The sequence below is a fragment of the Neopsephotus bourkii genome, unplaced genomic scaffold (assembly GCF_033783945.1).
Source record: "Neopsephotus bourkii isolate Nb327-2 ecotype Australia unplaced genomic scaffold, CSIRO-AGI_Nbou_v1 NB_1016, whole genome shotgun sequence".
NCBI lineage: Eukaryota > Metazoa > Chordata > Aves > Psittaciformes > Psittacidae > Neopsephotus > Neopsephotus bourkii.
Window position 1 is genome coordinate 212447 of NW_026901505.1, and position 72089 is coordinate 284535.

The 72089-nt window shown below is 41.1% G+C and overlaps 1 protein-coding gene and 1 long non-coding RNA gene across 2 annotated transcripts; one reads left to right on the forward strand and one right to left on the reverse strand.

The window, feature by feature from the left end:
- The first annotated feature begins 23367 nt into the window (after nucleotides 1-23367).
- On the forward strand, nucleotides 23368-29781 carry NMUR2 (neuromedin U receptor 2). Its single transcript, XM_061360058.1, has 4 exons — nucleotides 23368-24256; nucleotides 27049-27133; nucleotides 28436-28561; nucleotides 29448-29781. The coding sequence occupies exons 1-4, from the start codon at nucleotides 23537-23539 to the stop codon at nucleotides 29705-29707; spliced, it is 1191 nt and encodes a 396-aa protein (XP_061216042.1). The 5' UTR covers nucleotides 23368-23536; the 3' UTR covers nucleotides 29708-29781.
- Nucleotides 29782-38680: 8899 nt separating this feature from the next.
- LOC133215937 (uncharacterized) lies at nucleotides 38681-40918 on the reverse strand. The gene is made up of 3 exons (XR_009726519.1): nucleotides 40784-40918; nucleotides 38952-39058; nucleotides 38681-38770 (listed from the first exon to the last, which is right to left on the reverse strand). It is a non-coding gene; the product is annotated as an uncharacterized LOC133215937 (long non-coding RNA).
- Nucleotides 40919-72089: the final 31171 nt, after the last annotated feature.

A 72089-nucleotide genomic window follows, 5' to 3' on the forward strand; every position in this document is an offset into this window, starting at 1 on the left:
TATAGCGCTGCTGCTGCTTCTACAGCTCTTTCACTTTTGCTTCCCTGCCAGCACCAGCAATTGTGTGCTTTCTTATTCTTTCCCCAGAGATGAAGCCTGGAGCCAGCCCATAAGGGTCATATATGGTTAATACTCTTTGCTTTGTTGACTCACACATCAAAAATAATTTCTTAATATCCTTGTGCTCCTTAACCTACTGTTTCTTCTCATTACTGGCACTGAAAATACATCTGTGATCTCTGTTGAAAACTATGAGTACTTGGGATGCCCTGTGGGTTCATTGCTTAGCATCACAAAATCTTTCTAATCTTTAGATACTTTAAAGTTTGATCTTGTTTATTTGCAATTGTTTCTTCTCACTGAGGTAGGAGGATCTGAAGGCATTTCTTTCATGGCTTAACAACCTAAATGTGTGAGTACCTTGCACCACCATGCATCAGACACCATAAGCCAGCTCTACTGGTTGTCTGCTGGTCAGAGTGGAGCACTGATGTGTTTCACTGGCAAATACCATAGTGTTTTGCCTCGATATCAAAAGCTGTGAGTTTTTGTCGTGTTGTGCTTTTTAAAATCTTTTGTTCCAAAGCAGTGCCTCTGTTCAAACTTGACCTAATTAGGAGGTCCAGTCCAGTGAAAACTCCTGAGTTGATCTAAAATTCAGAGTGTTTTCATTTTTCTTGAAAGGCAATTGCCTTTATTGGACTTGCCTGTCCTTCTCTCCCCTTGAAGGAAGTATGACTTGACACCAAATTGATTGGGAAGTGTGGTGTTTGTCTGTCCCTGCTTGTCTCACAGGTAGTGTCTCATATGTATCATTTCATTTCCTGAGGTGTGATGAGACTGAGACCAGGATTAGGGCTCTGACAGCTCAGCCCTGGCACCTTATAACAACTTTTCCCACCTCAAGCAGCCTACCTTTCCCTCTGCCAGAGTCTTTCTGGGAGGGGTGGCAGAGGCAGATGTGTGTCAGATCCACGCATTTGGCTTAGCAGGCTGAAATACCAGCTCCCACCTACCTCTGGAGAGGGTTTATAGCAGCTCAGGGATTAGCACATATTTACGTCTGCAGCATCTTGTACCAGGGCAGCAGTTTCTAACAATGTGTTAGGGCAGATGTGACTTCCTAAATTAGAACCCCTGGCACGCTGTTTATGACAGTGTTACTGAAATACTTTGTGCTGTACTTTTAGCTTGTTTTCTTCCATCAGCAAGGTGCATGCAGATATGAATGACAGACATGAGATAATAACAATTATTTTTTTTTTATAATGCCAAAAAGAAATCAAGAGATTACAGGAAAAGGGATTGGATATTGGCTAGAACTAAACACATGTAGAAAGGAAACAGATTGTATACAGAGATTTTATATATATATATTATATATATATTATACTATCATCTCCACAGACATCAGTTACTGAGAGCTTCATCCCTCTTGGTAACTAGCATCAATGTCACCATCTGCTCCCTGGTGTTGCCATCGAACAATAGCCTTGCTGTTCTCAGCCTTCCATAAAGTCAACTGCTTGAAATACATTTTTTAATCCCCATTCTACTACTTTGGAAATGATGTCCAAAAAGATGTCAATAGGAGTCAAAGATTTTAGTAGGAAGTGCGAGAAACAATCAGAAAACACAGATAATAACATAGGCTGCAGGGAAAAAAAAAAAAAAACAACAGTCCAGGCAATTGTTTTCTCCTCTGTGGGTTGAATTTATTTACACTTTTTCTTGCATATGTTGAGCCAGGCTAGAGCAGTTTTGCTACCAGGTGTGGTCACTCACCTCTGCAATCGGCTAAATCAGGTTTTGTGAAATCTGAGATTTATTTCAGCTGCTTCTTGAATGCAATACCTAAACTCAGTGCTTTCCTGCACAAAACCTGGGCACCAGCCTCTGTCCCTTTCTGCATCCCTGTTCCTAGCTATATTCTCATGTTCAGCAGTAACCTGAAATTAACTTACAGTCCTAAGGTGTAGGTAGGAGGTTTGCTGAGAAGTTGTGAACATCCCTGCTGCAGTCTTGAGTTTATGGCTTAAGAAGACATCGAATAATTTTCACTTTCTTAGGTAGGACTGAAATTAAAAATTTTTCTCCACCACCAACTTTTGAGCCTTTGGGGAACATTTAAAGAGAAGATATTTCTTTTAAGAAACACAGAATTTACTTTGCTGTCAATAGAGTTGCCACCACATGCATAATATTGCCTAGCTAAGAAAGACCTGAGCTAGGAAAAGTTAGTTTTAAGGCCAAATATCTGCTTTGTTCTCAAATAAACATGAAGAAAAAACCCCAAACCTGTAAGGTTTCTGAGTAGGGGAAGAGTCTGATTGTGTTCAGGTCACAAATGGCTGTGATGCAGCACTTGTACAGCATCAATTTTCAGCTTTAAGAGAGCAAAATAACAGCCTGACTGAAGGCTCTGTAAAAGTAGTAAATGAACCTTCAGAATGGATGTGAGAAGAAAATAGAGAAAGAGCAGAGGATATGTGGCCTTAGAACTCAGGAATGGGTCTGTTATTACCAGATTCCTGTCAACAAACTGGATCTGCCAAAAAAGTCAACCGCTTTTACCCCAGAGTTTCTTTCTTTCTGGAAAGGGAAAGATTTTGTACTGGGTTTTTTTTTTCTTCTTGTTTGTTTCTTTGAGGCTTTTTTTTTCCTCTATTTTGTGGCAAACTGAGATTCTTTTATTCATTTTGATGATCTGAAAAACATGACTTTCTCTGTACATTATTACTTTAGAGTTTTTGTTTCTTTTTTAAAGTGCTTTTGCCTATACAGTCAAAGAAAGAGACATCTGCTCAACTGGGAGATGTTGTTGAAAGCACCTGCTACAGCTATAAATAATATTGCAATAATCTATGGAAAATGGGAGGTTTTAGCAGATCAGACTGAAAAAGCCTCATTAAGGAATATTTCACAGGCTGTGGGAGGAGCTGTTGGGTGGGAATGTCTCGGGAAGATGTAAGAATCGAAGTGGGCGAAGAAAACATCCTCTGTGTCGAACTATTGACGTGCAGAGCTGCTCCCACTGGATCTGCGATTGAGCTAATGTCTAGCTTTTATTTTCTACTGTTTGTTTTCTGAATCTTTAAAATTAGAAGATGTGGAAAACATTTTTGTTGTTTTTTATCGAGTGAGAAAGAAATACGTATCTGTTTGAATCAAACAAAATCATACGTGAACTATCTTGTAAAGCAGTGATCCCTGGATAATTGTTAGTCTGTCAGTTTTCATGTCCAGTAACGGTGAGAAGAGTAGCCAGATTAACGCAATTACACTTTCAGTGAGACACACCATATGATTTGCCTCTAATGATAGATATTTATCTTTGTGGTAGAGCAACGTTTAATAGCAATACAGGCAATAACCTGCCCTATATTGCATGGGTAATCTGGGGGTGTTTTACTTGAAAAAGAAATTGTGCTTGTTTTGTACCAAATCTGAATCACCACAGCTTTGTTATCTGGGTTTTGTTCTGCCAGAAGTACTACTGACTGATCAAGATATTACTGGTAGCCTTGACTTTCCAATTCATCCATGTAATGCTGGTAGAGAATTTTCTTCAGATTCAGCACTGCAATTTGGCACAACAGCAAACTACTGGGAGAAAATGATTTGCTGATAAAAAAGGCTGAACTTCACAGCAGCATCCCAGCTAATATTTCCTGAGGACGCTATTGCACTATAAACAGACTCATTGTGTTGGCTGTAGGGCACTGGCTCATCTGGAAACGCCCGTTTCAGAGTAGTTACACAATTAACAGATATATCTGCAAATAACTCTAGAATTTATATTTTTTTAAATACAATTTTCTTTCTTAAAATTGGTTCATGCTTTCTAAACCACACAGTGCCCTCCTGACTGGAAAGGGTACCCTAAAACCTGTTCCTACCATGTTCTTCTCTGCTCTACAAGCATCTCAGTCTTGCTTTTTCTCCCTGTTCTTCAAGCAATCACTGTGTGCTCCTAGGAGGCCTCAGATGGCCAGATTAACAGTCTGTCCGAACCAGAGTGATTCAGGCCAATCTGCTCATTGGCACTTAATTTCTCCTTCTCTTGCCCAAGGCTTGCTCTGGTGTAATTCCAGCAACAGTGATGCAGTCAGTCCCTGGTGTGGCTGATAGTGCGACAGTGTACTGGACCATGGCCCCCTGCATGATTCCTCCCAGCTCTGCTCATCAGGGCTGAGTCCTTGCTTGGACTTTCTGTAGATTTTGCCAGCATCAAGCTTGGATTTTGGTTCGTGGGTTTGTTTTTTGGGTTTTTTTTTTTTTGTTTGTTTGTTTGTTTGTTTGTTTGTTTTTTAAATAACTAGTTTAGCTGTAATTGAAGGCACATTTTTATTTTCACTTGAATACAGACAGGGAACATCTGCATAGGTTTTTTTTTCTGGTATTTGTTCCAGAGAACTTCAGTTCTTGGGAAAATGTAGTAAGTTTAAAATCAGTAACGTATAACTAAAGACTAAGTCTGTATAGCTCCAGGACAGATGTCTAACATTTGATAGATGCCTAAAGATTTTGATAGCAGACCTATATAGGAATTCGCAAATCTTTTCAACTCTCGAGATGGCTGGTGGTGTTCCCTGAATTTTGTGTGAGTTTTTATGTGGGGTTTTGAGGGGTTTGTTTTGGGGTCTTTTTCTGTTCATTTGTTTGGGGTTTTTATTTATTTATTCTGAAGGTGGACAGGCTCTTGGGGAACAAATAACTATTTGTAAACTAATAGAAAAATTTGCCAATGCTTTTATGAGGACCCCAGGGGTCTTGAGATAGTTCTTGCTTTTCTGGAGTGTAGTGCTTGGATACAGAGATTGAAAGAAATTCTTTGTCCATTTGCATCACAGATGAAAATAGGGACAGTGTCAGATCCTCACTGGTATGTCCGCTTTTTGCCCAGGGAAAGGATGAACAGGAGGGTAGACATCCTCTGTGCCAACTCCATCCCACAATCTGAGTAGACTCAAATCTGGCAGCATTATGTATTTACTGTGCAAGCAAGAATTTCCTACTGAATCATATACATTTGTCACTGCTACCACAAGAGGATGTTTCTTCTTGGGTTTTCCATGGGAATAAACAGCTGTTCAGAAAAACTTGTAGCTCATTACCTCCCCAAGGACAAGGGTGTTTGTCATTCTGTTATGACTGTAGAGACAGTCTTTTACTCCTCATGATTTTCAATAGTGTTTTAATGAGCTGAATAGAACCATCTGGGTAAAAATCAGATGATAACAAGACTAACCCCCAAACTTCTGATCAGTCTGGTAAGGGGGGATTCAGATCACTGGGCACTGAGGTACTTTGTGTGCTATCTTACCAAATGAATTCCCCATCGAGTGAGAGAAAATACTTGAACCCCAACATTATGGTGGTTGTAACAAGATCAGACCAATAAATAGAACTATTACTTTTTTGCTTCTTTTTCTTTCTGAAGCCCACACTTTCCAGTCTTTTCAGCAATCTGGATATTTCAACATAAATCAGTTGCTTTGTGAAATTATCATTTCAGCACAAGATCAGACCTACTATTTTCCCACAACTTTTCTATTTCAGAAAGTGTTGCTGTTAAGCTCAGAATCCCTTAACTCAGCTGTGTGATGTACTAAATTCCTACCATACCATAGTTAGTATTTTGATATGAAAATAGATTCACACAGCATTTGAAAAACTTCCATGACTCAAATTCCATTGTTTTCTTGTCTTATAGTGCTGTCCACAGAAGGTCTTCTGAAATATTATTCAAATTTTAATTGAGAGTGCATATAACCACCCTCATTAATACATCAGGGGGTGATTACCAGGGAGCAGCTTCTAAATTACAGTAATTACAGAAGAGTTATTAACAGCTGAAGGCTATGAAAGCGACAGAGTCTAGGGAGGACAAACTACGATGTAAAGTTGGAAGAAAATAGTTTCTTCTGCCAAAAAAAGGAAGTTATATGGAAAGTTTGACAAGCCTCCAGCTCAATTAAAGGTTTGGGGTTTTTTCACATGGGCAGTGATCTGTGCTGCACCATGTTAGTAAATACGGGGCTTAATATCAAAGAGATTTAGCTCGGATATAAAGAAGAAAAAGTCTGATTAAGGAAAGTCAAGGTTTAGACAATGTCGAGACGTATTTGAGTTTCTTCAGCACTGGAGGTTTTAAAGAATATTTCTGGTAGCAATTCCTGGTTACGCTTTAGGCTGGCAGGAGAAAGTCCTGCTCCCAATGCTCTCTTTGTTCCGCATGCAGCAGTGTTCGAAAACCTTCGCATGTGAGGCTTCCCTGTGCCCACCCAGCTGGGAAGGGGTGGGTGAACCTCAGACCAAACTTTCTGCACCTTTCCTTGTACATTAAGGTACACACCAGTCACAAGGTTTACTGGTGAACTATGGAATGATCCCCCAGACCTGGCCCATTAGCCTGGAAGTGGGGAAGAGGCACATGAAAAGGGAGATAGAGGTGACAGGACAGCTTCACAGGTACACTGTGGCCAGCACAGCAGTGCTGGCTTCAGATAGATAAACTAATCAGTGAATAATTCAATATCTTTTACCTTGCTGCAATAAAAGAGTCGTTTGCTGAGCCTCCCTTGCTGAGAAATGACTTGGAGCTGCTAAGCTGTCAAGCAATATACAGTTGAAGAAGGAATTTGAGTGGATTAGCACTGGCCAGATCAATACTGTCATATTTAAACAGCATCTGAAGTTATTGGTTGATGGCACAGAGAGTCAGTTTGGAGAAATTATCTACATGTAAGGGTTCAGGCTCTGTCTTCATCTCATTTTATGGCATTTCCACGTGATCTGACCCTCTGTGGAAACCAGTAATTATTCTGGGAGCTTGTTTATGGTATTTTTCTCACAGTATTAATGCAAAAGGCTGAAATTCTTTCCCAGAGACTTTATGAATGTAGAGAGTTGATTACCTAGACAGAAAATTCAAAGAGGGCAAAAGTGTATAATTAACATCCTTATTATCTGTCTTTTCTGATGCCAGTTCCAAAATTTGCTAAATGCTTTTCTTACCAGACTGTAATCTTTAATTTTTTGTTGTTTCCCCCCACTTCTTGCCTCTATAATTAGACACAGTTGGGGGGGGGGTTTAAATAATAATAAATATATTTAACATAACACCTGCTTCTTACTTGGTAGGAGGAGATACCACCAGAATGCAAATCCTTTGTGAGCAGCATGTGCTCAGTCCATGCATGCGCAGTAAAACTTTTATTCCGGTGAAACATCAACATGTGGGCATATGCACATAAACACAGGTAGCCAAGGGCATCTTAGATGCTGTAGCATGTTCCTTGATAAACCTCACTAGGAAAATCTACTTGCCTGCCTACTGGCCTCAGTGGTTGTGAGCTGTTCTCGTACTCTGCTGGTGAATGCTGTACTAAGAATCATCAGGATGTTTGAAATGAGCCCCATTTCCTTCTGATTGCACAAATGTTCTATTTCACAAATGCCTTCCTCAAAATGGGCCCATTTTGAAATACTGGATGATGAGCTGTAGGCTAAATGGCCCAAATAGCAGCTATGCATCCTGCCAAGCAATTCACAACTTTGAAACACATCCTATGAAGGGTAGCAGGCACCCTTGTTACATGTAAAAGAAGATGGCCCTGAAAAAGCAGGTTCCTAGGGCTAATTGAAGTCCCAGGAGTGGTTGCCTTTGTGCTACCCTCTTCATATTATCATCAGTCCACGCACTGCTCCTTCTTGCAGTTCAAATAGCCTTAAGGTGGTAAAACTGAAGTTGTGCCCCAAAACCTAAGTAAAATATCACTTTGTTAGAACAAAAGTAAAGAAAACTTGAAAGGGGAACTGTGGTCTTGTTCCTTTTTTTCTTTCTTTCCTGGGAAGAAAGACATTCTCTTTTTAGTGTCAGTTATGGTGGGAAAGTAAGAGCTATATTCTTGGAGATTGTTAGGAAAACAAATCCTTGCAATGTCTGCTTGCACAGAGGTTGTAGATCTCTATGCCCCAGAGTTACGAAGCATACAGCTTCACTGTAGGTAGCTTATTCAGAGAAACTCATGTCTGAGCAGTGGGATTTTCCCAGCTATAGAAAGTTTATCTTCTGACTGAAATATCAATTGCTTATCTCATTTTCTCCACCAGAGGGAGAAAGCCACAGGACTGTAACGGTCTTTGTTCATGGGATTATATGAAATTGAAGCACTGTTCATAAGAGTATTTTCTGCAGTAAGAAACCAACAGATATTACAGGTAAAATGTTTAGCAAGATTTAATTTCTAAAAAAAGTTCTTATGTTTCCTCATCTCTATATGGGTTGCATGATTTATATTTTTCCCCAGAAAAAGCTGAGGAATCAAGTAGCCAGTGTGGACTCGGGATCAGTTGGCATTTTGCTGCTACAGACATCTGTTTTGTCTCTTCAGAACTTTCTTATCACAATTCCACCACCTTTCCTGGGAAACTCTACCAGCACTTGCCACCCTACCTGCTTGGATATGGCCTTGCGGTATTAGGGTCAGGAATTGAAGGCAGCAGATACTGTTTCTAACTGGAATTTGAAGGCATTAATTACCTCTATTTCTCTACCATTGTGGAAGGTTATTGTAGATATTGTATTGTACTTGTTGACAATATGGAACTTTGAATAGGTTGTTTCTCTTTGCTGCTTGTGTTTACATAATTAGTGCCCTCTTAAGAATTCAACCACTTTGCCATCAAGTAGTAAATAAACTACTTACTTCTGCCCTGGGCATGCTGGTCTGCATCTCTAAGATGTGGATAATAAATGCTACATGTATTCTTCTGTGAAAGGTATTAAATCATAGAAGACAGGTACAAAACAAGTGAGAGATGAATGCTCGAAAGTGAGGAGAAGGTCAGCTCTGAGGGTAGAAGGGTTGGAATATTGTATTTTAACAATGATGGATCAGCATCTTGAGTCATTAAGCTTCACTTTCTTGGTGTCAACCTAATACATAATTTTTTAGTTCTAATCTGCTTGGGTTTATATCATGCTTGCACACACACATTTCTCTGGTGAGGTGAATGGGAAATGGATATCAATGTTGGTAGCAAATAGACTTAACACACTTTGTATGGCAAGTGTTATTTGATTCCTAACAACACCTGAGTCAGAAAGGCTGCGAATATGTCAAGCATGCATCCAGGTAGATGTTACATAGGAATGAGTAACTTCAGAGTGGTGAGACACTTCACTGCTGCAGATTTCAGCATCTGAAATACTGGCAGTACAGTTGAAACTCGGTCATCCTTGTCTCCCTGCAGTGCAGGAAAAGCTTTCCATACATTTCTTCCCTATCTTGGCATGATGGGTATCCTGCACTGAGACACAAATATGGATGCACATTATGTTACTATGACCTTAGTAAGGTTTCTGGTTTGGTCCAGAGAAGGAAAGTGGCAGGAAAAAAGCAAGCAAGACATGAACAGGGAAGAGTCAGTATGTTCACTTAGGGAGCCAAATGATGCTCAAGGTGCATGGAAGTGTAGAAGGAAGATGCAATAATATTCTTTTTGCGGATCTATGACTCCATTAGAAGGGCAGTTTCTCACAGTATTTCCACTTACCTGTGCCTAGTGAAAATCTCAATTACTGTCCTCATCAGCACATGGCCGCAAAAGCAAGAGTGCCTTTTGCCTTAACCTCTGTATATGGCTGGTTTTCATAGCAGATTAACATTGCCTGCTTCAAATACCATAAAGCTGAGGTTTTAATCCTTGCTCCTAACTGATTACCTCCTCCTCTTCTATCAGATGTTTGTCTTCTGATGTTTTAGGTTTAGGTAGTTTAGCTAGGACTCTTTTCAAATTATTATCTCTGTTGTCTTCCACCATTCACTTTTTCCTATGCTTATAGGCTTATTCGTCCTAAGTGCATCTCTGTAACAGGATGCTTATTAATATTCTATGCAGCACTCTTCATTTTGGTGAGTCTCTCTTTTGCATGCACAGTTCTGTGGCTCACATTTTAAAAACATAACGAAGTATTTTGTGATTATATTTTTTTTTTCCATGAATGCATTCCAGTTTGGTTTTGGGGTTTGCTATAATAAGGAGGTAAATAGATTCATTGATGACAAGGTACTTGTCATTGAGCTCAGAGGAAAAGAGGAGTAATCAGTTCCTGAATACAGTTTAGAGGCAAAAGAAAAGTTCGAGTCATGTCTGCAGATGTTTGGTTATCACTTTCATTCTGCTGGGCTTCATTTGTTAGATTTCTCTTTCTCCTTTTAGAAATCTGCATCCTGAACTATATATTGAAAAGATCTGGTCCAAAGAGGGTGTTTAATATGAGCCTGACTTTGACATTAGCATCTTGAAACATATGCAAGTATATTTTTGTAAAATATGAGCCTGACTTTGACATTAGCATCTTGAAACATATGCAAGTATATCTTTGTCATTTTTATTTTCCTGTTTCTTTCAAGCCGTGATAACAATTGGTTTTAAAAATGGGAGCAGCTGCGTTTAGAAGCATGTAGATACCAGGTATTAGTGTAATATTTCATTACTTCAACTAGATTTCCAAGTAAAATTAGTAGAACATATTTCTAAATGTACAAAAAAATATGCAGGTAACAGTTTGGGGTTTTTCTATGTAAATCAGGTGTAAAATAGATGTCAGAGTTTTTTTTATTTGCTTTAAACTGCCTAATTTAACTTTGCAAAAATGTGTAGATTTTCCCTTTTTTATTGCTGAAGGTATGTTTCTGAACTATCACACTCTTATCAACAAAATTAGGAGATAATTTTTATCTGTAGCTCAGAATTATTCCAAACAATCCCATTTTTGTCATTATGTAATCACATGTGGTTCTTAGAAGTTCCTTTTTGTACTTTAGGGCATTTTCAGGCTGTAAGGGAAACAACACAATCTAGGGAGGCAGAGGCAGCTGGGAATCATGAACAGTGCATTCTTATAGAAGTTGAATTACTGACCCATTTTCCAGCCCTAGGCAAGTCACAGATTTTTTTTTTTATTTAATTTGTCATTATTAATGGCCTTCATTTGTCATATAAGGGAGAAGAAAAAAGGAAAAGATATTTTTCAGTTGTTCTTTGGGAAGATTTCAGAACTCTCCCGGTTTTCTGTGTTTCTTATGCTTGATGTGTACATATCCTCACAGAATTTCATGGAATTTTAGCTACCTTCTGAAAATACATTTCAGATCTTGAGAAGTTACTCCTCTACAATATTAATACTTTAGGGTAATTTTTTAGTTGAAATAAACACTAAATGTATGGTACCTGAGCATATGTGAGTACTACCCCAGTGGTAGGGGCTCACTCAGTCTGATGGTAATTCCAGGTCAGCCTCAAAGACAGCTCCAGATCAGACATCAGTAATACTCAGAGCACTAGGCTATTGAATTTTCTTGGCAAGGAACAAAGTCCTTTAAACTGCTCTTTAGCCACGCACCCCAAAAAAGAGGCATCTTTGCCTAATAAGTGTTCAAAACGGGCGCATTCACATGAAAGGTTTTGAGTTCAACAACTTGACATTTTCTGATAATGGTTCTCTTCCTATTGAAAAAATCTACCAGTTGAATAAATTATAATTTTATGCCTAATGCATCCTGCATCCCTTCCCTTCTGCTCACTGCTTTGAGATACGATGATATATTCTCCCCAGTTATTACCTATACAAAGCGGCAGAATTATTCCAGATTGTTCAGCCAGTGTATCACTGAGCTGGAAAATTCCATTAAGGGGAAAGTATTTGTATTTACCTGCCTTCAAGCAGTGTGGGTATTGCCTTTTTTTCCTGCACTGAATCGGTTTAAGACTGCAATCTTCAGCAGTAGATATGATGAACTCTGTGCTTAAAATGCTATTTCTCAAATCCTTAGAATTGATTACTTGTATTTAACAAAAGCTAGGCAGATAAACCCCCAGAAAACTTCAGGTCTTCTCACACACTTGAAAAATGCAATGGAAATGCAGATAGTAAGTATGAGGCATTGATTTGCTTTCAAACACCAGCAATATCTTGACTTTTTAAAGTAATTCAAAAGCTTTAGAAAAACAAAACAAGGTAACATAAGCTTCTGAGACTTGTTTTTAAATGTAGGCTAATAGAACTTGTTGTAATGGTCAGGTTATCAATATGTTTATTCATTTATTTAAAGACTTTTATGCTTAGAAGTAAAATAAAACGTATGAAAGGGAAAACTCTCCATACATGTAGCTCCATAACTACCTTTTATTTAGAAACACTACACACACAAGTGCAAAATGTCCCAAATTTGTCCTGTTAACAGTTTAAAAGCTTATCTCTGAATCGAGCCCTCCCTTTCCTGTCCTCTCTTATGTCTGTAATTGAGGCCACACAACTTTTCTGTTTTGCATGAAAATGAAGTGTCTGATGATGCACTTCTTAAAAGCTGGTCTGATCTGTAGGTAAATGCCATCACTAAAATCTCCGGCTCTTATTTGTTAAGGTGACTGTCGAACTTGTCAGACATCAGATATGATATAACCAGTCAGAGAAAAAGAAAATCAATGGTTATTAGAGTCTGTCAGAATTCTGGGTTCACTGGGAACACTAATGCTTGAAGACTTGTTTTCTTTCAGAATTAGGAAAAACAGGTGAAATCCTGAGATCTTTTGCTGAGTGAAAAATGCCTAAAATTCCAAGAGTTTTTATAGAATTGTAACTTTTATATATATATAGATAGATAGATAGATAGATAGATTATTCCAAGTTAACACTGGGCTGTTCAAAACAGCTATTCCTGGGTATTACTTCAAGTGCTGCTCTTATCTTGATTAAATGAGGAACGCTCTGAAAAGCTACTGTTATTTTTCCAGTTCAATCTCTATTCAACAGTTACTCCACTTAAAACATATTTTAAAAGGTTAGAAAATATGTAAATGTTGTGCTATATCTGGCTGTATTTTACACTGTAACTTGACATGCTCTTTACAAAGCCTGTCAAGTAACACTTATGACAGAGCTGAAAATAATACCAAAAAAAATCAAACTAATATAAATGAAAAGGCATGGCAATATTTTGATATTAAAACCTTTATTTTGATATTTCCAAAGCAGATCACATTTTACTTTAAGTATTTTTCTGAATGGGACTAATTTCATCAAAACCAGTAGCATCTGAGGCACAACTCCCCCTTGTTTTTATCAAAACATCATTTTCCAAAAGAAAGCTGTTTTAGAATCATAGAATCTTCATCGTAGAATCAGCATCATAGGATTGTTAGGGTTGGAAAGGACCTTAAGATCATCAAGTTCCAACCCCCTTGCCATGGGCAGGGACACCTCACACTAAACCATGCCACCCAAGGCTCTTTAATAACAAGCTTATAACTACAGTCAAATCTTATCAAGAATTTCACTATTTTAACTTCTATACATCTCTTTGTCAGCTTAAGATGAAGTCGCATGGGTCAAGACCAACTAGTTCACCATGAATTGTCCAAGGATTGGATCAGGAGCAGAGAGCTTCCCGGCTGCCAGGAAAGTTTGTCAAGAGAACAGGAGACAAAGATGAAGCAGGTAGGAGCAAAAGTCTTTATTGCATTGGAAAAGGATGAAATGTTACCAGTGGTTGATATCATACTGCTCAAGATTCACACAGACATGCAGCAACATCTTCGCCAGCAATTTGGACTTGTATTCACTGAGGTGTGGGGTCGATATTACCACCAGAAAGGGGCAGTGCCCAGTAAACTCTCATTATGGTCCTGTTGAAGGAAGAAATGGAAGGAGCTCTGATGTGCTGCAGGATGTGCTCCACACCTGGGGACCCCTCTCCATCAAGAGGAGGAAAGGGAAATGAGGCTTTAGTGCTCTGAGCTGCTTTGAGGTGGCTTTGTTTCTTTTGAGTATTCCACCACAGATTAAAGCACATCTGAACTCAGCAGCAAATCTCTGAAATTAAAGGGGAAAAGCAAAACCATTTTTTTTTTGCCCAGGTAACTGGGTAAACAGCTATTCACAGAATTACTGTATGCACTGTCAGAAAATAACCTGTTTTCAAAACTGCATTCAGCTGTTCAGTTCTTCAGCTTTGGGTGTCTGTTCTTTTTTCTCATTCTGCTCCTCAGGAGGTGCTTTCACATGTTTCCATGACGCTTAGCTTTTTGTTATTCAAATTTGGGCACTTTCTATTTGATGCTCTGTGTGTACTTTAACACGCTCAAAGTAGAACACTTTGCAATGAAATACGCGCTAGTCAAATGAGCTGTTTTTACTAAGGAGCATACTTAATTTCAAGCCTGATCTTTTGGGCCCACTTTTCATCTCACAGTTGGCTTGAGATCTCAGAAGTCAAGTTCCAGCAGAGCAGTACATCAGCTTCTTTTCTTACAACAGCATGGCTGTTGCACAGAAACTACAACTTTTCCTATTTTTCACCCTTTTCTTTAATGGAAGACACAGTAAGAGAACACCTTCCATAGCCTGTATTTTTAAAATGTCAAGAGCAGGTAGTTAGAAAAAGCACCCACTTCACTATAAATATGTATAACATCTGAAGAAAAAGTCTTCAAGCTAATACGTACAAAGTATGGTAGCAATCTAGAAATTTTCAAAATAGCATACAGCAGACTCAAATGGGCTTTAAAGTACTCCAGGGCTCTTGACATTATTGCAATTGTTGTCAGAGAAAGATGTGACGTCTCTCAAGCAGAATCTACATAATGCTCCCAAAAGAGTGGAAGGGAAGACAGCATTTCTTTTGGAAAGACATAATAATGTCTCCTGATCTTCCTCCAGTGGGTTGTTGATACAGCACAGGGCCAAATGCTAAAAAGTTTAAATCACTACAATTTTTGTGGAACTTTGTATTTCCTCTGGGAGAGAGGAACCATCTTGCTTTGCAGGGCTGAGCTATTCATATCTATAAAGCACTTGAAGATCTTCAGGGAAATTTTAGAGCAGTGCAAGGGTAGATATGCTCAGGAAGATGAGCTTTTTCCCCACTGAGCACAGTTTTTCCGTCACTGTGAAGCACCATCTGCAGTGCATTGTAGATTGCTTTTGAAAGTATCACTGGCAAAATGCGTATGCCTTGATTCTCGCGTCTTGAAGACAAAATTACGGCCTGTATCCTTGAACTGAAAAGCACCTCTTTAGAGCCAGTGGGAGCAGATCACTTTTCACAGGAGGGCTTTTAGGTCTGTGAATAAATGTTTCTCCAAAGGGACCAGAGATGCCCTGTATTCTGGTTTGAACCTTATTCCACCAAGCCAGTAAGCAGTAGATAATCATCTTTTCTATCTATAAGGTGTCATTTAGACCTTGTACCTTTCTAACTATGACCAAAGTCTCTGGTTTTCCATTAGCTTGGAGGTACATACAATGGTGTCAGCCTGACCAGTCACCTTCACTTTTCTAGTGAGCCAGTAAAAACCATTAGCAAATATAAGAATTACACATAGTACTACTTGCATGTTTCCCTTTCATTTCTATGTTAATCACTGTCATATCAGCTCTGAGACTTCAATCCAAATCCGTGTTGTGTAGTGCAATGCATTTCAAACTATGGTGATAGTCAACCAAAAGAAAACAAGCATAGCATCTTCTGATGAAATCAAGAGCAACTACAGCAGTGCTGTGGGGTTTGGCAGCTACAGGACACCCCAAAGTTTTAGACCTACTGATCAACACTGTGGCAATGCAAGGGCAACCAAAGAAGCTTGGACTGTGGAGCTTGGAAACCTTCAGTTCTAACTTTGTAACTCTTATGCCTTGAGGACAAAGTCCTGAGCTTTTTCTATAGGTCATTTATTAGTGCTAGCAAACTATCCAGTATTAACTCATCATGCATTATATCCTCCAGAAAATTGGCAAGGTAGATATTCAAGTAGGATATTCTCAGTATAGGGAAAATATGTTATAGTATGTATCTTCTGTTTACTGGTAACATAAGCTAGGAACCAAGGCTCTGAACAGCCTTTATGATTCAAAGTCTCATGAGTACCAGAGAGACACAGGCTCCCAGACACCTCATTAATCTGGACAATGGGTACCATTTCCTTTTTCTTCTGAGATGGTTGAATCATTTCAAACAGCAGAAGACAGAATAATGAATAACAGTGAGACTAATCATTTTTATACACAGTGTTAGCTTAGAAATAGCAATGCTGAAGTGCCGTTCCTCAAAATTCAGTGGCAACAGCTTCCACACAAAGAAATGCTTGGAAAGATAGACAAGTGCACAGTAAAGTAAAGCTAGATGGTGATCCTATTTCTTTACAGGTTATCTGTTGCTTCCTTTCTTTGTGTCTTCCTTCTTCATCTTTACCTTTATGTATGTTGTTCATTTGGTGTATTCTGCTAATTTCCTTGTCTAAACTTCATTTTGTCCTTTTTCACTTCCAATCCCCAGTGTTAATCTTCCTAACAGGTTATTGTTTCAAGGTTGTTGGGTCTTCTCCTCCATTTTATGTCCCTCCTTTATCCTGCCAGACATCACTAAGCTTTCCTTGTTTCAAGCAACATTAACCTTTAGCCATTGATCTTTAAATAGAACTGAAAAATAAAACATCAGACTTTCTAATTCCGTTGTCCTTACCTAATCTATTTCAGATGCCAATTCAAAGTTAATATTGCTATCCATTTAAATACATCTTGCTGTACTGAGAGAACAACTTGACTCAGATTTGAGTCATTTCTCTTTGATGAAGAAATTCATTTTATTAGAGGTATTGCAGAATACATTCAGATGTTCATTGAGATGAGATATGTTTAACATTTAGTATAAGCAGAGCAAATCAATAGAGTTCTGGGTCAGCTCAGATCTAATTGTGGATCAGAGCTTGCAAATGAGCAGATAATGAAGGTGTCTTGGCTAAGCAAAATACGTATCAGTCTGGATGCTAAACTGGTCTCCCAGAAAAGAGAGGTTGAATAAACCAAATTTGTACAGCCACTGTAAAACTAGCACTGGGAAAAATAGAGAGAAATGAGCTGCAGCAGCTGTGGTCACAGTGACCATTGTATAAGGAAATGTCCACATAACATTTTTGTGCATCTGAAACAAAGAGGGCACAACATTCATTCTATTGCCTATTTGCAGCAGTCTGAGTGGGAAGCTCCTGAGCCTCACACTCATCTTCAGTTTCAGTGAGAGGAATAGGGCTCCTAAACTGGTAGATGGATCTAAATTCTGGTGATGAAGAACTGATCTGGTAAAGCCACTGCATCCAAAATCACCAGGTCATAGGGGTACTCAGGTCACCTAACCCACATGTCAATCCTGCAGAGGAGAGTTGTCCCCACTGTATCCAGACTGTTCCTTGTTCTGCTCCTCAGCTATAGAGGGATTGGATGGGTTATCTTACCTTATTTTGCAGTTCTGCCTGGGATCATCTCACTGCTGAGTGGGCTGCAAAGCACAAGAATGTTTTTGAGATGTACATCACAATTTGAAATGAGTTTTTTAATAAGTTGATTCAGTTTGCTTTGCATGTCTAAGGCCTATTAGATTATTTGAAAACTATACAAGATTATCCCTCTGGGATGTATCTTTCTAGACACAACAGTGATGAAAGTTTTCTTTCTCACTTTAACCTTGCAGCGGGAGACATTCAAAAGAACAGTACCATCCCTTGCTGCATTTAACTATGTGACTCCTGGGGATAGTCTAATAGGAAAAAGAGCAAGAAGAGAACATAATCTGCCAGCATATTAATGTTCCAGTTCATGCACATCCTTTTCCATAAACATGGGGGTTTTAAATTCCAGGTCAAATAATGTTGATTCTCAATGTGACACAAAGACAGGTGATTGCTGTAATCCAACTTACAAAGCAATCTGAACAGCAGCAAAGGCAGAAGCGAGTGGAAACTCTTGACAAGTGTTTTTGCCAAAGAGTCACCCTTATGAGCAGCAGAATGATACTTTTACTGGAGCCAAGAAAATTTAAACAAGCCTAGATAGTTTAAACAAGACTTTTCTAAAATTAGAAGAGGAAAAAATGCTGTGTAATATCCAGTTTCTTAAATTGTATTATTATTATTATGTAAATAGCTCCGGACAAGCTATTTTATAGAGTAAAAACTAACACAACACTGAATTTCTGGGAGAAATGGAATGTATCTACTTTTTCAATAGGATGAAAAATTCTGAAATTATTCTTATAGCAAGGTTACCTCCACATCAACCCTTAAAGTAAAAAATGTTCAGAAAAGAGGATTTTCTTAACCTTTCCTTCATATATGCTATATATATATGACTTTATATATGTTACACACATTCCAAGTGTCACTTTTATAACTTTCATTGATGGATTCATCTATAACAAATTGCTAACTTTCTACCACCTCCAGTAATAAAGTGTATCTCTGTCTGTCTTTAAATATGTTAAGACTTGTTGCTGTGATTCCTTCTGTCTTACCAGAACATACTCATTCCTAATACATACCCAGGCACTATGCAGACACTATGATATGGATGTATTTTTTTCCAATGGAGAAAAATCTTTGCCCAAATCCCAGGGTGTAGAATTGAAGCCAAATGGATATGCACTGAAAAGTAATATTGGTAAGTCATGTCAGGGAAACAAGTTAAGTGTGTATTGTGTCAGGTAATGAAGTGAGTTGAGCTCTCCCAAGAAACACATACACCACAAGGAGAGAAGTATCAATACTGTAATAAGATGCAGAAAGCCATAGAGAGATGCTGAATAATTTGATTCTTCCTGAGTACATCTGAGTCTTGTAGTACCAGATCCCTCCTGACTCAGACAATCTGACTCATTCTGTACTGTGCTTGTGACTTCAATACATTTTCTGCCACAACAATCTTTTCATCTTCCTCTGTGTAAATCCAAGTCACTTTGTCATGATGGACACGTCCAGTATGACAACTTTTTCTGTATCATGGTTCTTTTTGAGCTCTTATTGCTGTTCTGCACGTCAAGCTTGAACCACTTTACCTGCCACCCACTCACTTCCTATTCAAAGGATGAGCACACACAAACAAAAAAAGCCCTTACTGAAGAGAAAGAACATAATTCCCACTAATTTCCAGAATCAACATTAACAAAGCAATCCACTGCTGAAAGACATGTTAATAGGTGCATCCACATGGCTGACTGAGAGAGAACTAGGGAGTGAAGTTTAGCACTGGGCTGTCCTCACTTTTCACCTGCTGCCTAGCTATCTGGGTGTTTTCAGCTGTCCCAGCAGCTTCTCAGAGACCAAGCTGTACAGGGCCTCCTCTAAAGACCAGTCATAGTTGCAGGAGGATGGATAAGAATGCACAAAATTGAGGTCTAAATTCATCTCAGCTGTTTAACAAGCTTGTTATACCTTATTATCCACTTTTCCTCTGCAGACAATAGGGAAAAACAAGCTCCTCCATTTTCTGTCTCTTACTTTGTGCTATGGATTAGGACAAATCCCTTTCTGGAGGTTCCTCTTGCCATTACTGACTAAAGTAGGAGCCTGAAAATCTGTGTGGACTCATTTGTTGTTTTTAATGACTAAAGTTAGCCACTCTTGAAGTGGTCTGTGTCTGTACCATCTGCATAGCTTGCCAGCTGCTCCAGGCAGAGGTGCCCTCCTCAGTGTTCTGTACTGTAGCCACGAAATCCACTTATTGGGTGTGTTGACTGAGATCCTGGGGATTTCAGGTATGCACAGCCGTCAAAAAGCTGTGTGTGAAGAGCCTAGATAATTGCAAAATTACTTACAATGAGGCATGGAAAGGCTACTTCAGATCTAACAATTATAGTGCAGCTCACACCTCCAGCCTGGGGGGAGAGAAACCATACAAAATATAACTATGCATTTGATGGCATATCGAATGTTGTACTGAGTATACTTAGAAAAACAAGGACTTACCTTTCAGCTGCTGTAGCAAACAAAAAACTTTTCAAAAGAGAAAAGAGAAAGTCAAATCCATGTTCTATAATTATAGGTCAGTAATTTATAAGGAGAGCAGGGCTATATATTTCTAGCAATTGTGATAACATCTTCAGCATAGCATGGCTTAGTATTTCTGCTTAACAGCTCTGCGCTTTCTTCTTTGCATCCCTTTCTTTGCATTCCAATAGAACTGAAATACTTGGTACTGCCAAGTTCTCAAAGATTTAAAACAGTGAGTTTGAACTTGCAATTGAGAAAGTAGTGTGGCTCCACGGGCAGATCTTAAAGCCTCCAGGAAAGGTGTAGGTAAAGCAAGTTCTGACAGGGTGGATAGCAGTCACCTCACATAGTTTCTAAAGGCTTTTGCACCTACTTTCAGTATCTACAGATTGGAGAAAGGGGGAAACCACTGAAACAACAGCATCTGATGGTTGCAAAAGGAAGTTAGAAATGAAAGGCCAAGTTGTAATTGCTGAAGATGGAAAATAGTAGAGCTGCTTGCAATGTAAACCAGATACCTCTTCAAGCCCTTCCAAAATAGGATGACTTTCTAAGGGTGTGTACAGTAAGCATTACAGCACTTCTTTGCAGACCCTGAGCCACATACAATGTAGGGCCGCTCAAGAGATGTCAGCTCAAGTCCTGGGTGCCAAGTGGACATATCAGTATTGTGTCTCAGCTAATTAACAGAATTAATTAGCATGGCACACCATGGCATTATCACAGCTATATTACTTCCATTTCTACAACCAGAGCATAAGAAGCTGGATGAGAAACCTCCTTGTCTCACCACATAGATAAATATCAAAAAAGGCCTGTTCTGCATGAATAAAATGTTATATTCTAAGATAAGCAAGTATTCAAAGTACACCATCAGAATAGCCCATAGTTCTTCAAAGTACATCCCTCTGTGAACATCACCAGTGGTACATTTATCCATTTGCTATACTCTAGATTACCTTCACTGTTCTCTTTTGATGAGTGTGTCCAATTTTCCCTAAAATGTAAAATTATTCACCGTGTACTGACCTAATATATAGTTGCTGATAGGTGCCCTTGCAAGAGCTTTGGCAAATATGGAGGCACTTGAATTTACCCCTTGAATGTGCACTTCGCTGCCCTTAATGGAACACAGGAATGTGCTGTAACACATTACATTAGCTAAGGGAAAGATTCCACAATGTAAATGTGGTAAAATAGAGACCACCAATGTAAGGGCATCATTATGGCACATTCTAAGTAGTAGTGGCACTTACCATGCCAAAAAAAACCATGTCTGGATTAATGTGGCCAAATATTAGACTACATTAATGGAAATATTACATTACATTAATTACTATTATGTAAAACTGCACAATTCTAAGGCTAGCATGCAGCATATCATCTTACCTTAAGTATATAACAGCTAGCACCAATGAAGTGTGCTTTGTAATAAAAAATACCAAATACTTTAATGTTAACTTTCTAAAGGAAAATCTGTTTTTATTTTCTGTCTCAGTTGTAAAAATAAAATATTTCCAGTCATGCAGAGCCAGAGCTAGTTCTGATTAGATACACTCTCCTACCCTTACTGAGACAGATATCATAAAGAACACCAAATAAAGCTTCAAGAAATGAACTGAAATATAATTTCCACTGTCCTTGTGCTCTCCATTTGCCACTTAATCATGTCATACCAACATGGTTCTAGGGGTGGCCTGTTAGACAAATAGACCTGTTTTTCTTCTGGGCATCTATTCTTACATGTTTCTAGCACACAGGGCCAAAAGGATCTAAAAGGATTGGGAAGGAAGAACAAGTGGAAGTAGACATAGGTTGGCTGGCACATCCATGCTTTCAAGTAACCTGACATGTTTCTACACAACCCATTGCTTTCCTCTCATAGAGATCATGGTGTGTGTGGACGCCCTGTTGTGGTTTTAGTACATAAATCCATTTTGGTTTCCTTTTCTTAAAGACTGAGTTAAAGCAGAATAAACCTCAAGTTTCCTTTAAAATTTATTTACAGAGGTTAATGTGTAAGAAGAAAAGTGAAGACTGATTTGGCGGGTACTTTAGAAGTGTTTACTCACTTCAGTTATGATGCAGTATAGACAGAACTGCAGTTCTACCTTAAACAGACTAAGGTAGAACTTAGGGAAGAAAAAGGACAAATGGAAAGAACTGAAATATTGAGAAATTACAGAGAGAATAACACTGCGAGTTAAGCAGAGGTACAGAAAGTATTTAGTCCTGCACAGATTCTCAGATACTTGTCTCCTACTGTGCTCTGAAACTAAATCTGCGTGGCAACCAGGCCACTAGTGTTTCCTCTGTTCCTACCTCTTACCTATTGAGACAATAGCTCAAAATCAAATTCAACATTGTTCAAATGCAAGGAAATTCTTTAAAATGAATTCTTAATGAAGGGAGAAATAGGTCAAATGAGCACACTTGTTGCTTCCCAATCCAGTAAAACCTTTCAATCTGCTGTTAAGGATGTAAGAAGCTTAAATGGCTTCAAGGAGGGGACTGGGAAAGTACTCAAAAGTGACAGTGAAAGATACTGGGTAGACAACTGGAACATCAAGCTGATAAAAATCCTATAAACTAGCCCTCAGCTTTTGCACCTCTTCAATTCCAAACAGTCAAATTATATGCATGAACATGAAAAATGTTCAGAAAATTATATGCATGCACATGGAAGCTTTTTGTTTTAGAGAAATTCAGTAAGGAATCGAGCATTCATAAGGAGCTAAATGATCTATTTTGATGCAGTTATCATCCTTGCAGGATACATTTGCTTGGCTCAGAAGTTGTGTTTGCAGAATGGTTGCAATTCAGGAAAAAATAAAGATTTTATAAAAATGCATGTTACTCTAGTCCTGGAGGCAATAAATATGTCCTTGAAATAATACAGTGTTCAGAAATGGGTAGCTAAGAATATGGGATCAGACTCCATCATACCAGGAAAATGGGAAAATATTTTTATATCATTAAGAGCAATTATAAACCTAAATCAGACTTCAAGAGAAAAAAAAAATACAGTGTTTAAAAAAAAGGTGAAATATTGTAGCAGCCTAATTCCACATTAATAACTACAAAAAAAGGTTGGCTTTCTCCTGATCAAACTTTGCTTCCAAGTACTTGCTGCTGTAAAAAAAAAACAGAAAATCAACAGAGATCTGAAAAATACAATCATGTGAGGTTTTGGGTTGCTTTTCTTTTGATCGTCTTGTAACTGGATATATTCAATATAATTTTGTAAAAGCTTTTTGGAGTTTTGGGGGTTATTTTGTCTGGTTTCCAGCCCTCTGAGAAATACAAACAACTTGCTGATAGTCTCACATCCTATATTTCAGATTCCCAGCTCTCTAAACCTTGCATTTCTGATTCTGTAAACGCATCTGCTACAGGAGTGAGACAAGTAGCTGGAACCTCTCTTCTTACTCTGTAATCTAACGCACTTAGTGAGCCAATGAATATGTGTGAAAGGAGGGGCTTTCTGGCTAAGGGACTCCTTGCAGGGGAACAGCTGTTACAACAGCAAAACCTTAACTGAAGCCAGGCAGACACATTTACTCTCATCTCTCAGTGGCTTTGTGCATCTAGGTCTGGCAAGACAACTCTTCCCCCCCGACTCTCCTCTCTGCAAAAAGTGAACAAACTAGCACAGAGAAACTTGAAGAACAGATCTCAGCTGTGAGACATTTCATCAGATCAAGTAATGGCCTGGACCAGTAATATCTCCTGGTTTAATCACCTTGCTCTACATGAAGAACATTTTAGGAGGTACTTAAACAGCACAGAGGATTACTTAGCCTTCCTATGTGGGCCCAGACGGAGCCATCTGTTCTTACCTATGGCTTTGGTGTACACCCTGATCTTTGTTGTTGGGGTGGTAGGTAACTTCTTAGTTTGCTTGGTAATCCTCAAGCACCGGAACATGAAGACCCCGACCAACTACTACCTCTTCAGTCTTGCCATCTCAGATCTGCTTGTGCTGCTTTTTGGGATGCCACTGGAAGTCTACGAGATGTGGAGCAACTACCCCTTCTTGTTTGGGCCCATCGGCTGCTATTTGAAGACTGCACTCTTTGAGACAGTGTGTTTTGCCTCCATCCTCAGTGTGACCACCGTCAGCGTGGAGAGATATATTGCCATCCTTCATCCGTTCCGTGCCAAGCTGGAAAGCACTCGCAAGCGTGCCCTGAGGACCATCGTGGTGCTTTGGGTTCTCTCTGTCCTCTTTGCTCTCCCCAACACAGGCACCCATGGCATCATGCTGCAATATTTCCCTAATGGCACCCTGATCCCTGGCTCTGCTACCTGCACTGTAGTAATGCCCATGTGGATCTATAACTGTATTGTCCAGATTACTTCTTTTCTCTTCTATGTGCTGCCTATGGGGGTAATAAGTGTGCTATACTATCTGATGTGTCTAAGAGTAAGTTCTACTCTGTGCTCAGTGTTTCCTTAGCTCATCCTCGAGTGTCTGTGTCTGTATGTGCCTTTTAAGTGCTTGCACCTTTTTCTTGTCCACCTGTTTTCCTCCCTTAAAGTATTTCAAAACCTCTGAAAACAGTGGATCCAGCTCCTTTTTTGATGTATTTCTGCTCTGAAATTAATACAGCTATGTTGGGGAATAATTTACCCGAGTCTTTTTTAAAAAATACTTACCATCACTGCTGCTCACATTTGACTGTTATTTAAACATCCAAGTAAGTATACTGATTCCAGCCTCCCAGAGACTTGCACCTTTGCAATAGGGACTAGAAGGAAATAGACCAAAAGGAAAATATGAAAAGAATAGAAAGGAGCAGGCTAATGATTGAATCTTGTGTATTATTCCTTTTCTCTCTTCTTGTGACTGTTGCATTACTTTATTTTTCTCCTTCCTTGGAGATGGTGATAATATTCAGTTGTTATAACTCACAAAGCTGTTGTAAATGGAAATGCTACCTTATTGCTGCAACTAGTAAATTCAGCAGTCATTTCTTTATATAACTGTAGTTTCACTGTCGATTAAGGCTACCTTAGAGTTCATATTTGCTTTCTCTTCAGAAAGTGAGACTAGTTTTACCAAGTATGCATTACCTAAATACACAAATAAAACAATCAGTATCATAATATTATAAAACTATGTAGCAACAAACTAAAATGCACTGCTGATCATAGCTACTTGGTGAATTATTTCTTCTCTTATATTACATGTATTTTGAGAATATAAATCCTATCACATTGCATTGAATATAACTTTAAAAAGCTGTATCTGATCATATACCAAGAAAGGGATACAGTATGCTAGTAGAGACAAATGAACTTACCGAATGCTGTGCAAGAAATACAAGCAGAACTCTGCTGGTGTGTATATCATTTTGTTGCACTGGCTGATATTTGCTGTTATCTGAAACTATACAGAAGCATTTTTTTCTTACCCAAGAAAGCCACAAGGATTTACTGCCAGAAATCCACAGCACACAGCCAATCTTTAAAGCAATGAGTAGGCTAAATTATCCCCACTGCCCAGTGGTTCTTGTGGGGTCTTTACACAGTTTCACTGAAAATTTTGCAAAATAAGACCTGAAGTGAGGACAAAAATGTTGAAAATAGAGCTGCTACAAAAAAGAAAAAGAGAAGTCCCCAAACTGATAGAAAAAAGTCTCGAAAACTGCAATAGCTTCTGTCTGTGGCAGCAGATATTCCTAATCCCCATCCCAGAGGAGACAAGTACCAGACAAGGGATGCTCCCCTAAGACTTCTGTGTTTCACAGCTACGTTCAAGCTGTCTCTGAGGCTTTGGAATATGCCTGGAACAGAATACTGTTGAGACTGGAAGCCACTAAATGAAAGCTAGGGATTTTAATCAATATGAGCAGACATATCTCACTAGATGTGTTTCAAATCAACTGAGCCTCTTCCTTAAGCAACTATGACTAAAAGTTACAAAGGAAATGATGTAAAACATGAGAGACTGAATTGCACTACAATTGAGTATAATTTGATTTACATGTGTTTCCCTTTTATGGGTTTTATGAATATGTAGAACAGTGAAAGAAGGCCTTATTTGATCACCCTTATAGAGAAGTATTTTGAATCAAAACTGAGAAGCAAAGTCACAGTGTAAAAGGCAAATGAAAATGGCACAACTAGCATGTTAAAAGCAACTGAAATCTTTTGCAGTTATGTAAAGTTATGTAGTTATGCTCCTGCAAGGAGAAGGAGCTGGGACTTGGTGATGCTTACAGGCTCCTTACAACCTGAGATATTCTATGATTCTATGTTTTCACAAGCTTTTTACAAATCCAGATTGATTCCTATGCTGATATTCTTTTCCATGTAATTGAAAGTTTTGTTTCCTATTTCTCTCAGTTGAAAAAAACACCACTCCAGATCTGTTGGCTAATCAGAAGCTCCCACTTCAGGAATCTGAGTCCAATTATGCACTCTCCACAGACGATTTCTTTTATAATCAAAGCAATTGTCCTGATTATCTAGACTTGATCTTTTCATCGCCAAAGCACCAGTACTTTTGCTACAAGTGCGTTGGGGAAGCATTTCAGGAAGGATTGGATTATTATTCTTTATGTCCATTTTTTAGAAGTACAGGAAAAACTACTGGCCAAGAAAACCCACCTTGTAACCGAGCTGAATCCATGCATATCACACACAGCAGCTGTCTGCAAGAGAGCATATATAGGCTTTGTTCATTAGTGGCACTGAATATCTATTAGTCCAAACACTCAGGGCATGAAACAAACTCCCTTGAATGCTACAGAAATTTTCCCAGTGATTACAGCTGTGTTTCACTAAGGCCTCTCTGAGTATTTTTTGGATCATTGGTTTGTGCTTAATTGTGGGGAACCCTTTTAGGAAAATAAACAATATTTTGGTAGAAAAGAAAATAATGCCTAGCAAAATATTGTTGAAGCTGAACACAAACTGTGAACCAAATATTGATTCATTGAGAGGACAAGTGGGGAACTGAAATACAAATTTGCTGTAACTATGCAGCCTCAGATGCATAAAATCTGCAGACTGTTTTGAACCTAAAGCTTCAATGTTTCCCTAAATTAAAACTGAAATTTAAATGTAGATTTATTTTTGTTTTCAGTGAGGCCTGAATTCCCCCATATTTTGTATTCTCAAACTAGAGCTATCAAAGTATCAAACAGGTTATATCTGGTGGGGATGTCGTCTCCTGTCTAAGCTTTCCTTTGATTTCCATACTTTTGCCAGTTGAAAGGAGATGAATCTTTGGAAGTGGAAGAAATGGCTGTGAATGTTCAGAGACCATCCAGGAAATCAGTCACCAAGATGTTGTGTAAGTAATGAGCCCTTCTGTGTTTTATTTACTATGGACAAGAGGGTTAACAGGTCTTGAAGAGTACCAAGAAAATTCACTGGGTTCAAGTTATGAGATGAGTAGCTGTGATCTGACAAAGAAATTACTTTTGTTATTCTGGCTTATTACTGTTTTATCTAGACTTTGAGGGCATGAGAGTGAAACACCATGGCTATCAAAAGACTAGGAAGACAATTTTCCTCCCCAGCACAAGAAAAGTTTGAGCAAACCTAGGCAGCAGATGTTTGAGTGGTAACTTTCTTATATCCCTCTCTCCAAGCCTGGCTCTTGCAGCCCTCTGGCAAAATCCTTCTCTTTCAGAATGCAAATAGTCTATCTTTTGCATTTTTAAAGAAGGTCATACATCTGTTTTGCGTCACACCACAAGTTCTATTCCTGAACAAGGAAGGTCCTGCCAAGCCACATACATCACCTACTGCTGACTTAACCACTTAGACCTTCCCAAGAAAAAGTAGGACCTCAGCAGACTTGCACATTGTACAGCATTCAGAAGAAATTTGTGCTCCAACCATCCTGAGAGCACTCACATCAATGACTGATTTAGGGGCTGCCTTTAAAGCAATGATCACCTTCCTACTGAGAGGGCGTTTATGTAGGAAACTTAAATCACCTTCAATACTTCCTACAACAACATTATTCTTTAGGCAGGCTAAGTCGCTGTCTGAACTAGGAAATTTTACTTTGAAGTCAGCCTGATTTTCTGTGCCCCGGGACTGGAATCACAGTTATTCATAACACACAAGTCTGGAGTGGAGTTGCTAAAGTACTTACTAGAGCCAGCACAGGCCAAGTTGTGCATGGAGACAAACTCTTCCTTTCATTTTGAGCAATGCAGCCAAACAGGCATCATCAGCACATGGTTCCTATGACCTTATCCTGCTATGTGATATACTAATAGTGTGCAGAAGAAATTAAATCCAAGGCACAATGGAGCTGGTTAGTCCCAGGTACCACAGATGAATCCTGATGTCTCACTTCATTAGGCCCTGTTCACACCATTACATAGCTGTTGCCAGCTCTGTTTGAATGTCACTGTGTGTGCACACATTGAGTTATCCAACATAGAAATCAGTGGAAACTTTGTTCTTTTAGGTGATAATAGTAAGACAGAAAGGATAGCAAAAGATTTCAAATTATGAATAAAAATCATATACATGATCTTCTTCCAGCATTCTGAACAATCTCTCTGCTCTGTGCAGGCTAGTGAACCATATCCTTCCATAACTGACTTGTTTTTCTTCTCCCCTGTTTTCTTGCTAGTTGTCCTTGTGATGGTTTTTGCTATCTGCTGGGCTCCATTCCACATAGACCGACTTTTCTTCAGCTTTGTTGTAGAATGGACTGAGCCTCTGGCTAATATATTCAACTTAATTCATGTGGTGTCAGGTAAAGCTTTCTTCTTCCACTTGCACAGGGACTGGCCAAAAAAACCCTCTGTGTGAACGGTTTACTTGAAATATGTAGTCATTTATTCCGCAGGTGACATGAGATTTGCATGGAAACGCTTCTGGGGGTTTGGGACAGTGATAAGAATTATGCCTGAAATAAATACTGCATGCAAGTTTCTGCAGCTTGCAAGGTCTGGGCAAGTTGTCCAATACAGTTGTCTGTATTCTTCACAAAGAAATGAAGTCTGCTGTCATTCAGCTGCTTTTAATGAATATACAACAACAGGCAACACCCTCTAGAGGGTCTCTGAGGCAAATGGGAAACCTTACCAAATGGCAAGACAAAAGACTTACACATTGCTCGGAACTGGGTGATGAAATCAAATGCTTATGGCCCTGCCAACCATAAAATGAAGGCTTTTTCAAAAAGAAATCTTATTTTCAGTCTGCCATGGGAAAACACTCAAATGTGGCCATTAGGCAGCTCAGACAAATCCAGTGTCGTGCAATTGTCCTGGTGTGCTCTAAGAAATGAGCTCCCCTCAGCTGGAAGTTATCCTCCAACAGCTTTGATGGGGGGACCAGCTGTGCAAATGTGCTGTGGGCATAAGGGCTGTGCTGGAGGCCGGGCAGTACAGCTCAAGAGCTGGTTTCTGAACAGCTGGAGATGGTGAGCTCCAGCTAATACTCTCTCCAATTTCCCTTTCCCTTTGTGTGCAGCACCTGCATTAGCCTTGGTGAAACATCCCTTTGTCACTGGTGCCTCCACTTTTGCATGCAGGCTTGGTGGAGCAGTACAGGCAACGAAAAGCGTTTCCTTTTCTGAGATAATTTCACCCACAAATTAGGTCTTTCTCTCTTCCCCCCCTGCCTTCCTTTCCCAGGTGTTTTCTTCTATCTGAGCTCTGCTGTGAACCCCATCATTTACAATCTGTTGTCCCAGCGCTTCAGGATGGCTTTCCTCAGTGTGATTTCTCCTTGCTGCAAGCACTGGGCTCCTAAACATTCCACCAGCAAGACTTCTGCCCAGCAGAACATCCTCATGGTTGAGGACCACAATCTCATGGATTCTGCTGAAGACACAAGTCTCCCTGGCACACACAGGACATCTGTCAGCAGTTCTCAGCTCTCCACTGGACTGTGACTGTTGTGATCCAGGTGAGAAGTTAAAGAAAATTACTCTAAAAATGAAAAATAAAAGGCACCCTCCAAAACAACTGATTTTTAGCAAGAACAGGTCACAGAGGTGTCTTGTGGAATGAAGGAACTAGGAGACTGTAATTAGCAGGTGAAGCATTGTATTACCCTTGAGTTAATAGGAGGGCTGGAAATCTGAGTTTACTGTCTGCAAACTATGCCAGCAAAAAGCTGGTTTAGAAAAGTGAGATACACTTGCAATGTTACCAGTGCAGGAGGTAGACACAGCCTATCCAAGTTTTACTGAATGGCTTTTCATGCACTAGCCTAAACTGTTTTTATTTAGTTTGAAATGGGCAACTTGCTGCACAAGCCTTGTCTACCCGATTCTAGCTTTAGGCAAGCCAGTCTCCTTTCTCTCTCCTACCACCTTCTTGAGAGTGTGGCTGTTGCAAGAATCTCTTGGCAACAACCAAGTAGGCATGAACAAGAGCAGCTCTGAGCAGGGCTGAAAAACATCAGCCAACAGCATCAGCAATAGCTATTTCTGGGCTAGAAGAACCAGGGAGCCAATAAATGTAAAGAAAACTTCCACTTTCTGAGCTAAGTGAAGGTTTGGGGGCAGGGGGTGTGATTAAAGCCTTGAATCACTTTGTCAAAAAATCTACCCTCTAGTGGGTTATTTTTCCAAGTCTGAGAGTCACTGCCATATCTCATACTGTGTCTGACAATACCTACAGTGCTCACATGGCAAATGCATGCCCCAAATCCACCTACATTACCTGGGAAATAGCCACTACTGGGGGCTGAGGACGTTCCTGCTGTGGCTCCTACGCCCAAAAGTCAGCTACTGAAGGATGGATATCTGCCCAGGGAATGTGAAAAGTCTGCAGCCTTTTTCAGGCTTCTCCTGTACATCAGAGAGTTTTATTCTTGCCCATCTGCCTAAACTGACTCTGACCATGTACAGGTGGACTGTGGTAGGTCCCTCCTATCCCCCCATGTCCTGAAGTTTGCAAGAACTTCTTACTGCTTGAACTTCAGATACTTCTATGTTGTCTCTACCAATGAAGCCCTATGGTAGTGCTTCAGCAGACTGCACACCTGCCCATACCAGATGGATTACAGAAGTCAGATCTACGTGGGGATAGCAACCACTAAGAAAAGGCCTGGACAGCATTCACAACACATGGAAACAGGACAAACCTTCAGGCTCAGAGAAGCTGACACAAAGGCAATTAAAAAAAGGGAGTTTTGCAGTGATATTGCACCTACTGAATTGAGGTTTTGCCACAAAACATAACACAAGGTCTGAGAAACTCTCCCACATCCCAGCCATGCAAACAGATCCTGAAGGCAGTACACTTACACCCAAGCTAATGAGTCCCTGAGCTCTGCTGGCTGCAGACCAGGTCAGGACACTACAGAGTTCTCTAAAGGGAGGCCAGGTGGAATCTGGTGCATGGCAAAGAATTTTACAAACCTCTGTGCCCTGAGTTTCAAAACCTTTTTGTTGTGTTTCAGAGAAACACCTCCCTTGTGCGTCATGGCACAGGGATAGAGCTTTAGCCACCAGACTGGACTGAGGCTTGGCACGCACTGTCACAGCAAATCATCCAGTGTGTGTCATCAAGGGGCTGGGACTTACACAGAGTACACAGAGTTTTCATAATGAATAAGAACATTAGTTCCTGAAAAATTATACACTGTATGCATAAAAGCTTATTGCAGTCTAGTCACTGGGGATCCAGATGACATTTCCCATCACAGAAGAAAGGAGTTATACTCCTGCCTCAATGGGTTCTTACCTTGTTTGCCCCAAAATCTATTTTGCCTCTCACTGCAGGACTCCTGAGCGAGGCAAGACTTGCCATAGCAGCTAGCAAGTCACTTTTTGCTGAAGCACAAAGGGAATTTTAGCCCGTGTTTTCTATCAAACCCATTTTACCAGCTGCAATCTCGAGAAACAAGCTATAGAGAGGGTAACAGAGACACACAAAGCCCTGGAGAGAAAAGGCAGCTCCTGTTCCCTGAAGACACAGATGGAATACTTTGCCACCCCCAAGTGGCCGCTTCAGTTTTACCAGTGACATTTACTATTCTAAACAGGTTTGTATTATCCTATTTCCCTCCGCCAAATATTGAAATGTGTTTCCCCACTGCAATTGCCATGCCAGTGGTGCTGCCTGTGAGCTGCCCAGGGACAACCTCGGCAGAGACTAAGTGGGATTTCCCCCCTCACCCTGTGTATCATTTGTGCAACTCCCTAGCTGAGTTCAGGGGGTTATACTCCTTATTCCAGCTGTGTGCACTGGAAGAGCAACTTCTCCTCCACTATCCTAGAGACCCAGCTAAAGCAGTGAGGAGACAGTATATTTGACATACTCACATCACTGTATGATGGAGACATCCCTCTGCAAGATTTTGTGGCTCTTTGAATGAATCTTCTGTATTTAGGATCAGACAGCATCTTCTGCTGGTGCACAGAAAGCCATCCATGAGTGATGTTGCCATCTTCTTCCTGGGAGAACTGCAACCTTGGCTGTTGTTAAATGCATCTCTTGCTTTGCAGATGAGCACACAGACCTGCAGTCAAGGTTGGGATAAGAAGCTGTAAGATGAAGATTTTGTGTCATCTTAAACAAAATGACCAAATTTTTATTCCTAGGGAAGACAAAAAGGTTTTGTGAGAAAGGGGAAAGGGTGAAAGTGTGCATGCATGGGGAAATTTTAGAAGAAAAATTGTGAAAAGCAAATGACCAGGAACTCACCTCCAGTTCTGAACTCACTTTTGGGTTTTTTTTGGTCCTAAAACCATTTTTTATCACATTTAGTTTGTCGTAAGTCAAAATAAGCAACACCCATAACCAAACATCAAAAGTAAAGCTGAAAATATTTAGTTTTCTGACAAGTCAAACCTTCTGTGAAAATGTTACTGGGGGTGACATCAAAATTATTCCAAATTCTGCTAAAATCAAAATAAATGCAGTGAAAAAATGTGGGCTGGCTTGAGGTTGGATGCTCCAAGTTAAGTTCCCTGTGACAGCGCAGCTCAGTGCCACCTCGCTTTTGCAAGGGAATCTCTAGAAAGCAGTTGACGTACTTTGTCCCTAAAAAGTAGTTGATGTCCACCGAAGGCTCTTCTTCCTAAAAGGTCAATGCATCAGTTGTTTATCATTCTGCTCTAATATTTACCTGGCTGAATTTTGGAAGCTGAATCCAAACATAAAAATACTAGGAACATGAAGAGAGATGTCATGAAAGCTGATGACATTTCTTTATTTTTATATTTAGCAGCTTTCATAGCTGAGTGCTGAAAAATGTTGGCAACTGTCTGAGAAAAACTCCTGTTGTGAAAAATCCCAGAGAACAACTCCTTTTCCCTCAAGTAGTCCAGTGTGATAAAAATATATTTATTTGAAATCAAGCATGACTTTCTTGACAGAACTTTCTATTGATTTCGTTGCTTCTGTTTCCCTCTGGGAAACATGCAAGTGTGTGAGCAGAAAGTGTGGAGAGCGGGGGCAATGCTCTAGCACTGTGAACAAAACTGGACAGTTAGAAATCTGTTGCAAGGAAGCACTAAAGGACAGAATTGCATGCAATGCCAATGGATGATACTCAGATCTAATGCCAGGTCCGGTAGTGGAAAAAACCATCATGAGGGCAAGTGGACAATTCTGTTCAGTTTATATGAAGAGTTTTTAGACACTACTGTGTTTTGAAGTATTTAAACCATGGCTTATCAGTTAAAGTAATGTACCCTTCAGCTGTAGAGCTGGTTTTATGTATCTGTGTAACATGAAAATAAATATACTAGAGTCTCTCTTTGTGCCTGGTTCATCCTCCATTAAACTTTGTGCTTCTTATATTTCTCCCCATGATTTCTTTGAGTAGCAGAAGATGGAGAGTCCCTGAATGTTCAGCCAGCAGCAATTTAAGGACACTAAGGACTTACTACAAATCACAGTACTGGGGAAAAAGAAAAGTATATTATTTCTGCATTTTGTATTATTTAGCTGGTATATATGCACAAAAATACAGCACTAAACCCAGTGGGGTTTGTTGCATCCAAGTGCTCTACATGACTGCTTCTTCAGGGGAGGAGGTTAAAAACTGGGCTGCATGGCTGTCAGACAGAAGATCCCAGAACAAAGACTGATGCTTCCCAGCCTGTGTAACAGCCAGATCTCTTCTCCATCTCTGTTTTTTCTACAACTGTTTGCCTCATTTTCTCCGCTGTCCATTATGATTCTTGCTAGGATTGTCTCCACTGAGGTTTCTTGTTCCACAAACTAGTGATCTGTAGCAAATTGCTGAGCTGTAGCATTTCCATATCAAATGCATATTATAGTAAGGAAAAATATGCTAATGAAACAGAATAACAGGCATGACTTTTTCTTTCTATAATAGACTGAAAAGGAATAATTGGAAAAGACAAGAACTCAAACAACCAGGAACTCTTGCAAGGATTAAAAGATGGGTTTAGAATTTGGTCCAACCTGATCCAATGATGGCAAGTGTCCTTCAGAGCGAGTTGAAGAACAAAAGATTTTGAAAGCAAACTCTGCAGCAAGTTGCTCAATTTGGGCCTTGTAGATTTCTCTGCCTGGGAAAATAAATACTTTTGAGGTTGTTGGGGTAGATCACAAGCCATAAGGGCTCGGGTACCAAAAGACAGGGACCACCTTGAGCATGATTCAGAACTGGTTTCACTGACTTGAAAAAAAGAATTTGCCATATGTCAAATAAGCATGGACCAGCACCTCCCATATGAAGACAGGCTGAGAAAGCTGGGGCTGTTCAGCCCGGAGAAGAGAAGGATGCGTGGAGACCTCAGAGCAGCTTCCAGTATCTGGAGGGGGCATACAGGGATGCTGGGGATGGACTCTTCATTAGGGACTGTAGTGACAGGATAAGGGGTAACGGGTTAAAACTTAAACAGGGGAGGTTTAGATTGGATATAAGGAGGAAATTCTTTCCTGTGAGGGTGGTGAGGCACTGGAATGGGTTTCCCAGGGAGGCTGTGAATGCTCCATATCCCTGGCAGTGTTCAAGGCCAGGTTGGACAAGGCCTTGGGTAATATGGTTTAGAGTGAGGTGTCCCTGCCCATGGCAGGGAGGTTGGAACTTGATGATCTTAAGGTCCTTTCCAACCCTAACTATTCTATGATTCTATGATAATGTAAGATCCTCACCTGGGGAATCAGGGATTGCTCGTTCTCTTCCATGTTTCTTCCATTTCAAAATTTTGCCTAGTCAAATACACTGCTTTGGCTATACCTCAGACACAGAGGAGAGAGCTAAGTTCATTTGACACCATTCTTCCATCTGTGGAAGAATTTCTGTTGCTATCTAGACTTTGTGAAAACCTAAAAGTTGCAGCTGTTGCTTTTAAGGCAAATTATCTTAAATCCACTTAATTTTTAAAGGAGGATTAATTTTAGGAGTATGGGAGCTGTTGGAATAATTTGCTTCACACTAGGATAGTTAATTCACAAAAGAAAAACTGAAGTCTTTATTGCAAAAGCTCAAATAACTTTCTATTCATGCATCCTCAGCTTATGCTATGATGTGAAATGCAGCACAGTTCCTTCCCAGAGGAACAAGCTTCTGTTTGCTTTTTTGGCTAGAAGTAGGTTTTCCAAAAGAGCCATAGACTCAGATGTCTACAACATTAAGACCTCCATCAGAGGAAATATGGATCCCTTTTATGGTCAAAGAAGGAATAAAAAATCTGTGCTAAAATCAATTTATCTGACCTATTTCAGTCACCTGCCTCTAGGTGTTTTACAGGTATTTTTTATGTATATCTTCTACAGTTGAAAACCAAAGCTAGGCAGCCAGGTACAGGTCACCTTGAAATGCTGCATGTTCTTTGTTGCAGAGCAGATATATTTGTCAGTCCCTTTCAATTTGTTTTGTTTCTTTAGAGCCCAACAGACTCCCTTAGAAATGACTCACTAGGAAAATCATGCTCCAAATGAGCAAAACAAATGGCTAACAACCAACTCACTGCAAAACACTAGAACAGCATCCTCGGGGATTCACCTATCATTTTATTCACCGATCTGGGGCTGGTACCTCGGGAACACCTGAACCATGCTCTCACAAGGCAGAGAAATTCAAACAAGGCTCTACCACTTGAAAGGTTCAAGGCATTTGTTTCAAATTCGCAGTTTTCTTTCCCTAGCTTCTACAGGAGCTTGTGGGAGCAGGAAAGATATCAGCCCTGCCACAGTGTGCTAAATCGCTGCCTAAACTCGATGGAAAGGCTCCAAAGGGAAGTTTTTCATGCTGCTGTTGACTGCAGTGCAGGTAGGTTGGGCTGCACTGACTAGCTGCAGCAAAAAACTATAAGAGTCACTGTTTTGGGAAACAGAACTGCCCAGCGTTTCCATGAGGAAAAGAGTAATGAAATAAAAGAGTAATGCAGGAAATTGGAGATACAGTTCTTGCTTATTTAACCATGTACAGGCTGGAGTTCCTGTTAGTTGGCATGGTGCTAGGGAAATATTACCTGCATAGGGTTTTTTGAATGTGAGCAAACTGGGCTAATACTACAAACATCAGCTTCCCCCAAGCCCTGCACCACTGTTTCCTCCCAGTTCGTTACCTGGTGGTGCAGAAAAAGAGACCATAGGACCAGCAACACATATAAATTTACACTATAGCAGCAACAACAGGACCCTCCACTGGGACTGAGGCACATACAGCACTCAGTGGGGTAACAAGGAACCATTCCTCAGCTGCTTTGCATTAACCATCTCCCTCCCTGCTCTTAGGTTAAAACAATGCAAATCAGCTTGTGCTCCTGCATACAACAAAGATGAACAGGCAATTGACATTGGTCCAATTGCATTCAGTTTGCTTATGTACCTCAGCTTCAAGAAGAGGGGCTAAAGCATATGGAGCTTGCCCTCTCTGCCTGTAACAAGACATAGCCCTAAGCTGGGTCTGACATGGCAGCCTAGCAATTCCCAGTAAACTTACTACATTACTCCAAAAGGCAGCAATGACTGCCATATGTGATTCAACCTCATCACGTTCCACTTCTTCACAGTGTCTCTTGCATTAACAGCAAGGAGCACTCACATGATTGTTAAACTCAATAGGATTGCTTTAGGACTCATTTCTTCCCTTATCTCCCCTCTCATGAGGAACAGGTATATTGAAGAATCATCTCTCCCCCTCATCCACCCTGTCTTTTTGCTGCTAAGAAATTCCACCGAGGATTGAGTCTTTTCCCTGCAACTTCATCTGCCAGCTGTAGGATTTTCACACCATATTTGTATTCCAGTCCCGATTTCAATTACCTGGCTAACCTTTTCAATTTTCACAGAGAGTGAGAATCAGAAAACAGCAGGTCCTTTATTACAGCTCACACTGGAGGGGAATGTTTCACCCCCCCGTTTCCCTCCCCCATGTTTGCAGGAAAGCTCTGTCAAATTCAAACAAACTCATTGATCATAACTTGTCTATTTACTTATGCTTTGCCAACTGTTAAGTATTCTCGTCCCTTCTGCAGACCTCTTATCCATCCTCCTTTTGGCTTGAACATTCTATGTTTTGTACCATTTCTAAAAGCCAAGGAGAAAGAGTCTTCAGTTTTCACCCTGATGCTTGACTCCAGTGGGAGCTCTCACTGTGTTCAAGTACTGGAGAAGGTAAAAGCCTTGTGCTTCGAGAAGGGCAATTTGCTGATCTTTGACAAGCAAGACATGGTCGTAGCCAGTCCTTTTTCACGTCTCAGAACATTTCCCAGTGGAGGCTCAGGGCATTGGAGGAGTTCCCTCAAACCAGGGGGCAGGTCAGGCACTGGACACCACTCTGCTGAACCCAAACCGCTGTTCTGACACTAAGCTATACTGGCCATAGCTGTCACATGCAAAAGAAATTATTTTCCTCCTCCCTTTTTCCTTTCTCAGTTCTGCAAGTCATACCCCTCCTCTTACTTCCTTTGTTATTTTGAGCTCTTGATACAATAATCATTTCCATGTCTGTGCTCTGTCTGCCCCATCACTCAGCCACCCAGCTCCTAAAAAGGTTTTATTTCAAAGTGAGGGGGGGATTTAGTGCAATAGATCTGTTTCTTCACAGTACCTTCCCCCCTTTCTTACTCTTTTTATTTCTAGCATATTATCTTTGCCCGTGTTCAACTCCAAATTAATTATAGGCACATTTCATATCTCTCTAAACCAGAAGGGGCACTTCTAAAACATCCTCCAGTCAATAGTAAATAAGGACCTTGTCCTATGCTAAGTAGGCTTTGGGAAAGGCAGCTCAGCTGTGTCTGTTCTGCTCCTTCCAGAGGCCTCTCCCAGTTGCTCATAGCTCCTGCCTTTGCTGAGCTGCTTTTAAGTGAGCCATTTCACCTATCCATTTTGCAGCCTGCTAAAGTTCATCACAACCACTGAGCTCTAAAAAAGACATCTGTAAAAATTGCCAGGTGAATCCTTCCCTTATGCAGATGCCAAGGGCACTGCAATCTTTCCACCTCCTCTTGCCATGTTCAGATAGGTGGAAAGTGCCTAGGTTCAAAGTCTATGCTTATTGGAATCTGCCCTGGGTGCAAATCTAAGGTAAACCTGAGTCATACAGCATCTGAACATTGAATGTACTCAGTCCAGGATGACCTCCTGTTATTTACACATTTGGCAGGACAAAGATCCCTCTTGGTTAATGCAGCTCTTGTTCAAAATTCATAGACTGATGATGATAAAAATCCCCTCTGAATCAAAACCACACAACTGGACTAGGTCCATGGCACCCCTTTATACCTCATCCTCTCTTTAGCCTACGATAACAGATTTCCTTTGGAAATCGGGAGAAGGAGCTATCTCTAGCAGTTGATGGGTTTCTCACCTTCCAGTAGGTAAGGTTGCATTGCTGTGGCTTACCATTCACAAAAGCTCTCCACTGGCAGAGGGAACATCTTCTTCCTCCTGCAGCAGGTCAAGCAGCTGTTACCCAGCGAGGCCCTCTTCCTAAGTCCATCAAGTTTTGCATGGTGTCAGTGAGTCCTCACTGGTAGAAGCAGGATGATGCTCTGAGAACAATGAGCAGAGATCTGTATTCACACAATGAGGAAAGAATTGTTAGAGGTCAGCCACCGACAGAGCTGTGTTGAGGGCCTATGGAATACTACAAAGCCATCTATGACACACAGTGGAGGCTGAACTAAACATCCACCAACAATATAAAAGGATATTGTGCTAGTTATGATACGAATCAAAGAGCTTCATTGCTACCACTAGAAAAAGACATCTGTGATTTCTGGAAAGGAAGGAAAGCCTGGGTGATTCTTTATGCAGATGGTTCCTCTTTATTCAGATCTTCTTCCTAGGTGTTTGCTGCCCTGGAAAGTGGAACCACAGGTTAACTTGCATGTACAGTTGGAGTTAATTTACTTGAAACTGATAGCAGCGCAGCTAGAGGACAAGTCTTCTGGGGTCCCTGGTGGCTGACCCACGCAGTTAGTGGGAATGGTACAAACTACACACCTGTAACAAAACAGTACCACATGAACTGCAGAAGGTCCTTGCCTTAGACTTTCTTATGGGTACAGTCTCATTCAGAATGTAATTCACTCTGCCCCAGAATCTTCAGGGTCTTCCCTTTCTCGCTCATCACTGATCTGTAGGGGGAGACATCATAGGTAGGCTATTTCCTCCCTGCTTTGTGAAGACATTTTCAGAATTACCTATCTCAAATGAAACCACGTTGTATTTATCAGCTCTGCAGGAGTCTGTTCCTAAGGTCTGGTTTTAGGCTAGGAGGGCCTGAAGAAGGCAAGGAGCAAATATCTGCTCTGAAATCTGAACACAAGCCCTCTAAAAAGCATTTGTACACACCTTCCCTAGATTTAAAGGCCAACAACACCAGCCATTGCCCACTGGAGGTCAGTCTTGAGCCACAAAAACCTGCGTGGGGAGTGCAAAACCTGTGATTTCCACCAGCCTTGGGCTCTAAGCCTGCATGTGTGGTGCACAAGATACCCCAAGGAAGAACATGTTCCAGCTCCCTTGATGTTGATTTATGATGTATAGATTCTTCATGTTTTCATTTCTTTTTTCCCTTCTTAAAAATATCCTATGGTCTGCTGCTGGATAAGCTCAGCAAGAGATGCATGTGCTGTTCAATCAGCACAGTTCAAGCTCACAGAAAACCAGGATGCTCCTCAGCTCCAAACCAACGTGTGCAGTGGCACCACATACCTGGTGAGTCAGGCTTGGCCTGCTCGTCCAAGGTGACCTAACAAATACTCTTATTTCTGGGCAATTATCAGTCTTTTGGTTTTGTTTCAGAGGGGAGTGGCATCATAATTATATACAGATAGCACCCTGTGGAGATCAGGATATTGAAGCACCACCAACACAAGTCCAGATATACCTAATTCAGATCCATATTCCTTGCCAGTGCCTATAATTAAGACTTTCTACAAGGAAACCTATTTAAAGTATAACTTCCTCTTACCCCTTCTGTGACACCCTCCAAGAAGGGCTCAAGAAGGATTTGATGAGAAACAAAACCCTTCAGCTAAACGTTTTGGTAAACCAGATTTTGTCCCCCCTCCAAGAGAAAAAACCCAACCAACAATTGTATGCTTCTACTACAGGATCCCACAGGTGTCAGTGCAAGCTCAGCTCTGGCTCTACCAAGTGAAGTCAGCTCTTGGTAACTCTTATGTCTATACATGAATCATGCATCTGTACTGGCTGACATGGAAAATAGAGATTGAAGTGCTCAGCTGGGATCTCCTCAGGTTGTTATTCCATGCATCAGTCTGTGGTCCATACACATTCACCAAAGCTCAAGACTGAAATAACACCCAGTATTAAAGAAACCCTCTGTTTGCCCCTTCTACAAGAAGCCTTAAGCGTGTATTTCCTCTGCTTGGCTGTAGCAGTTAAAGAGACATTCCTTTTCTGTTATTTTTCTTGCACAGCAATAGGAATATTGATCCCCACTCTGGCTTCTTTCCTGTGAATGATCAGTTATCCTTTGGTGTTAAACAAACTGAAATTATGCATTCTAAACAACCAGAGAATCACAAGCGTCAAGGTACCTTCTGATCTCGTACCTCTTATTCCCATTTGTATTCCTGTATGCATGGCCTTATGCACTCCACATCTTTCCAGCAAGAGAAAAGCAGCCTCCATCTCTCTGTCCTTCTCTATTCATACTCGCCTCCTGGTTCAAGGAAGAGAAAAGCTGTTTCTGAAATCAGTTCTTAAGAGGGACTGGAGCAGATGAAATAAAAGAGACAGGGTAGGGACACTGCAATAACTCAGTAATATTGGCTCTTCACGGTTTAGAAACAAACCCACAGCACGTCTGTGGCACTGGAATCATTCCTTGGGTGATGGAATCTAACCAGCTGAGGACCTTGGCAGCCCACCAATGACACAATCAGAAACCAGGCAGGCAATGGGTAAGAGCAGAAGCAACTGTTGTCTTTGGCATAGCCCGTCAGGCATCCTTGCAGCAGCCCTTGGGTGCTGCCATCTCACTGCATATTGGAAACTGTGCTAGGAGAGTAGGATGCACTGTTCTCAGTATGATCCATAGTGGCAAATTACATACCAAGGAGCTTAGGAGAAAGGGAGATTCACACCTTTTGTTTTGCATATCAATCAGTTTTGCATGTAGAGGTGAAACAAGGTTAATGAGGAAAGGAGCACAAGACTCTCTCATTTTGTCCTCAGGATCCACAACTAGAACTTATGTCCTTCCTCTTACACATCATATGTTTTCATTTCTTGTTTGTTTTAGAGTGGCTTTTATTATTACACACACACCCCAACCCTCCCCTCCTTGCTGCAATATCTGTGCTATTTACTACAGCGGGAAATGTGACATGTCTTCACCTGGCTGCCTGGGAGCTTTGCAGCTGATCGTCCATTACCACTTTCTTATGGGGTATTTATTTTCTTATTAATATTTTGTACCTTCACAGATGGGACTGAACCATTTACCTCCATCAATAAATCACAGTAGCTAAAGCCCTGGTTTGCTGCCAGGCTGGACCAACTGTGGAGCTTAGTAAGTGTGTTGAAGACAAAAGGTTTGAACCAGGGATATATTTAGCTGCCCATATTTAACACAGGATTGGAAGGAAAGGGAGAATTTAGAAACTATCCAGGTAAAAAATAGCTATGAGGAAGCAGGACAGCTGCTGGTGTCTGTGAGCAGGACCCAACTTCATATGTCTTGGCTCATTTACTTCATTGATCTGCCCAGCACATTTCAGAGTCAAGATTTGCTCAGCCTTCCTACCCAGGACTGTCTGTCTCTCCCTTTATCATACCGCAGCTGCCCTTGCCTTCCAGTGCTGCAGGCTGAGTCCTGCTCATGACCCAGTGATGAACTTCTGCTCTGGGCATAGCTGGATGAAGACATACCTTTGCTGAAACACTGAGGAATACTGCTGAGGGAAATAGTGCTTGTTTTAGAAATGCTAAACCAAAAGGACTTATGGATGTTGAAGGGGGGTTGTTAGTTTGAACCCGGCAGAAGCCGCTTTTCGATCCATTTTTCAAGCTGCCTGCAGCTCCCATTTCAAGGCTGATGAAGACATAATAAACAGTGAGCCAAAAAAAGGCCTTTGAAAGGTGCATCCAGAGCAGTTTAATAAATAAAAGGCAGCAGAGGAAAAAAAGAAGGAAAATCATCAGTGCAAGTTTTGGCTTTCCTCTGCTGCTCATTTTATAGCATAAATTTAAATAAATGAATGAAGCAGGTTAGTGGAATAATTCTTCCATTCTCAAATTCGTTCTCTAAAAAGTTCCGCCTGTGGATTCAATTTTTCTGCCATGGCTCATGCCTTGCCAGCTACCCTCCAAATCGCCTTCCAAACTGCCACTTTGAAATTTATGAGCATATCCATCAGACTCTGCAGACCCCCCGAGTTTCTTTGAACAAGTGCATGCATTCCTGATTGATGAGAACCCCAGTGCAACGAACTTCAATACAACTAAGCAGCTGGATGCCAGCTAGCTCAGGTGATCCCAAACATTATACTGTTCACTTCCCACTGCCCGTACAAAGACCTTGGAGTCTACACTAACCTTTTATCTTTATAGAGGAGACTGCTCTGTACAGCTCTCCAGAGCTCTAAGTCCAGTTTTAGCTGTCAGTTGTTTCTCTGGGTACACGGCAGCCTTTGCTCATATTGGGATTAAGTGCTGTTTGCCATGTTCTCTTTTCCATTTGCATTCCTGGGTATCAGGCAAGCTGGAAGACTCCTCCAGTCCCTTGCTGGGTACTTTATGCCCAGGGTATGGCAATGAAGTTATTCCATTTCTTTCCAGAGCATTTTGGTCATCAAGACCTGATAGACATTCTGACTGGATGTCCAGGTGTGAGTTTTAACACTCTCCTTCCAGAAGATGACACCATGTTTTCTTAAATTACAGGAAATCTTCACATTTGATTCTTTCTTCAGCTGAATTGGGTTAAGACTCACAAACCTCAGCAGATATCATTAAGATCCTGTTAGCAATACAGAAAACAAAGAGGGAGTCCTAGACAGAAGAAGACATTAGAAGATGGGAAGCAGTGAAAGAATCAGAAAGAAATGGGGAGAAAAATACAAGCCCAGAGGAACAGAGAGAGGAACAGAAAAGGAAGGACTGAAAAAAAGAAGAAAAATTAATCAAGAAGTGCAATAAGAATAAGAATGAAAGAAAAGAGAAGATGAAGAGGAATGAAATGAGAGAAAAAAGATGTGTAAAGAAAAATCCACACTGGTTTTCACTAATGCTTGTCATGGTTTTGGCTGGGATAGAGTTAATTTTCTTCACAGTAACTAGCATGGAGATATTCCGGATTGTACCAAAACCAGTGTCAACAATGCAGAGATGCTTTCATTACTGCTGAGCAGTGCTTACACAGAGTCAAGGCCTTTTCTGCTCCTCATTGCACCAGTGAACTGGGAGGGGACACAGCCAGGACAGCTGACCCCAACTGACCCAAGGTATATTCCATATTATATGATGTGCTCAGCATAAAGCTGGAGAAGAAGGAAGGGGGGGCTGTCAGTGATGATATTTGTCTTCTCAAGTAACCATTATGCATGATGGATCCCTACTTTCTTGAAGATGGTTGCAATGAGAAGTGGTGAATGAAGTCCTTGTTTTGCTTTGTTTTGCTTGCACATGCACCTTTTGATTTACCTATTAAACTATCTTTACCTCAACCCACCAGTTTTCATACTTTCACCCTTCCAATTCTTTCCCCCATCCCACTACAGGAGAATGAGCAAGCTGCTGTGTGGGGCTTAGTTGTCAACTGGGGTTAAACCACAACACACTTCACCAGATGGAAATGGTAGCAACAATAAATAGAACCTCTGAGCTCTAGAACAATAGGTGATATAATTCAAGCACCACTTTCAGATTAAAAAAACAGCGAAGGGAATTTGATTCCTTTCCCAGTTTTCCTTCTATATATATATAGAAAATAACCTCAGCCACTTACATTCTGTGGCTTATCACCACAAAAATATACATAAAAGCATGAAAGCACCCTTCAGTGCAGACAGAGAATGAATCAGAGGCCTCAGCGCTTTCTCATTGTTGCAGTTGGGTCCTGTCTTCACATTTATTCATTTTTCAATTTTCCCTCCCTCCTTGCACTCTAGAGACCATATCCCATAAAATGTCAGGTCATCAAGTTAACTGAATAATTCATGAGATAATTATAAAACATTTACACCAGAACATTATTATCTTGCAACTAAAAAAAAAAACCCAAATATTTAATGTCCTCCAACACTGATGGCAAACCTCTTGGGACTGCAATGTTCCTTATAGCTAAAATTAAATTGCATTAATCTTCAAAACTGCTTTTGTGCTTACTGGCACAGAGTCACAGAAAACACATGCTGAGATAACATGGAAACACAAAAATACATACATATATGTGTGTGTGTTTATGCACATAGATATATATAGGATTCTGACACATGCACACACAGGAGGCTCAGTTTCAGTCTTTCTCCCCCAACATACTCTGAGGCATAAGGGGCATAAGCTTTTATGCTCGAGGGGTGGATTCAGTGTGTGCTGATGGGCTGTCATGATCCACACATGTAGGCACACTCACTCACTGTCAGCACAGATACCTACCTAGACAGAAGAAGCAGATCTGTGCATGTTGTGAGATGTTGTGACTCATGGAGACAGACTGTCTCTCACAAGTGCAAACATAAGCAGAGAGAGGACAAGTACAGACCTGTAGCACTCTGCACCATACAGTGGGGACTGTGGTAAGGTACAAGGTTTTCCTTCTCATACCCTTCCACTGCAAAGGGTACATTTTCTCCCTGCACCTAGAAGAGGATCTTTGGTCAAATTCTGTTCCCAAACTAAGCCTACAGCTTTCTTTGAAATGAATATGACAATAAATTCCAGTCTTACACTGGTAACACCAGGATCAGGATTTGGCCTTGTATACACATCCAAAATTAAGACTGCCATATTTGCCAATAAAGGCTCCTACAAAAACATCACTGATAATGCAAATCTCTAGTGTGACTAGCACTAGGCCATTATGATTTCTGCAGCCTGTAAAACAGCTCCTCTGTCACCTTCCATCTGGACAGGAGGCTAGAGGATTGCCTGGGGAAATTCTTCAGGCCATGCCTTCACTACGTGATGGTGATCTGCAGTCGCTACAGTCCCTAGCTGCTCCTGAGGGCTTTAATAGGCATACACAGAAAAACCTCAAAAACTTCTTGCTTAGTTTACAAAAGCTGTCAGCTTGCTGCTAGAGAGACCCAGGTTTTTCAATGACTTCTCTCCCTCAGGAGCACAGGATAACAGAGCACCACTAAAACATAACTCCACTAGACAACTGTTTTTGTGAGCATGGGCTTCCATGCTCAGAGGAAACAGACAGCCAGAAAACCTTGGGCTGACATAGCCAACATCTAGCTACTATCCCCAAGGCAACCCAGGGTAGAAAAAGAAATCCCCTCAGGGCAAATGCAGGCAAGAAAAATTCTTTCTTGTTCCTATTTCCCCATTCCTCCCTCTTTGGATGCAGTTGGTTCACATAGAAAATAATCTGTGCTTTCTCACAAAAATGTTTGCACCCAGACCAATATGCTTAATGTTTTTCTGCACAGAAGGGCAGGGACTCCTCTTCCTCCCAGAAGAGGTCACATTAGGCAATGCAACAGCTACATCTGCCTTACAGCCAAGATCAAGGGCTGGAAGCACACTGTACATCCTTAACCTGTGAATGTGTCCCAAGAGATTTGGCACTAAGCAGATGGCAAGCAAAACTATCCAGAGCCTGAGGCATTACAGTTTGATTAACTACACATACCTTTGTGAAAGGATTAGGAGGACTCTATCATTATGATGTGTGAATCCTAACTGAAACCCAGTCCTTCCTGCACACACTGGTCTGGTCTGGGATTTAGGAGGAGAAATGTGTGAGTATTTGCAACAAGGGGGTTTACAGCTCCAGACTCATGTTTACCTCCCATCGCACATCAGAGCAGCAAACATCATGGGATTATACAAGACTGATGGACACAGGGGGGATTAGAGTTAGAATTTCAATCATCTATGCAAAGCCCATTCAGAAATCTGTTTGCTGTATGCAAGTGTCAACAAACACTCAAGAAATTTCATCTCTGCATCAATTTGCAAAATAGGAAAAATGCTTTGTGAACACCAACGTAGTCCTCCATATACAGCTGCCAACAGCTACCCTCTAGGGTGATTCGTGTAATTCACTATGCTTCTCTCAGCAAGATGTCATTTATCATGAAGACTATTATCAATGTATGAGCTGAGAATGAATCCCTAAGAAGTTCTATTACCCTTAACCCTGAAACACAGAGGAGACCTATTTCAGGTATTCTTCTCTGGGTATTTAACTCAGCTACACACCAAGGGGATCTACAGTCAAGAGGGTAGTAAGCAGTTCAGATTACCAGATTGCCATATGCTGCCCATGGTTGTTACTGCTGTCTATGTGACCCTGCAGCTAAAGACCACAAATCATGGTGCTAGACACTGCTCATGCCCACTCAAATACATAGATATAGCATAGCCTCTTCCTCAAAGGAATTACAGTCTCAGAGAAAAGTTAATGTCAGCAGGTAAAGATAGATGGGGACCATGAGATGATGAGGCAATCTTGACTGGAGTTATAGAGTCTGAATGCACCAACAGCTTAACCACTGTTAACCAGCTAATTACAGATGCTAAAGAGGCAACACCCCTTCAGCTGACTCTTCAGAACCGCCTGGACACACCACACACGACTGCAAAACAGAGCTCTAGCTTAATGCATAAGGACAATGGCAGTACAAGGGGATGTGTTTTAGCTCATGCATTTGCTTATGTTCTTCCTGAATGCATCTGCTTGACATTTGAGATCATTTGAGTACAAAGGTTTGCCAGTGAAAAGAGCTGAAGACTGCAGCATTTACTTCTCTCTGTAAGGACAAAGGGAGGATCAAGTCCAAGCTGTTTCTCCTAAAACCCTGGATCAATTGAGCAACTCTGATGATGTCACTATCCCTGGCACTGGGACCTAATTCAAAATTACCTCAAATCTAACAGATTGATTTTCTCCATCAGTGTTTAATGTATCTTTCTTTTCCCCTCGGAGGAAAAGAAAGAAAGAAAAAAAGAGGGAGGAGGAAAGAAGGAGAGAGAGAGAAGGATTCAACTGGTTCAGATTCAACTGCAATTTGGCATTCATTTGCATTTTTAAATTAGTTAAGCTATGGACCGTTGCAAAGCAATGACAGAGAATTTTTGTAATAATTAGTCTGCTGGGAGTGTAGAAATAGCTACACAGGCAGGTTGTTCTGAAAGAGGAAGCAATACCCAAATGCTCAAACTGGGATTTGCATGGGCAAATTTACCCTCACTCATATGGGGCCAAATACAGCTCACCAGACACAGACAGCTGCAGTTCAGACAACTTCATCTGCGCTAGACACTGACTACAGTCAGTGGAGAGAAAGGAATGTTTTTAGACTATGATTCATTTTATCCTAAAGTAAAAATCTAATCAGATCAGATGATTAGATACCTGAAGTGAGATGAGATCAATTTCACACGGTTGTTTTTCAATATAGTCTTAGTTTCTACAGTCTCTTCATTCTGTTAATCTCTCCTCAGTGGGCTCCACACATCTTACCCCCTTCTCCCTTCCTTCTGCAGTTCCTACCATGATTCTCATAGTGCCTGTAATGAGATGTACCCCTCTCCTAACCCCAGTGCAAAGTCATCATTTGCTCATATCTCACAGTAAATGCCCAGGAGAGGAGCAAGTAGGGGGTCAGAGTGGGAACATAATAAAAGGCCCCCAACTTTGCCATAGGGACCTACCTTCCGTCAGCTCACAAACATTTCACTTTACACTGTAAATTGCTGCATATTCAGCAATCTGACTTGACCTCACCTATTTCGCAATACATCTCATGTTTGTTGTTTGAGATGGGTGAATATTATCATGTCTCCTTCCTTGGATGGAAGAACATGGCACCACTAATGCTCACTTTGTCCAGTAATGGGAAGAGACCACTCGTGACTAAGCATGACTTTAGGAATATTGCACACTCAAAAATCTCAAAAACAACTGTCCATCACCCGTTAGATTCTTTCTTGGATCAGTTTGTCCTTTGCTTGCCCTGCTCCAGAAGCTGGCATCTGTTTCTCAGTGTGACTGCCACTTTTTGCTTAAGTTTTCCCTCTATGTGAACTGAAGCACAAGGAACCTTCAGTGAATTTCCTGAAATCTTCCACCTGATCTGAAACTTCAACCCTAAGTACATTTGTGCTTTTCCAGCGTCATCACTGCTTTGTCCAAAACTGTTAATACATTCTCTTCCAGAGAAACAAGTCATTTCCAGCAAGTTGCCATCTGGAATCAGCCAATGCAACATACCTGGCTTGGTGGTGTAATATAGTAATATTCTCAGTACAGACAAAAATTGAAATGATAAGGGGAGTGAAAGCTTTCTCTGACCCCTACATGGGCCAAAATACTTCAGATATTTCATTACAAATAGCATTTGGATCTGCCCATATTCATCAGAGATAATGAAAAACGGAAGCCAAAATCACGAAATACATAAATACTAAACATGACGTCACTAATTACATACCTATTAACCCGTATGGGATCAATGACTGAAAGGATGTAAGCACTCAACTGCTGTCTGAATCTATGCTACAGAAAATTATATACACTATCCAGGGTAATTATTGAAAACAACATGCTTAAGGCTATGCTGTGGAATGGTTTGTTTTCTCTCCAGCATTGTGTGGGACTGCAGAGCATCAACATTTTACACACACTTAATCCATAATGGTGTGTCATGTGGTTAAGTAAGAACTAGCAGCTTTTTTAGGAAGTTTTAATTCTTCTCTCTTTCCAAAGAGGTCCCTATGACTTGTCACTATGACTTGGAAATCATTCTACCTGCACCAAATGCATTAACTCCATGACCACAAAATAAAGACCTCCTTATTCTGACAACAAAGTGAGCACAACTGGATTCCCCTGAAGAAACCCAAACCTTCATGGTTTTATTACCATGTCACTCTGAGTTTTCATAGGTATTATTCACAGAGGTACATTTTGTTTCAACGTGGACTTAAGTGACTTGATCTAAGCTATCTTTGAGAAGAGAAGGACGAGAAGAACATGAAAGCTAAAACAAATAAATGGCTATAGTTATATTATGCATACCAAGACCAAAATGTTCACTGTTCCGCATCTGTTAGTAACTTGTGCAACTTTTGGGACTGGCAATTCTGAGCATGTTTATCCTTTCAAAGTTTCTGATATGTTGTCACCAGTCTGCCTCATTCACATGAGTGGGTCTCAGCTGTGACAACTAGCACTGCCCTAGAAAGTTCGAGTTTGTTGTGAGCTTACCTGTCATTTTCTCACTATCACAGGTCCAAATTGAGGCGCAAGTAAGCACTTCCTAGGATCTGTGCACTTTCCCTCAGGATATCCTGGATTTCTTCCTCTGTCAGAGAACAGTTATGGGGTTCATGCTTTACAGCTGTGGTGTAGGCTCTGAAAAGGTTTTTGAGCTTGTAGCATACAGGGGCACATGGAGCAAATCTTCTGTGTGTCCTGCTGAAATCTGAATAGAATTCTTCTCAACTGAGCTTAGGCAGCTGACCGATGGCTCAGTTTCTATTGTATTGCTGGAGAGAGAAGCTCTTTCAAGGATCATTTGTCTCACCCTAAGATGGTCATCCACGAGAAGTGAGATCAGTTTCTGAAAGTGTCATTGTATTCTTACTAACTACAGAGAAAATCTATACACTCATTTGGACTAGAAAACAACTTTCAGGCAGTTGCATTTAGACTAGCTGGAATGCACTCACGCCATCTTTGTATGTTTGCCTGTGTACACAGGAATGGATCCATTCCAGCTGTTTATTCCTTAGTCTTTTCACAAAAGCATTACCTTGGAAAGGACCCTATTTTCAGACAGAACCAAGCTGACCCAGACCCAGACTGAGGAACTATCAGAAAACATCCACAGCCCTATGAACATAGACTTCAAGCTGATAGGGTCTTCCCTGTAAGACATCAGGTTGTGTAGAGATAACAGTGAAAAGAGAGAGAAAGGAGACAGAAAAGGACAGAAAATTTCCCTCACCAGATCCATGGTGAGGACAGATCTGTATTATAACCTCCTTTCCAAAAGACTGAATTTTAAGAACATTTTGAAACACATCTCTAACATCCAAAGGCTGCCAAAGTAGTTACATGCAATATTTCTTTGTCAAGATCTCCTTTTGTTCCCAGTGTGTTGCTGCAGACACACAGGCTGAACGCTGCATCGCAAGAGGTGCAGAAGGGGCCGATCCCCAGTGCCCTCTGACACGTCTTTAGACCTTCACTCACTGAGGCATAGTCATCCATAATTATCTTTGCTGGATATTTCCATGTGTGTAGCCAGCAGATATCCTGTCTCATGAAGGACTTTTCCATTAAAATAGATCCTGTAAAACTTACACCTGTAGACAACCCCCATTCTGAGGATAACGCATGCCTCTCTATTTTACAAAATAAAGGTTTGAGTATTCATTCTCCTGAGCCTCCCCAGTGTTATCTGTGTTATTTGTGATTGTCTTGGAAACCCAGCTCACCTTGAGGCCAGCTATTAACATCTCACAGCATAACAAAATCTTTTATTGTCCCGCTATTTCACATGCAACCTGTCAAGACAGGCAGATGAATGAGTTACCAGGGGTAAGTTTGGGTATGAATTTACAAGTCCTCTACTCCATCATAATTGTCTGTATTCATATTCTCATTCTTCATGCTCATCCAGATGTACTTGGAAGTGATTTGTCCTCAGGAAAAAAGGGGTTGGTTGCTTTGCATCTGCTCTGTAGAAACAAAAAGAAACAAATGTCCTGGGGCTTCCTGCAGAGAAACTGACATGCTGGGAGGTCACCCACTAACTTTTCCTGCACAACCTGTTCTTCCTTCTTTCACCTGCATCAGGCCCATTCCACATCATTAAAAAATGCTTAGCAAAAATATGAAGCCAGCTATTTAATTTGAAAGACAATTTTCATCAAAGTAGCTGAAGCATTTCAATTGGAAGGAAATATTATCAGGGAGAAAATACTGAGTGGGGTTTTCTACACTAAAATTCTTGACACTCTGCATATATAAGCAACCATCCATAAAGGACATGCAGTTTACATTACCAGAAGACTCTTCTCCAAGCCAGCTATAATATTTCTCCAGAATCACAAACCAAGAGCATTTGACTATCTGCATTTTGCCATGTGCCTCCAAGCTTTTGTTAGCATGACTATGATGGCTAGAGGGCAAGATCTGCTCACATTCCCAGCCGACAGCCAGGCCAGCAAAATCTCATTGATCGTACATGATCTCTGATTCTTTTTATTACTTAATGGATTGACAAAGAATCCCTTAATGGCTCCAATGACTGTTGTGTTTTTAATGAAGCAGCAAATAATTGAAAACACTAAATACTCATTATAATTAGTAAATGACAATACAATAATAGGCAGGCAAATATTAAAAGAACTTATCACCCAGATGAGGGAAGCCAAATATAATAAAGATCATCTTCAGAGAAATGCACCATGAAGAGCATTCATCTCTGTAAATGTGTTCAACGCACCCTTCTAACCTGTGGTGCTAATTAACCTGGAATGAGAACAGAGCTAAATAAGTTCCCTAAGTCCAGCTTGTACACACATTTAACTTACTTAGTGTTTATCTGTTAGGTGAGTGTACACTAACATTAGTCATCTTCAGGTCATGTCAGTAGCACTGCTTATTTCATCCTTTCTGACTACTTACCCATTCCACCAATGCTGAATGCCATATGGTGTCCTAATTATTGCAGTGCCGCTTGTATTATGTTAAATAATAAAAATGTGAGGAGAGAAGCAACAAGAGAGTCAGGCATTCTGAGGAAAAGGCTTGCTCAATGTACATCACTTAATGCAAACAACTCCAGCATGCCAAGAGCCACATCCAGGAAATGAAAAAAGCTGGGCACGAGAATACCAAAACCATCTGCCTGGGGTTTTACGTCACCACTGGGACTGGATTTTGTTTCTCTTCTTGCTTCTATTCCCCTATGGCTAGAGAAGATGACTGTAGCTTATAGGAGCAGAAACATAATGTTATTCAAGACTGACACTGTTATTCTAATTTGCAAAAAAGGAGGAGGAGCAGATTCAAGGATGATACAAAACCCTTGGGCTAGATTCCCTTTCTGGCTTGTATTGAAATAAATAACCTGCAGGAGTGGAAAAGTCCATATTAACAAGAGAATCAAAATGCACTAACTAATTTGCATTGCTAAAGTGGTGCAAGACTTTGGAGGCATAATCATAAAACTGGTTCCCCCTGGTTTTCCTCTTTTCTACTCATTAACTGCCTTCGTCAAATTCGCTTCCTTGTTCTGATTTCACCAATAAAAAATGACTTAGAGGCTTTAGAGTAACTGTGGGTTTGCACCATTGTAAAAGAGAGCAGGTTTCACTCTAAAAGCTAATGTGCCTTGTTCAGAATGGTGCTGGAATTCTTTATGTTCAAGGACAGATTGGACAAGCAACTTCAAGAGGAACCTACTGAAAATCACATCAATTCTGGGGAATCCTGGGCTGAACATGCTCAGAGAGCAGAAAATATTATGGAGGAAGACTAAACATGCTCATCCTGTTCTTATTTTTCACAAGGTGTCTGCTTATGGTCCCTGCTGGAGACCCATTACCAGTGCTGTCAAACTAAAGGCTCAAGGATATCTCTTCATCAATGGTTAATAATTTGCAGACTCAGCTCTACCATGAACATCATCTGCACATCACAAGTCTGATGAGAAGGCAAATGGTGAAGATTATTTACTAGAAAGGAACTGTCTGCATTCCTGCTAATGACCTCAGCAGTAGAAAAACAAAACATTATAAAAATGACAGACCTGGCCTTTGACAGAATGATTCTCAAGGTTTTTCCACAAACCAGACGTTTTATAAGACAAGACAGAAAGAATCCCAGTGTGCCATGTTCAGACATTTTATGGCGGAATAAGGATGTGTTCCTACAGGAGTAAAACATCTAATAGACCCATAAGCTGTAAGAGCAACAAGAGAGAGTAAGATTCCCACTGTAATTGGCTTATAAATCATTCCTGTGATACCAGGGCCTAGCAATTTATTTGTGGAATTTGAGTGTTTATTCAGAGGAAATACAGTGGTTGAGCTATGCTTAAACTCTTTGGATGGTGCTTGGAGGGGAAAAATGACAATTGTGCACAGTGATTTATTTCTCCATTTTACTTGGATTGCTCTGAAAAAGCAGTCTTTCCTGTAACCAACATGCTCTGTGCAAGTGTCCTTCCTGGCCTCAGCTTTGTGCAGACCTGGATTTCCACACAGAACACGGGTGATAAGCAGTCACCTTCATCCTCCCCATGATGTCTGTCATAACAAGCTAGCTTTTAACTGCTCTTTGAAGATCATTTTACCAACAGAAGTGGTGCCACTGTGGAGTCAGTGCCCACACAGGGAGCCCATACAATAACAAGCTCACTCACACATGTATATACAGTTTCTCAGGCTATGTACCCTAGTACCCTACCTGTCCCTTACATTCATAACTTCCTCTACATCAAATGAATGTTAGCACATGAATTTAGCTGCACAGTGGACACAAGGCATCATCAGGGCCAGGTGAGATAGTTACTCTTTCGTGCCCCTGCTTGTGAAGCTCAGCCTTCACTCCCTAGCCAAAGGAGCAGAAACGGCTTCTCAGTGCAGCTTCTGGAGATAGTCTTCAAAATCAGCAGCCTTCACAGGACCATGGAGAGGGATAAAGGCCAGACCCAAACTGAGGGTGGGGTCAATAATCATGTTTGAAAATATTTTATGGCTTTTTTTTTTTTGAGCAGAGGCATAGCAGATAGAAAAAAAAAAAAAAAATTATACCCCTATCCTCCATGGAAGAAATAGGAGTCACCTGCCAACCCTTTCCCACAAGCAGGCAGCCAGGACAGAGAGCATGGCTGGCAATTTCCTTTTCATGACACTTATTTCCACATTCATCCTTCCAAAAGAAAAAGCAGAGCCATCACTGCATTTCTGCAGCTGTTCATGTCTCACTCTGTGCCAAAACAGTGACCTCAGTGACAGCAGACAGAAAGCAATAGAGTAATATCCTGTGCCATGGATTTACAAGCATGAACCATCTTCTATGACTAGCTTTTCATTAGCAGAATTGCACAAAGAGAATGGCTGAGGTTCAGGCAGTGCCATGTGCATATCCAAAGCAGACAGAGTGACCTAGCTCCTTTAATCATAAGAGAGATGCTTCTAACGTACAATGAGGCACTGTTATAAAGGAAAAAGAGGGAAAGGTAAAATTTTGCACCATGCTGTTCTTCAAAGTTATCAAAGGAAATCTGGAAACACTAGGCTCTGATTGCAAATTTGGTCATGGAAACATGGGGGGGGGAGGACGGGGGGTGGAAGAACAAGAAACAAGAACTAAACCTATATATCCCTTTCCTTTCCAAAAGTACAAAGTAGCCATGCAAAGAGATTCAACAGAGCAATGGCCCTAGTCCCAGTGCTAGAGCCCCAGCATGACCATTCGACTGAACAGACAGACAAATAAAGACATCTCACTGCTCACTGCACATGTGCCTTCTTCAGACAGAAGTTCCAGTGAAGGGGAGATTCCTTACATAATGACTGCAAGACCAGAAGACAAGATCAGAAGATATTTTATAGCATACATGCACACTCCTGCCCCATTACTTTAGCACATATCTTTTATCTCTTCTAAAGCTGTAAGCAGGGTGATGTCTACAGTTGCCACACTATTACAGAATGCATCACCATGCTTGAAAAGCATTGAGGAGCCTCTCTGATTTAAAACATATTTTATTCTCTTCTAAAGTCATCTGGTGTCTTGATTTACATTTTATCTCAACAGCCATGATAGTATCTGAATAAACACTCATGGAAATTAACATTTTCTGCTTAGTTACATACAACATGCAGCTCCTAAAACCTCCTATATCTTTACCAAAGATGGGTTTCACTGGGTCTTCTTGTTTCATGATACGGTATGTATCATGAAATGAACCTTCACTTCCAGCCCAAAGAATTTCAGCTAACTTAATGGAAAGAGACAGGGATAACCCAGCACAGCAATCACCATACCCTGCCACTGCCTTCTACTCTGGATATAGCACATGGAGCTGGTTTTGTTTCCAAAATGATCTATTTGGTTCATCTCCTGGACACCTAGGAGACCACCAGCTGGTCCCTGTAGGTAAAGACTACTTAAATGAGAATGAGATATTGTTCTTAGCCTCTTAGCTTCACCTGAGTAAGCAAAGGCAGAGAGGCCCTGGGGAACATACTTAGAAAAGGAAGTTAAGCTGAAATTCTCAAGCGTGTGTTCAGTAAATAAGGCACCTCATGAGCATCAATTTTATATGATCTGGAGAAAGGTTTCTGATTTTCAGACACTGGTGTAAATTTAATCTCTGCAGCCTAAGCTTTTATCTGAATTAAGATCATTAAAAAATGATGAGTACAAGGATGTATATGATCTGATTAATCACGACTGGTTATTTTTTGTTGCCCAGTTTTGACAATGCTGCCTAGAACTGTATTTTTAAAGCACATAATCTGGACGGTGTGTCTCTTCTGATTAGCCCTTCAAAAGAATTTTTATGCAAGTTGGAGCTGCAGCATCTCTGCTGAAGTATTCTAATAACATAATAGGTCATATATATATATATATGTTATATATGTATAAATATATAATCTGCCCAAGTAAAACAAGTCCAGCTATTTAGGGTAGGTCAGAGCATCAAGTTTTACTATCGAAGAGATCCTGTTTAAATGCAACAGCACTCTGTAATTTCAATTTGCAAAACAACAAGAGAAATATGCACAACATGGTTCGCTGATGGAGCAGAATTTTGGCAGAGTAGGACATTGTTAAGAGGTTTACCCTGGGGGCACCAGCTGTTTTCCAAAGTACTGCTAAATGACAAGAAGATACACTTACACACAATACAAGGAAAGGCCAAGAATAAAACCTAGAAACATTTTACTTGTAAATAACAGCACAAATACAAGAAATCTGGGAGTCCACAGGTGGGATACTGATGATAAAGAGGTTCGCCATCATACCTACCACTCAGTCAAGAAGGTAGGAGAGTGCAAGACAGCAGCTATTTTATCCTTTATCAATATACAACAACTAAAGATGCTGATGTTCAGAATTTACCTTTTTATCCACTATTTCCTATGACATTTCCCCTGATACTGCAACCAGCAACTGCTTTTTTGCAACATTGTGAATGATGTTTAATACTTAGATTAAATGAGAGCTACAGGCAGAGAAGTATTAAATGCAGAGATCATGCTGTTTTAACAGACTGCTGGCCTTTGTTCTAAGTAAGGTATCAAACTTACACCCAACAAAAACCATCAGGAGAACAGCAGCTTTGCCAGCAGCTCTTACAAAGGAAATAGGGAATAATTTTAAATCAAGGCCAATAACTTCTATTGGGATTAAACAAATTCACAGACAGTGGAACCACCAGTGGCTATGAAAAACAAGAGCAACTACTCACAATATCTTTAACCAGAAAGGAAGGGTGAGCAGAAAGCAAGCCACTTGGACATTTTTTTTTTTTACTTGGCCTTCAAAGCGTAGCTTTTGTGGAAAGGAGAAAGCAGAAAAGCAAAGCATTACAGTATGTTAGCTACGAGTAGTAAGTTGGACTCTGTTCTCCCACATCCCTCAAATCTGTGATGTTGATGATGTGAAAGGCATGCCATCCTAGACCTGAGAGCAAGGAAACAGCAACTCAATAGACAATGGAAAAAAGATGTACAAGGGAAGCAGAAGACATGACAAGGGAAAGGGAGCAGCATTGACCTGCCAAAAGAAACAGAGAATCATTTGTCTGAATGGGCTTTTGGTCTGATACCATTTGTGAGTTCTGTTCACATCAGCCAGGTCTCCAGGGGAGACAATTCCCTGTACAACATTAGCAAATTAGTCCAGTCTTCAGTTGTGACTAATGCCTGGTAGAAAGCTGTAAGGGAGAAAAAACATGAATGCAATCTGTCCAATTAAGCACTGAAGAGAGCAGTGAAAACAAACAGTCTCTGATCCTGCAGGTGTCAACACAAACCCAAAACACTGATAAACTTGTTTGCTTAATGTGGGGCTGTGGCATGGTGAGCATAGAGAATGGGAGTGATTCCTACATTGGCTGCCTGCAGGTCAATTGGTGGCACAGCGAACACCTCAAACATTATACATGAAGGTAGAGACACAGGGGTTCCAGCACTTGGACTGTTTCCTCATTTTTTATCTGTGGTGGCAGCCACATGGGAAGAGCCAATTACTTTTCTGCCAGTGATTGCAGCGTACCCTGTGAAATTCTGTACTGCTTCAGTACCTCATCTCAAGAACTCCGAAAGCCAGGCCAAAGAGCCTGAGGCTGAACACACAGGAAAACCTGTGTGCGCTGAGTCACAGGAGAAGACTACAGCCGTATGGACCTACCTCAAGGGCTGGAAAAGCCCCAGCCTATTTTATTCTCTGAGTTTATTCACTTGAGCACAGTTCAGCCCTCAGCACTGTGCAGGAGAAGCAGAAGCACATCAGGACTGCTGCAGTACACCTAAGCAATCAGTGCCAGCAGTCACAGGGACCGAGTCAAAACACCGGCTTTGAGACCTGCTGTTACAAGGTACAGCTCTGGGGCTGAAACAAGAGAGGCTTTAGAGAGCATCTTCTTGCTGTTCCTGAAGAAATGAAGTGTTACTACCCACTGAGACTCTCTCTGTGTTCTGCTGTTCAAGTACAATTATTACTCCACCCTCAGCAGCACTTCTGTGCTTGTCTCTGATAAGACTGGGGTTTTGTATGCCTGCTGTATCTGATCTTGCACTGCCACACAACCCACAGGAACTGATCCTGCCAGACCTCAATGGGCCATATAGCACAGACCAGAGCTATAAAAAGACAGTACATTTCCCACCTCAGAGTAAAAGGAAAGCCTGGAAGGAAGAGATACTGCCAGGTTTTCTCTACACTGATTCTTTTCACACTTTTTCACTCAAAGCTCCATAAATACTTGCAGGGTCAAAACACGCTTTTCAGGAGTTGGAGTAGTGACCTGGATAAGCGACACAGCCAATACGAAGTCCTTCCTTTGGAAGGAAATGCCCCCAGTATATCTATTGCTCATTCTGTATTTCTCCTTCAAGCAAAACCTGCCAGAACTACTTCCAATTCATTTTTTTTCCCTTCCTCCTCTCCTCTTGATTTTATTTTGTGTGTTGTCCCAGGCTCCCCTCTCAGAGGCGTCTCCCTGGGGAAATTCATGTCCCTTGTACTTTTTACTCTGTGTGCATAATAGAACATTATCTGCATAATTTATCTTTCACTACATGTTGTCTTCCTTCTGGCTAAGTGTGTTTCCAAAATAAATATATATATGCTCATCGTGTACACTGAGAAAAGAGTCAACAAGCCTGTCTTACGTGAGAACTCTATAATACCCAAAACCTGTATCACCAAAAATACAGTAGTTCAGTCCTTTAGGTCAAAAGCAACTCTAAAAATGATCTTCCTCCTGCCTCCCTCTGTATTTTTCAATGTTCCATTCTTTCTGTAGATCTAATGAAAGCACCACTGCCTGCCTCTCCAAGGTTGAATCCAGATAGAATTTGGACTTGAAATGCAACCCACAAAACAAGGGAATTCAATGAGATGAGATAAACAACCCTCAGCCTTTCATGCCTTTTGTCACACCTCTGAATGTCAGGGTATGAAATGATAGCAGATGTATGGAACTGTAAGGGTGGGAGCATTGGTCATGTACTAACTAGTAAGACCATAAAATCCAGACAACATGTGACAGAGATGTTGCCTCTATACGTGCTCTATGTACATGCCCTCAAGAAGCACAACTGGCAGTACTGCCAGCTAGTCATATTGCAGCTTACAGTATGCAGGAGAGCTGACAAAGCATCTGACCGTGTCTTGAAGTTAAATGTGCTGGGGCTGTCGTGGTCCAGTCAACACAATCTTCAGTCAGCTTCTCTTACATTCTCTTAAGCAGAAGACAGCAAGAGCTTTGCTGATGTTGTTGGGATTTCCAGGTGTTTATAGCTATGGGCAAGAAAATTTCAGAGAAAGCCATAACAAAACATATTCTTTTCTATTGCAGCCTGAGGTTAACATCCCTTCCAAACCAAACCACTCCATGATTCTATGGCCAGTAATGGGAAGAAGTTGTCCCTATGCTATATCAGCACAGAGATAACTTTGCTAGCCTGGCTTTCCTTCAAAGCACACAAAAGTATCTCCAAAAGGAAGTTCAATAGGAAAAGGTGAGAAAAGTAGTCAGCTGTCTCCCATTTGCTCAGCTGGAAGCACATATCCAATACCAGCCATCTTGTTGACTCTTAGGGGACAAAAATACCACAAGTCCACCTCCAAACACTCTAATTCCGAAGTCAGGATCTGTGAGACTAGGTAATTATAGTGCAACTCTGATTCTTTGGGAGCAGCTATCAGCACCTACTCAGATGTCAACACTCAAAGCAATGGCTGATGTAAGTATGGTCACCTTATTAGCTGCCCCAGAGATTTAATGATGTGAAGAAAAAACCTGAGTTTTATTAAAACTTAATAACATCATCTGAAAGTCATCAGTTAAGTTTAATTGCAACAAGAAGAAAATAACTTTCCATTCATTTCTTAGTTAAAATCATCTTTGTACAAGTATATGGTGAGACGGGAGTATGAGTTATAACTGAAGGTAACTGACTTCTTGCCCTCAGCCTGTACAAGTAAAACCTTAGTCTTATCCAATTTGGGGCACTGGACCTCAAACAAGAGAAGTGGAACAATTGCAGATATGTCAGAGTAGCGATATGTGAAATGTCAAAGATCAAAGCTCATCAACTATAATGGAGCAATGAGGGAGCTGGTTGTTCAGACAAAGAAGAGAAAAATGGTGGAGAGAGCAAAAGAGCCATCAATTGCTTAAAGACTGTTGGAAAGAGAAAGGAAATAATCTGTTTGCCATGACCAGGATGGCTTAAGTGGCAGCAAAAGATACGAGGTTTAGACATCAGGAAAAGCTTCGTAGCACTGAGGGAAGTAGGGACTGGAGTGGATTTGCCTGTGGCATGATAGTCTCCCCATTAGAAGCTTTTAAAGAACAAACATCCATCAGAAATTATACCTATAGATAGCTGATCCTTGCTAAAGGGGGAGAAAAACAGGTAAAGAAATCTCTTAAATCCCTTTCTCTCCTGTTTTTTCTCTGATCCTATAAAGCTACTAAAGAGACCTCAGCCCACCCAAAATCCCAAGGACATAGTCAAAGGCAGCTATAACAAAGTCTCCTGCACTGGAATTGCAGAGTCCTTATAAACTTCTCAGCAAACCAGAGGGTTGCCTAGAAGAGCCGGCAGTGTGTTATACCAAGGCAGCAAGTGAACCTCTGATATTTTACATGATATTTAAAAAATGGACCAGCTTCCAGTAATATTATTAGTTTTGCTGATACCTCCAAAAGTACCTGCATGGTGAAGGTTAGGTGCATCCTTGCTGAATCAGAATCTAACTACAGCACTATGTCCTGGGCCACGGAAATACACTCCTCTACCCATTAAAAACTCTGCAGAAATTTCTATATCCTGATGTAGCTTCATAATCTAATACAAGGGAACGGTCCTGCCATTATCAGATCAGGCACTAAATGAGAAAGACAACATTCCCAAGATCTGGTGCCTGTGGCCCTTTGATTACTGCTGTATAAATATGTTATTGTTTGTCAGACTGATCTTTCTCAGTCTGTTTCTTCATATCAGTGGCAGAGATAGGAGCTCTCTGGGGTCTCTGAATGTGATTACTTTCCTTTCTGTGTGGGGGAAGAGATTTCCTTTCATTCAAAAGTGCTGTTGTCTGCAGCCTTAATTTAGTCACTTTTATCTATATTATAAGGAACGTAGACACTACTGTTGTGCCAAGCATATCTTCAGAGTGAACTTCGTGAAACTTCATGCTGCCACCTACAAAGTGCAAACAAGGTTTGCTTTATCTTCTTCCAGAAGACAGGATGTCCCTATGGAGTAGTCCAGAAGGTTTCTTTGACCAGTCGCTATGTTGGTTTCACCACTTACCCTGGCATAAGCATTTTTCTACTTTGCAATGGTGCTTAGGACCTGAAAGCCAATCTGCAGTCATGTCAGGGTTACAGAAACATATGATTATATTCCCTTGCAAGGGAAAAGCTTTTCCCTTGCTTAATAGAGAAATTATCCACTGTCTTGACATTCAATGTACCTTATTTTTCTTTTGAGTTTCCTTGGAACTTGCCCTATAAGAAGCCAGGACCTGCCACACACCCTGAAGTGCTCGTGAGACCTCTGCCATGGAAGCGGGACCGCTGGTGAGCCAGGTTTCACCATCCAGTACATGAAAGGGAATATTGCACAAGGAAGTACCAGGAAGCCAGTGGCTCTAAATATTTACATAACTGTGTGCTTACCCCCAAGATAAATTCAACAGGACTTTATTTAAGGTCACAGACTTGCCACAGTAATATCAGAATGAAATCTCCTTTTTACTCCATTAAAAGCCTCAGGCAAGAGAGATCAAGTTTAACTGCAACATCATCTGTTTCAAAGTGTACAGTAATACTGAATGAGCTGGAGAGGTATTTATTTAATGCATTTTTTTTCTGTGGTATTATCAGATTTGAGACCCAAAAACTGAAATCCTACTTTTCACAGTACTGTGTACATATTGGTTAATACAGGTTTTGCTCTGGAAGGAAAAACACACTGAGATACGCTAGATGGTAAAAGTATATATTATTGTGTGCAAAGCAGTAAGGGGGGAAAGAGGCAGAATGAGATAGAGAAAAGAGGAGAAATAAAATTATATATCCAAGGACACTCAGAAAACGTGTGTCACAGCAGGGAACTGAATTCACATCTGTTCTGTTCCAGCTCAGCACCTTTTCTACAAGCAGCTTTCCTCAACACACTTCATTTCCTTTTTCTCCTGAAGAGGGAAAATAAGAAATGAGAAAAGGAAATATTGCATGGACTTTAACCCCACTATTGAGTATTTTTCACCATGTCCAGGTAGTTAAGCTTAGTCTTCAATAATGTATGATAGAAAGTAATGCAGTTTAAATCAGGAGAGGCAGACAGCACGGTAGGAGATGTAGAGGTGAATGCTGAAGCGCACAAGCCAAAGTAGAAAAAAATCTGTGAGCCATAATAACAGCTTTTCTTAACAGAACCTAACTAGGTTAGAGTGACCTCTAAGAGGAGCCAGAATTTTAACAGCCAAATTCTAATGTGAAGGATTATGGATATTTCTATATAAATTGCCCTTGTTTTACATAGACCGTTTTGCTGAGCACAATGTTAATTTTGCAGGTCCACTGGAGCAGCAGCTTATAAAAAGATAATCAGAAAATGATGCCTTTAGAAGCTGGCAGATACTCTGGCTAAGAGGGATGATAAAACTATTTACATGAAGATATTAATGCATGAAGGTTGCACCTGCTTTTCAGCAGCACTGCTCTGAATGGATAGGGAAAGGTGGCAATAGGTGGGAAAGGACTTCTCCACTCTAATTTTTACCCAACCCACAGCTATAGCTAAGAGAAGACTTTTCTTCTTTAGCTGCATGTTCTTCTCTGAATTTCCTTTCTCGCATAATTCTGAATTACCACTAAAGATGAAACCTGAAGTGAAATCCGTGGTGCTTACAGAGAAGGAAATGGGAAATTGAAGAGGGCAACATATTCTGGGAATGTAAACCTAATTGCATGGGAGTGGCTGGAACAGAGATTGCTCATAACCCCTCATGTTTCCAGACCCTGAATCTGGACTTCTTTATCTCTGTGTTTCATCCAGACTCAGTAAAGGTGCTGAAGGTAAAGGGAGAAAGTAAAGGGACATCAGCATCATGAGGTTCAAGCCAAAGTTGAGAACTACCCCAAGCCTGTGTCAGGACATGCACAGTCTCCAGCTGTTCCTAGGCCAGTCTTGCATTGAGGGATATACCCAATTCATAAAGAACATCAGATGGGATACAAAATTTGAGTCTGAAAGCAACCAGTGACTTCTCAAAGCACCACCCTCAAAAACTCTGCAGCTGTATCTCAACAGACTTAGGATTCAGGCTGCACCAGCTGTGGCACAAGGGTGGCTGAGCAAGCAGGGCAGATGCTTGACCAAGCACTGGGATGTGAAGACAGAGGAAGGAAGAGGTGATTATTGTGCTTGGTGGGGTACATGTGCCCCTGCCTCTCTGGACCAAGTGGTTACAAGCTCCAAGGTCACCCAGCCACAAACTTTCTCCTTGGCTGGTCAGCTCCACTTGGCCTAATTTCAGATATTAATGACCTAAAATGTGTTTATTTAAGACCATCTATTTTCTTCTCTTTATACTTGTCTCTCAGTAGCTCTTTTTAAATGTGAGACAAGTGACTTATTTTCAAAGAGAAGAGAGTACCATGGTAACCACACATAGATTTACCTGCCTGAAATGATAGACCTCAATTCAGTGGTTCGCAGCAAGGTAATATTAGCCCAGGTACAATCCCTCAGAACCCCACCTGGCCACAGTCATAAATTCCTGCTTCCATTATAACTTTGCCAATACCATTTCCATGCTTGCTGCACACCAACTTTATTGTAGTATAATGCACATTTCACAGGAGTGCAGCAGTAATGACAGAATGGGGTCAGGAAGCTAGAAAAGCCACATATTTTTTTCATCCTAGGAGTTGCAAAAGGAGGTAGAAAAGGGCAAAGACACCAAAGGCTCAGCTCTAGGCTGCTGCTGCAACTGAGAGAAGAGCAAGCAAGACAGAAAAGGGCTGGGCTCACTCATCCACTTTAAGTGTAGGAAAGTTTTTCAGAGATATTTCCCACTAGTCTTTCACTTATTATGTATCAAGGGCAGAGCTGTCTCCATTTTATTGCACTCTGTCAATCAGAGCTGGGCTAATCATTGCTGCTCGGAATGGAGACTGCTGGTTGCAAATCCATCTTTTCAAAAGTCCCTCGTGTTGCTTATACACATGTCACTGCCTTGACTCGAGCTATTTCTGGTGACTTTGGAAAAGCTGTCTAAAGGATACAGTGGAAAAAAGACAGGTATGTATGACAAAGGAACCAAAGGACAACTGTGCTATTTCCTGAGCTTGAGTTAAGGTACCTAGAAGCAACCTTGGCTCTGATCTTAACACAACTTTAGTACAAGTGCTGGGGCAGAGATTGGCAGGCCAAAGAGATCACCCAGTGCCACACAGCCCTACGAGGACACAGCAGATTGGGTTGGAAGCAGCACAGCCATCTTTACCTCCCCTGAAGTGAAGTTCACAGCAAGGTCTCACCACCACAGCTATTGAGAGAGATCTGGGTGTAAATTTTAAATGTGGAATCTTTCAGGCTGCTAGGAAGCAAGACTGGTGACATCTTGGAAAATGTTGTGTCTGGAGCAGCCACCTCGTATCTTCTGCCTTCCCAAGGAGCAATGTGAAAGGAGAGTGGAGGCCATCATCCTCTCATCCTGAGTTTTCCAGGCAAGGAATTTATGTTTCCAAAGAAATAAGAGATTAGCTTCTTCAAGGGGAACAGGCACACCTTAGGGTTTAATTCACAGGAAGATAATCGCACAGAGGTTGGTATTTGTGCTAGTCACTTGAGGGAGACAAAGAGCCACATCGTTTGCCTGGATTTCCTATGATCAGCCTTCAAGGTAGAAGAGAACCATGAAACCTAATGGTAAGCACAAGGTCTGGAAAAAACTATTAGCTTCTGGAATCAAAAGAATGAGTAATGAAATGGAAAAGTCTACAGGAAAATAGAGAATTAAACAGGACTTGAAAGATCTCATAAGGCACTTCAGAAAGACTAACAAATATGAGAAAGCACAGCTTCAGACAATGTTTGTTGTAGACAATGCCAATGGTTGGGATAGCTTGCCTGAAAGGACCTAAACTCACTGTAGCATTTGATGAGTGGAAGAAGACCTGAGAACACAAAGGTCATTTCAATCAGCTCAGCATGCTCAAAGTCTCTGATGCATCTGCTCAAACCAGCTGTGGTATTTAAACGTCTGCTCCATAGTCAAAATATTGGAAACAGAAAATACTAACGTGCTGTGCTCTAGAGAAACCACAAGTAATTTCCTTCATAAGTGCTGTGATCAGGTCTGTGTCATAAACCCAAGAGGAAATGGTAAAAACCAAACACAATTTCAAAAAGGATTGTAAGGATAACAGAGATTTTTCTCCATGGAGAAAAGCTACAGAGATGATGGCTATTGAATAGAAATCAGAAAGATAAATGAGATGATACAGCACAAGCATGCTTGCAGACATTGAATACCGTGTTTGGCACTTCTGCTTTTCCACTGACATTTAAGAAAGTAGTTTGGGACAATCTGCACAATTAAAACAGAAATTGCTAAGACCACCTACAAAGAAAACACTTTTAAGTGTTAAAGCAAAAATAACCACTGGAACTCTGCTGTGTGATACAACTGAAACAACCAACTATAGCTGCCTGTAACCTCCAAAGAATATTAAATATGTGGCACACAATGTGATTTCTAGCATGAGAGATAATAGAACATTTTTATTTTAGTAGCCCTTATTGCCTTTTTTGGGTCAAGTTTCCTGCCTCTCTTCATGAATATAAAACTCAGTTTGCTAACTGAGCCACAAAACAGATCTTTGTAGAACGTTTAATCTGAAGGAGCTGAGCCACCTCTCAGCTCAGAGTTTTCCTGTGGAAACACCACTGACACTCAGGACTATGGAGGGATCCTCTCTTGGCATTGACCAACATCACCATCTAAATTAGCTGACCAACACCCAGAATGCTATGAATACTCCCAGGAAAAAAAAGCAAATGCATTAGAAGAACTTCAATCAGCCATTAAATTGGGGTGTATTTACCTCTTTCTTAGGGGTCACAAATTAGCTAATTTACCATAAAACCCCTAGGGATTCTACAGTATTGAGGCAGAGTTAGGTAAATGTTTCAGCTCCCTGTAGAAATCTCTGGTCTGTTTATCATTGCAGTTTCAAAGCACTCAACTACTAAACCAAAAATAGTTTAGCAGCTCAATAGAGCCGGGCAGTCACTGTATCCATGCTGGAGTGGACATGTGTGTGTTAGCTGCATCACTGACCATAACAATGTCCTTAGGTATAAGTGCAGTATTCATGTGCTCTTCCAGCTGACATTTTAGGGTAAATTCTACACTGATAAAAGTACAACTGAAATACCAGGGCAGAATCCAGCTCAGTCTAATCCACTGAAGCTGAAGAAACATTGTGGAAGTCCTTCTTACACTATGGGTTAGAGCTGATGTACACTGAACTGTACATCAACAGGTTAGAACCCAGTTGCACTGTCCACTCTGTTACTACAGGCAGTCAGTTCTTGAAATTATGACAAATTGGCTTGGAAACGCACTGATGCACCTGGATGACTTTAGAAATTTAAAGGCCTGGAGGATTCCCTTTACAACTGAAATGGGAAATACATTTTTACAAAAACCAGTCATGTTACTTTACTTTTGTTTTCATCACTGAGAGGTCTGGTGACAGTGAAAGCAAAACATACAGAATCCTGTGGAGAGCCAGTATCCCACAGTCAGTCAATAATCAAACTTGTCTCCTGAAAGCTTAGTCAGTGGCTTTAGTGCAGAGCTATAGCGTGCAGAGCTATAGTCAGTTTGCATCCTTTCCTTATCTAAGGCAATTCCCTTCTTACCTGTGGATGGGCTTAACCTTGATTTAGACCACTGTCTAATCCCCTGGTCAATCAAATCAGCAGAGAAATGCCACATCCTTAAGAGTGTTCCCCATGGCTTGCTGGAATTAGCAACTGGAGAGGAAAGAGCAAGTAAATACTAAACCAGATTATAAATTCCAGGTCTCACTCCTAGACAATCCAAGGAGACATCCATTTCTTATCTTTCACAGATCACCTTGTCCCTCAAGCAAATATAGCATTTTCTTTGCTAACAGAAGCATGAGTTACTTCAGGCCAATACTGGGATCAATACCAGCAGCCCTGGGACTTCTAATACAACACTGACTGTATAACTTGGTTATTAGCCTAGCACTTTGTCTAAATCAAGGAACAGTTCCTAAACCTAAAAGTAAAAGTTATCCTTCTGGCCAGGAGATTCACAACCAAAGACCCAGTGCTGCGTGTTTCAGAATTACTTCAAACTTTACTTAAACAACATCCCCTAATACTTGAATCTTTTAGTTCTTCTTTAGCCATATAAGACCAGAACACACTCCAATACAGAGCTGGTTTCCTCTCAGAAACTGTTCCTCTCCTTCTTTTGACAGCTTTTCAAGTACTGGATTGAAAAATACTAACCACAAAGTAGTATTAAATCCTGGGCTTGCCCTGACCCACATTATCACCTCATTCCTGCTTCTACTGCAGAAGTGCAAAACCTTCTCCTTTAGCAGAATCACATTGGAGGAGGAGAAATTTCTCCTCTTCTTTAGAAGAGTCTCCTGAGCATTTAACAACATATATAATAATCCACTGATGCACTTACTAGGACATGGCTCAAGGGAGGCAACAGAGTTGTAGACCCTAGTGAAGACTCAAGGCAGAGCTCTGTGGTTTTGGCTACAAATTTTTCACATACATGTTTTCTGCTTTATTCACATTGGAGATAACTTCAGAGACCACCACTCATTCGTCTTTCCCCACCTCCTTCTCCTTAGAGATAATTCATTGTGAGGTTTTGACTGATGTTTAAAGGCATGGGAGCAGAACAAGGTCAGCTGTGACATGGTTCTTGGGGAGAATTAGTCAGGAGCTGCCTGAAGAGGCTCTTTCAAGTTTGCTGATTCTCTGAGCATAATGAGATGCAGAAGAGAAGGATGGCAATGCAATGCCAAAGGGCTTCCTAAAATCTTGGGAGGACAAGGAGTGTGTTCCTTTGTTGCCTTTATGGACACCTTTCGTCTAGCAATGATAAAACATACTTTTGGAGCCCTATGGGAAGGTACTGTTTTCTCTTACTGTTTCACATCTAGCCTCTGCCCGAGAGCATAACCAAACATGAAATACAATTTATCAAGAACAAGTTCCTTGGGCTGACCATCCTTCTAGATCCCACCTTTCTTCACTTGGACAGAATGCTTCCATACAGATGCCTTTACATAATTGAACCTCTTCTCTGCTCCTGTAGCATCAAGTTAATAATGAACTTCACTCCCTCACCAGGCAAAGTTACCATCTCAGAAACTCCAATCAGACACAAGAAAGCTCAAAAGGATACAATCAGATGTATGCAAATTATATGCAATATGCCTCATTTCAGCAACCACTGACTCCTTACATAGATCCCTCCCCTCCTGCCTGCAGGTTCTTCATCTCCCCTGTTTGCCAGAGACAACAAGAGGAACCTGTGTTCAGCTGTTCCCTCTGTGCAGAGATTAATTCATTGACAAGGCTCCTAGGAATGTGCCAGCTCATTAATTACCATCAGAACTGTGTCAGCAAGAAGTAGGCAAGGTGACTGCAGAAAATGGTCACAGAGAACCATCTATTAGGCCATTACATGCCATAAACCAAACCGATAACACTTGGCAGACATTTCTTAACTATGAAATATCACAAATTGCACACTTTACTAATATAAAACACTCATGTAGATCAGTGTTGGGGGAACAGAGTACAAGGAGATTGGCCCTGTAAGCTAGTCAGCCCTGTTCCAAGGATGAAATTATTAGCTTACTTCCTATGGGCATAATGGAATCCTGGGAATATGATAGATCTCCCAGTAGTAGGATGTGGCATGGAAAAACCCCGGAAGCTTTGACATGGCACCTCATCTATGCTTCTACCTTGCTACTGGGAGAAAATTCATCTCCAGTAGAAGTTCCTCCTGTTATTAACAGTCAGGGTTTCCAGAAGGTTGTCTCATAACAGACTCACTGGGAAATAAGGCAGTGAGACCAGGCTCAACAGGCTAAGGTCGCAAATGCAATGCCTGCTTATGCAAGCAAGTACTTGACTCACAATCCTGTACTGTCTACAAAGGCAGAGAGATGGCCACAGTCCATTTCAGATCTCACAGCTGGTAGCTCTGCCTGATGCTTCCCCCCAGAGAGGGAGCGTGACCACCAGGAAGCCTCTGATTTGCTATTAAAATTCACCATTCTTCTTGTAATGCCAACACTGAGATAATGCGCCTGGGTTTAGACCTAGGAAATCCATCAAGGCCCATACTTAGTCACACTCAAGTGCTTTTATGCCACAGTTTCTATGAGGAGTGGCTCAAAAACAACCCCTTAAGAAGATGAAGAGGGCAGGGGGCCTCCTGACTGCTGTGCACCTGAAGGCAAGGCTCTTCCCCAGACAGAGCCCATGCATTTTCAGTAAAGGGGCATTTGAATGTCAGGCAGTGGGAAGCAAAGTCTTGTCAATGCATCAAAGGTTTTGCTTCCCTTGGCTCAAGGGGAATTAAAGGAATAGAGGAAGGAATAAGCTGGAGAAAATTAAGGTTGTTTCAACTTGCACAGAGCTCAGAAGAGCTCGAATATCTAAGAACAAAAAGGAAGATCCAGGTTACAGATTCTCTCTTCTCATGCTTGTAATAGGGCTGGTGAATTTGTACCCCGAGAGGAAAGTGCCAAGAGCTATGGCAGCATCTTGCCACATTCCTGATCATCTACCCATAACCCTTTCCAATAACCGCGCTAAATCACTTCCTTTTGGCCTTTTTATTTCCCCCTCTCTCCCTTTTCTTTAGCCAGTCCTACTGAAGGCTGTAGGGCCAGGAAACATTATTTTCATCATCTGATATAAAAAGGATATGACAGGCCCATGCTGTAAAATGCCAAGTGCCAAACCACAAGGAATTCCACAAATAACTATTCAGATGTCCAAAGAGGGAAGGCAGGACACGACTGGCTCCCAAGTGCATGTGTAAATCCACCAGCACTGCAGAGAGGAATGTGTCTCTGTCCAAGCTTGAGAGGTTTCTGGAGGTCATTGGGCGAGTTGAGAACAAGACCTGCCAGAGGACAGACAGGCGATGCCACCACTCGAGACCTTGTGAGAGGTCTTGCAGAGAGACACTGCATCTGGGTGACAGCATTAACTGTGTCACATACCTGGAGCAATTGCCTTGAAGAAATTGGCATTTGCTGATGGAAAGCACAAAATAAGTGACCTGATTTTCCCTAAGGAAATATCTCTGCATATCCCTAAGGGATATGTAGTGAAGTGTGGGAAGAAACTAATAAAGGGACAATCCCTTAGCAGCGATGAGGCAGGAAAAGGCTGACACTGAGGGGCTAAGGGAGGTTTGGTACAGACCAGAGTGAAATGATGTGCTGGACGAAAGAGGAGCTGCTCTCCAGGGAGAAGGGGAGACAGTGGGATGAGAGATTGAAGAGACATAGGGAATGGGGTAGGGCAGGGTGAAAGAAAGTGGAGGGGAAATCAGAAATAGAGGCTAGCAATTCAGATAAAATGGATTAGATGGGGATAAAGGCAGCTGGGAGGTACTCAAACATGAGATTAAGGAGCACACAGGAGAGCTGATCAGTGTTCAAGGGAAATGAGAAAACAGGGTCTTCTGGGTCCTGCTGATGGCTTTTAGAGGAGCAGAGTCTGAATGGTTTGAGAGGAGGATGGCCAGAAAGCAGAACAGATGTGCATAAAATCTCAAGGGGCTCAGAGAAAGGCAGAGCGACTGCTAGACCTCCTGAGTATCCACTAGGATCTGCAGATGTCAAGCTTAGAAACAGCCCAGTTTGAAAAGCACAGGAACTCAGTGATACAGTGAGACACAGCTGCAGCCAGGGCTGCCAGACACTGTACACATTCGTGGGTGATATTAAATGGGGTACGAACACTGTGCAGGAGCTTCTTTACATTTCAGTCTCTGTTTAGCAACATGGTCCTGGGCCAGCTGGACTTAGATCAGAGCCAGCACAGCAGACAGAGAGAGCTAAATGAGAGAGACAATTGCATCCCTGGGGACATGCCACCACCCTGAGGGGGGGCTCCAAGTGGCCCCAGTACAAGATTCCATCCCCAGGGGCAGCCATGTGCTCCTTCGTGGGCCAGACAGTGCCATGACCCTGGCATGCTACCCATCACGTGGGCATTGCATCACTTGTCAGACACTGGGAAAAAATGGTAATTGAGAGGTCTGAATTGTGCAGTGAGCAGATGACAGAGAAATAGAAGAAGTGTTGGCTCAATTTCTTCATCTCTTTTCTGGGCTGGGAATCAACTCGCATGCCAGTTTGGTCAGGCAAGAGCAACCACGCTGCTGCACCCCAGCTCCTTCCAGCCTACATCTCTGCTTGCTTTCTTCTGCTATCCTTTAACATTTGTTAACAGATTCTTGCACTGCAGGTGCAAAAAACCAGCTGGAGCAAATCCCCAACTTGAGAGACCACCTCCAGGACCACAGCCTTCACACAGCAATGAATGGGACTGCAGAATTCACCCCATCATTAGGGTTGTAGACTGCTTGTGGATGGACATGTTGCTACATAGAACAGAGGGGGAAATACCTTTAAATTGGGAAGTAGATAGTTTGACTGTAGGCCTGCTTATAATAAATACATGCACTAGCTCAGGAACCAGTGCAAGGGCAGAAACAATCAGCCAAAAGCAGTAGTGCAAATGGTGCTTAAGTCCTCCTAAGATGCTGAAGGAATACACATTTAACTACAGCCTAAATTAGGTTAACCGCAAGTCTTTGGTGCTATGAAGATCATGGGTTATCCTGTTTGAGCTACTTTC

Coding starts and splice junctions, on each gene's coding strand:
- NMUR2 (XM_061360058.1), top strand. CDS start 23,537: ATGGCCTGGACCAGTAATATCTCCTGGTTTAATCACCTTGCTCTACAT. Junction 24,257..27,048: donor ACTATCTGATGTGTCTAAGA/GTAAGTTCTACT, acceptor TACTTTTGCCAG/TTGAAAGGAGATGAATCTTT. Junction 28,562..29,447: donor CTTAATTCATGTGGTGTCAG/GTAAAGCTTTCT, acceptor TTCCTTTCCCAG/GTGTTTTCTTCTATCTGAGC.